This window comes from Solanum dulcamara, chromosome 6 (assembly GCF_947179165.1).
Source record: "Solanum dulcamara chromosome 6, daSolDulc1.2, whole genome shotgun sequence".
Lineage (NCBI taxonomy): Eukaryota > Viridiplantae > Streptophyta > Magnoliopsida > Solanales > Solanaceae > Solanum > Solanum dulcamara.
Genome location: NC_077242.1, coordinates 27,159,680 through 27,231,768, shown reverse-complemented (window position 1 = coordinate 27,231,768; position 72,089 = coordinate 27,159,680). Strand labels below are relative to the sequence as shown.

At 36.5% G+C, this 72,089-nt stretch overlaps 1 protein-coding gene and 2 pseudogenes across 1 annotated transcript in view; 2 read left to right on the top strand and 1 right to left on the bottom strand.

Annotated features, from left to right (window-relative positions):
• The window catches only part of LOC129893318 (U11/U12 small nuclear ribonucleoprotein 48 kDa protein-like), an 18,592-nt pseudogene extending 309 nt beyond the window's left edge, over nucleotides 1-18,283 (top strand).
• Nucleotides 18,284-35,566: 17,283 nt separating this feature from the next.
• Nucleotides 35,567-40,540, top strand: LOC129892539 (probable protein arginine N-methyltransferase 1; annotated as a pseudogene).
• Nucleotides 40,541-65,132: 24,592 nt separating this feature from the next.
• Nucleotides 65,133-72,089, bottom strand: part of LOC129893316 (uncharacterized) — a 12,218-nt gene continuing 5,261 nt past the window's right edge. The window contains exons 4-7 of the mRNA XM_055968825.1: nucleotides 72,034-72,089; nucleotides 65,955-66,032; nucleotides 65,734-65,862; nucleotides 65,133-65,653 (exon numbers count right to left, since the gene is read on the bottom strand). The exon at nucleotides 72,034-72,089 is cut by the window's right edge and continues 76 nt beyond it. Of these exons, the coding sequence (XP_055824800.1) occupies nucleotides 65,465-65,653; nucleotides 65,734-65,862; nucleotides 65,955-66,032; nucleotides 72,034-72,089 (452 nt within the window). The 3' untranslated portion in view covers nucleotides 65,133-65,464. The remainder of the gene's footprint in view (nucleotides 65,654-65,733; nucleotides 65,863-65,954; nucleotides 66,033-72,033) is intronic.

The window sequence follows — 72,089 nt, the reverse complement described above, 5'->3', positions numbered from 1 at the left end:
TAGGAGTGTTTTTCATTGACTGTTGATTATGAATTTGTGATATGGTCAGTTTATCGATTTAAACATCCCTTCAGTTCATCGTATGAGGCTATGTGATTGCGTTCAGCATTGAGTTGATTTGTGCTTTTCTCACTTCAAAGTGCCATCACTGCTCAATAATAAGGCTATACCATCTAGTTCTATTAGAGTTATTGTAGTATCAATGCTCGAGTTCTTGTTACCTATCACTGTGCTACATTAAATGTTGAAATTGATTCAGTATTTACATTTTTTTCAGAACCTGTATTGGAGATTTTTTTGGTTGAGCTTGAATTAAAATGAGTTGCTAAGCTGACTGATTTTAACCTATGAGTATCGAATTGATTTCAATGTTGACTTTAGCTACTGTTCTGCTGCTTTACTGATTAAATTACTCTCGTATGACGTGATTTTGTTCCTGTTAAAGTCTGTTTTTTTAAGATTATAGTGGTTTTAGGTTCATTAAATAGATATTGTTCTGTTTTTTCAGATTATAGTCGTCTTAATTACATTTTGCACTAAAGAGCTCATGAAAAATGGCACTTAGCGGTACCCACTAGATATTTCTCTCGATAATTGAGTTAACAGGTCTCCTTATGTGCCAATCATGGCATCTTTTCATTATTATGTCGCTATATACAATTTGGATCTACACAAGTTTTTCATCATGCCATTTGCTCAGAAGATGTATTCACTGGTTCCAAAATTTAAATGCACATAAAATTGCGTACCAACTTTTGAAATTAGAACATAACTGGCTAGATGTGTATCTGTTGATTTTCAAGTTAATAGATTTGCTCAGAATTTTCCTTAACTTGATAACTTCCTTTTTCTTGTTTTAATAGATGCAAGCTTTGAATAAATACATTGGTTATTATGCTACAGCTTCTTGCAAAAAGTGCATGATTAAATTTTTATATTGTTATAATGCTTTTCATTATGCCAATTGAGCTTATCCTAGCTAAAGAGTTAATTGTTCAAGACTAAGTAATGACAATTTAGTCCCAGTATGATTTTTTGATTGGGTCACAAGCTTATGACGAACAAAACTATTCTCAACAAAGAAAGTAGACTCATCTATGTGAAATGGGAACCACCAGATAGCGACTTTTTAAAACTTAATATTGATGGTGCATGTACCTCCAACCCAGGTAGGAGGAATTGGGGGGGTATTCAGAGACAAGAACAAAGAATGGATAACAGACTTCAACATGGGTGTCTACATTGCTATGAACATATATATGGAAGCACTAGCACTATATTACGTGCTAAAAATTGCACTACGGGAAACTTAATACTTCTAATCATCGAAACTGATTGCAAAGATCTTATTAACATGCTATTTAACAAATGTTGCTCCCACCAAAATTTGATTGAAGATTGCAGGTACCTACTAACTAAGGCAAAAAGGGTATCAATCAAGCATGTTTTCAGAGAAGCTAATAGAGTAGCGGATCAACTAGCAAAGAAAGGATGTGAATTAGATATTTTTGGAAGCTTAATGATGTACCTCATTCCCCCTGCTTTTATTATTTCTGTATTTGATAGAAACAAGACGAACACTATTTTATAATGACTCCTACGTATATTTATTAAATAAATCCTTTATTACCAAAAAAAGAACATCTTCTAATTCGCTGTACTAAACGACCCCTTACTATACAGTATACACTATACAAAACTCGTCAAAATCTCGGCCGAGCATTAAGGACGAAATGAATCCATTTCGTCCGATGCCACCATTACCACTGCCATCGTCCTCCACCTTTCCGCCGCCACTACCACTGCAACCATCGTGCACCTTTCCGCCACCACCACCTTACTTTCACCACCACACTGCAACCAGTGCTCCGACAAATGATCTTCCTAGTGCTCTCTCATCCCTTACATCTCTCCTCAATCTCTCTTCAACTACTCTCCACTCTCTCTCCTCTCTTCTTCCTATAACCCTTCTTGTTCCCTCTCCCTCCCCCTCTCCAACTCTAATCCCATGTCCTTTCAATCGCAACCATCGTCTTCCCCTTTCTTCCCTCTTCTCTCACTCCCTTCATTGCCCACCCATTTCCTCTTCATCCGTCGAGTACATTCAAACCCTAATCCAAAACCTCAAATACCCCCAAACCCTTCACTCATCCAATTCCTTTACCTTACCCTTATGCGAATCTCAATCTGATCTTTGCTTCTCTCTTGAAACCTACCTCGATTTTGAAAATCCCACTTTTTTCTATTCTAATTGTCCTGGGGTTGTTTATTTTCCTATTAGGGGAGAAAATGCCACTCCTCCAATGCTGACTTTGCCCACAGTTTTATCTTCAGAATTTGCTAATTTTGGTGAAAATTTGATGATATTTTCGAAAGAAATTGTTATTCAGCTTCTTCCTTCGGAGGTTTATGCAATTAGGAATGAAACGGATCGTTGGGATGAGTTTCCTTTTATGTATTCATATCGTGTTCTTCGTGCAATTTTAGAATTAGGGATGACTAGTGTGGAGTGTTTATCTACATGGGTAGTTGCTAATTCAACTAGGTATTATAGTGTTGTACTTGATTTAGCAATGAGGGATCATATACTTGTACTGTTTAAGCTTTGTTTGAAGGATATAGTTAGGGAAGCTATTGATTTAGCTAGTACATTTTGCAATGGAGAAGCTGAGGAATCAATTTTGAGTAACCAGAGTTTTAAGTGTCCTGTCTTAGTTCAAGTCTTGGTGTGGTTGGGAACCCAACTTTCCATGTTATATGGCGAAATGAATGGGAAATTGTTTGCTATCAATATGCTAAAACAATGTATCTGTGATTGTGCATTTAGTTCTTCTATGTTCAATGAATCTACTGATATGAAAAGTGGGGATGAAAACCTTCAAGACCCACAGGAAAGTGGTGAACCACTTAAAAGTAGAATGGGGAATGAGGGAATAAATGTATCGGATGAAACACTCTCTAAAAGCTCGATTTCTGTATCCCAAGTAGCAGCAGCTGTTGCAGCATTGCATGAACGATCTATGCTTGAAGAAAACCTCAAAGCATTAATGAGTTTACCATCACTTCCAGCTTACCAACGGTATATTACCTTTGCTCTTCTTAGAATAGTATTCCGAATATGTCCACATGTCTAGATGTGTATCACAACATTTGTTCGACGAGTACCTTGGGACTCCTACAGACATTAGCCTCTGCCTATTTTCCCAAAAAAAGGAAAAGGAAAAACACAAAAAATCAGTTACTGTTAAGTGTTTATTGGTTTTTGTTTTCATATTACTGACCATTTTCTTCAACACTTGAGCTTTTTTTGGGACAGGTGCATACTTTCTATTGAGAAGAATAATCTATGCATTGATGTCAAAAGTTGATAAATTAACTTGGTTCAATTTGAAGTTATGATTCATTAATGATTTTTCTACTAACCCAGAGTTTTGACTGGATTTATAATGACCATCCTCTAGAGGCATATAAAAAAAAGATAAAGTTGAAGGGGTGAAGAGCATATCTTGAACTATGTAGAAAGTTGTATCTGTCTCACAAATGATTTATATGAAGACGAATAAAAAAGTTCTTGCCAGTTCTCTGGTCTGCGATAAAATACTTAAGAAGTTGTATCTGTCTCACAAATGATTTATATGAAGATGAATAAAAAAGTTCTTGCCAGGCCTCTGATCTGCGACAAAATACTTAAGTCTTTTTGGCCAAGCTTTTGCGAAGCTAAGTGCTTATTTTTAAAAAGTGAGGTGCTAGGCCAAGCTTTTAGGAGAAAATAAGTGATTTTGGGAAGTAGCAGAAGTTGTTTTTAGAAGTACCTTTTTTAAAGTTATTTTTGAGAAAATACACTTAGAAGCACTTTCTAAAATCTTGGCCAAACTAGTTGCTTCTCCAAAGTTCTTTTCAAATTGATTAGTTAAACACTAACTGCTCCACACTAAGAGTACTTTTTTGAAAAACACTTTTTGTAGAAAAAGCCTTTTCAAAATAAGCTAGTTTAGAAGATTGACCAAACATGCGTATTAAAATAGTGATGTGCAAAGATAAATCGTGGACAATTTGTGCAAAGGCGTCAAGAACAGGAGTATTTTATTGCTGGTTTTTCTGATCTCACTTTTTTCTTCAAGCATGAAATAAAAATATACTAAAATTTTTTCCTATAGTATATTGCTAAGCAGTTTCCTTTGCAGGTTGATGGAGCACACTTATATTTCGAATAAAGCAGATGAGGAACGACAAAAACGCCCTAATTACAAAGCTCTGCTTGAACATGATGGACTTCTGTGGCAGCGTTCGCGAAATAATCAGGTGTGTTTGCTTGTCAAATGGTACTTTGAGTCGTTACTGATCTTGAAGCAATAACTATATATAACCCTACGGCGATAACCAGTGTAGAATCAACATTTGGGACAGAAGTGGTTTCTGCTTTTGCGAGGTTAAACATAAAAGAACATTGTTTGCTTATATTTCTGTTTTTTCAGCCCTTCAGATCTTCTTGAGAAAATTCGACCTAACAGAATATAACAAATGAATATATGCTTTCTGTTTTATCCTTTCTTCGTGGTCTCTTCTAGTAATGAATATCAACGTGCTACCAAAAAGACTGTTATTTTTGAAAGTTTAATGTGCTAATTGGAAAAATAATACAAAACTGGAATGCGTTTCAAGTTGTATATGTCTGGCTCGAAGTTTTGAATTCATTGCGCTTGTTAGTCAATCTGTTTGCGGAAGTTATGGTGTGACAGCAGTTCACTTCTGCTAGTAGTGAAGGTTGCAAAGGACCAATTTATGCTTGCTGCACAATAGAAATTTGATGTGAAATTTAAGATCACTTATTACATATAAGGTCCTTTGGTTGGAGTGGTTAGAAAAAATAGTCATGGTAGTATTATTTATCTCGTGTTTGATGACATTTTCGTTTCCAGATAACTTATACGGTAATTGAGCTTTTATCTCATATTGGTTGCAACACAGAAGAACTTATATCCTCCTCAGGTGTACAAGTATTATTAACCTCCGTAGAACTATACCCGCACCAGAATCTCAACTAGTCCATGAACCAAATAACCCCCAAGTGGCATTTACAATTTCTTAAATTTTTTATAGCTGAGACAAATTTGGGTTATCACATAATGGAGGATGAGCAATCACAAAATATCATATAAATGCATCTCTTACAAACTAAAAGCTCATATTAAAAGCTATTTTTGATAATTATTTGGATTTGTATAGATTAAGAGCCCGTTTGGATTGGCTTTAAGTTGGTCAAAACCAACTTAAAGCCCCTTTTTAGCTTTTGGACGTGTTTGCCTAATGCTGACTTTAAGCCATAAAGTTCTTAAAGTCAGTCAGAAATGAAAAGTTAGGATTTCTAACTTTTTTTTCCAAAGTGCTTAAAGTCATTTTCTTTGACCATGAAAATTACTTTTATATCCTTTATATTTTAACTAAATTCTCAAACTATCTTTTTTTATTCTTTTAACCCTAAAATTCACATCATAAGCACTTTTATCCAAACACTCAACTGCTTATTTATAAAAATAACTTTCAGCACTTTAAAGTTCTAAAAGCACTTTATACATAAAAGTTACTTTTTTTAAGCCTATCCAAACGGGCTCTAAGTAATATAAATAAAATTTTCAAACAAAGGAATATTAATATATACCCCCTCTGTTTACCCTTCGGGGTGGCCCAATGGTTTGGGCTTGGGACTTCCATGTTGGAGGTCTCAAGTTCGAAACCCGTTGCCAGTGAAAGCATGGGGTTTGCCTTTTGGGCCGAGCTCGTCGCACCGGACTTGCCTAGTGCGGCTTACGTCTCCTGTGTCGTTTGTGAGCTATTGCATAGGAGCGACGGTTTTACCCTGTGCGCACCCAAAGGGTAGCGGCTGCGGGTTTTTCTTGTCATAAAAAAATATACCCACTCTGTTTCAATTTGTTTGCCTAACGTTTCATTTTAGAGCCCGTTTGGATTGACTTATTTTAAGTATTTTTAAGTTAAAATAACTTTTAAGCACTTTTGGAGTGTTTGGGTAAGTTAAAAAAAATGCTTATAAGCACTTAATTTTAAGCTAAAATGCTATGTTAGAATAGGAATAGGTGTACACAATCCTACTTAGAATAGGAATAGAAATAAGAATAGTTTATAGTATCCTACTTGGAAAAGAATTGGTTTATAGTGTCTATAAATAGGGTCTTTATGTAGTATTGTCCTTACACAATTCAATAATATTTTTTTCTATATTTCTCACATGGTTCAGAGCGTTGGTGAGAAACTTCAAGTCACCGTGTGTCAATTATTTTTCCGGCGACTTTTGGGGGCTGTTAGTTTTTTGTTCAGTGGGTGTTGTGAGAAAACCAACACCATTACAAAGCTCAAAAAGCTCAGGCGACCAAAACCCAGCCAGCACCACCGGAAAACAATACTTCACGCGCTGTTCGAAGGTGAAATTTTTCGGCGAGATCTGGTTTACACGCCGACGCGTGAGGCTTCTTCGATCAGTTATTTTTGAGTTTTTTTTTCTCGGTTGGGGTCGTCCAGTTTTTCCGACCAAACCCCAGCCAATTTTGTCCAGATTCGAGCCCCCAAATTAGGGTTCCAATAATTTTTAGCCAGTTTTCATCGAAATCAGGGTTTTCAAACCAGATTTCGACAGTCAGATCTGTCTTTTCGATTTCCGGCGACTGAACTTTTTTTTTTCTAGATTCCTCTCTCTCTATATATTTCATAATGTCTTTTGGGATTGATATTTTTGGCTCTAAAAATATAGGAAGTTCAAGCCCTATGATTACTTCGAAATCATTAATGGGAAGCTCAAATTATTTAGCATGGGCTTCCTCGGTTGAGCTGTGGTGTAAGGGTCAAGGCGTCCAAGATCACTTAACCAATAATGTTTGTGTGGTAGATGAAAAGGCCAAGGCTAGTGAGGAAGATGCAAAAGTCAAAGCACAATGGGTGAAGGTTGATGCTTAATTATGTAGTCTCTATGGCGATTTATCGATTCCAAGTTGATGCCCTTGTTTCGCCCATCCCAGACATGTTATTCAGTTTGGGAAAAGGCCCGTGCTTTATACACTAATGACATATCTCGATTCTATGATGTGATATCTCGAATGACTAACTTAAAAAAACAAGATTCCGATATGTCTACTTATTTGGGACAGTTACAAGCAGTTATAGAGGAATTTGAAATGTTGATGCCAGTTACTACGAATGTGGAAAAACAACAAGCGCACAGAAAAACGTTTCTAATTCTTACTCTTGCTGGACTTCCTACTGACCATGATTCAGTGAATGATCAGATTCGAGCTAGTCCTGTAGTTCCTATAATAGATGAATTATTCTCTTGTCTACTTCGTCTTGTTGGGCCTCCCAATCACAAAGTAGCCTCATCACCCACCATTGACTCCTTTGTTTTTGTATCTCAAACCAAAGAAAAACGAACATATCAATCTATGGAGAATCGGTGAGGAGGAGGGTGTTTTGGAAAACCTCGATCCAAGTGTAATTGTCATAAACTTAGGCACACTCGTGACATATGTTATATTTTGCATGGTCCACCACCAAGTTATGATTCTATTGCTCTAATGGAATATAATGAGTTCCTTCGAAATCGTGCAAGTAAGCAGACATCTCCACAAGTAGCATCTATGGCTTAGCCTAATCAATCATCCAATAATGCTCATATTGCTCATACAAAATATGATGAGTTCCTTCAGTATTGAGCAAGTAAGCAAATGTCACCACAAGTAGCTTCAGTTGCACAACCGATGTTTCTGTTGCGGGTAATTCTTTCGCTTGTGTTTCACAATCTAGTACTCTTGGTTCGGGTCATGGACTCAGGCGCTTCCGAGCATATCTCTGGTAATAAATCACTTTTGTCTGATATTGTTTATTCACAATCTCATCCAGCTATTACTTTAGCGAATGGGATCCAAACAAAACCAAAAGGGGTTGGCAAAGCCAAACCCTTATCTTCTGTCACTCTAAATTCTGTTCTTTATGTCCCTGGCTCTCCTTTTAATCTGGCATCTGTTAGTCGTTTGACACGTGTCTTATATTGTGGCATATTCTTTTTGATGATTTTTTTCTCATGCAGGACCGCAGTACGGAACAGACGATTGGCACAGGGCATGAATCACAAGGCCTTTACTATCTTACCTCTTTAAATACCTTTACAACATGCTCCGTTACAGATCCTCCAGACCTAATTCACAAATGTTTGGGACATCCGAGTCTATCCAAGCTGCAAAAGATGGTGCCTAGTTTGTCTAGTTTGTCTAGTTTAGACTGTGAGTTGTGTCAACTTGGGAAACACACTCGTGCTACATTTTCACGTAGTACTGAGGGTCATTCCAAGTCTATTTTTTCATGAGTTCATTCTAATATTTGGGGTCCTAGTAGAGTTAGTTCACCCTTAGGATTTCGTTATTTTGTTAGTTTCATTAATGATTATTCAAGATGCACTTGGGTTTTCTTAATGAAAGATTGCTCTGAGTTATTTTCTATATTCAAAAGTTTCTTTGCTGAAATACAAAATCAATTTGGAGTTTCTATTTGTACTTTTTGGAGTGATACTGTCTTAGAATACTTATCCTCCCAATTTCAGGAGTTTATGACTCACCATGGAATTATTCACCAAACATCTTGTCCATACACCCCTCAACAAAATGGTGTAGCAGAGAGGAAGAATGGGCATCTCATTGAGGCCGCTCGCACTCTTCTCATTGAATCTCATGTTCTGTTGCGCTTTTCTGGAGATGCAGTCCTTGTGTCTTGTTATTTAATTAATAGAATGCCCTTATCATCTATTCAGAATCAGGTTCCACATTTCATTTTGTTTCCTCAGTCATGTCTTTACTCTATCCCCCCTCGTGTCTTTGGAAGCACATGCTTTGTTCATAACTTAGCCCTAGGGAAAGATAAATTAGCACCTCATGCCCTTAAATGTGTCTTCCTTTTTTACTCTCGAGTTCAAAAAGGGTATCGTTGTTATTCACCTGAACTTCATCGATACCTTATGTCTGTCGATATCACATTCTTTGAGTCTCAACCTTACTATACATCTTCTGATCATCCTAATGTATCTGAGGTTTTACCCATACCTTAGGTCTTACCTGTAGCAACTTTTGAGGAATCTATGGTCTATCCTACATCTCCAGTTGTAGTGCCACCACTCCTGACTTATCATCGTTGTCCGCGTCCAGTTGTAGTCTTAGATGATTTATGTTATGTGCAAGACCCTGCTCCTACTGTGGACTTGCCTCCTCCTAGCCAACCGATTGTACTTTAAAAAGGTATACGATCCACTCGAAATGCGAACCCACATTATGCTTTCTTGAGTTATCATCGTCTATCCTCACCACATTATGCCTTTGTATCATCTTTGTCTTTTATTTCCAATCCTAAGACTAGAGGTGAAGCACTTTCTCATTTTGGATGGAGGCAGGCTATGATTGATGAGATGTCTGCTTTACATACGAGTGGTGCTTGGGAGCTTGTTTCCCTTCCTATAGGTAAATCAACTGTTGGTTGCCGTTGGGTTTAAGCAGTCAAAATTGGCCTAGACGGTCGGGTGGATCGACTGAAGGCTCGCCTTATTGTCAAAGGGTATACTCAGATTTTTGGGCTAGATTATAGTGACACTTTCGCTTCCGTGTCTAAATAGCATCTGTCCGTCTTTTTCTATCTATGGCTGCTGTTCGTCATTGGCCTCTTCATTAGTTGGACATTAATAATGCTTTTTTGCATGGTGATCTTGAGAAAGAAGTCTATATGGAGCAACCACCTGGTTTTGTTGCTCGGGGAGTCTAGTACCCTTGTACATCGATTGCGTAGGTCACTCTATGGTTTGAAATAGTCTCCTCGAACCTGGTTTGGGAGGTTCAACATAGTAATTCAACAGTTTGGCATGACTCGTAGTGGAGCTGACACTTAGTCTTTAATCGGCATTCTGCACCAAATCTGTGTATTTATATAGTTGTTTACGTTGATGATGTCGTTATCACCGGCAATGATCAAAATGGTATCTCACTAATTTGAAGCATCTCTTTCAACATTTCCAGACTAAAGACAACTGAGTGAAGTATTTTCTAGGTATTGAGGTTGCTCAGTCTAGATCAGGTATTGTTATTTCTCAACGCAAGTATGCCTTAGACATTCTTGAGGAGACAGAAATGACGGGATGTAGACCCATTGACACTCCTATGGATTTGAATGTTAAACTCCTTCCAGGACAGGGGGAGCCACTCAGTAATCCTGAAAGGTATAAACGGCTGGTTGGAAAGTTGAATTATCTCATAGTGACTAGACCTGACATCTCTTTTCCTGTGAGTATTGCAAGTCAGTTTAGGCTAGGACCACAAATTCAAAAGTTTTATTTACTTTCTTAAGTCTGTTAAAATCAACAACATACCCACTGAAATCCCACTAAGTGGGGTCTAGGGAGGTAGTCTATGCAGACCTTACTTCACTACCTTGAGAAGGTAGAAAAACTATTTCCAAAAGACCCTCGGTCAAGTGCATCAAACCCAAGTCGAAGAAGAAGAAAAAAATGAAGAAAGCATAGTTGTTAATAAGAAATACAGTGTAAAGTCTACAAGAAATAATAACAACAAAATAGTGTGATAATAGAAACACAATACACAAAATATGACAAGAATTACAAAGGTACGACTAGTATCACGACAAGCACTAACAAGCCTAAACCTACGCACGGCAAGATGACACTTCACCCCTACTAACCTTCTACCCTAATACGCGACCTCTACTCATTCCTATCTAGAATCGTGTCCTCAGTAATATGAAGCTGCACCAAGTCCTGTCTAATCACCTCTACCCCCTTTGGGTACCCCCTACAACCAGCCTCTTGCAGCTCCTTTGCACATGCCCAAATTATCTCAGTCTCGCTTTCAACATCTTGTCCCCCACAGAAGCAACTCCTATCTTCTCCTGGATAACCTTACTCCTAATCTTGTCGCTACTAGTTTGCTCGCACACCCATCTCAACATTCTCATTTCTGCAATATGCATTTTCTAAACATGTGAGTTCTTGATTGACCAACACTCTATCCCATACAACAAGGACGGTCTAACCACCATTTTGTAAAACTTATTTTTAAGTTTAGGTGGTACCTTCTTATCACACCAGACTCCAGAGGCAAGCCTCCATTTCATCCATGTTACTTAATGCAATGTGTGACATCATTTTCGATGTCCTCACTACCCAGGATTATGGACCCAAGATACTTAAATTCTCTCTCTTGGATTTAGTCTATGTGGCAAGCCGTGCTTCCACGTCCGCTTCATCTACTCAACACTGAATTTGCACTCCAAATACTCTGTTTTAGTCCTGTTCAACTTGATCCTTTGGACTTTAGAGTTTGTTTTCAAACCTCCGACCTAACATTAACTCTGTCTCGTGTCTCATCAACCAATACTATGTCGTCTACAAATAACATACACCAAGGAACCTCCTCCTCACTAGGGCTGGGCATAAAATACCGAAAACCGAATTACCGAACCGAACCGACTATTTTGGTATTTCGGTATTCGGTATTCGGTAATTCGGTTCGGTAATCGGTACCAAAAGTCCACAATTTTGGTATTCGGTTTCGATATTTAATTTTTTTCCATTCGGTATTTCGGTAAATACCGAATACCGTAATTAATATGACTAGTCCACTATTAATAGTCTATTATATGTGTTGGGCCTAAGCCCTTTATGAAATATTTTAATTCAGCCCAAATCGCTAACCCAATAACAACAGCCCAGTCCAACAACATTACAAGATTACAACAAAAATCCATTTAGCTAGGGTTAAATGTTATTCTTTATTTCTGTTTCTCACTTTCTCTTCTTCTCAGTTCTCTGTTCTTCACTTCTTCTTCTTCTTCTTCAGTTCTTCACTTCTTCAGTTCTTCTTCACTTCTTCTCAGTTTCTCACTTCTCAGTTCTCGTCGTCAACTCGTCATCAGTCATCACTCATCAGTCGACAGTCATCGTCTCATGGGAAAGTAAAAAAAAAAAGAAAAAGTAGCTTCACAGGAAAGCAAAAGCTTTTTTGGTTATGGCTGAATCTTCTTCAACAAAATTGGTATAAGAAATTAGTGGCTTTGGAGTTTATCGGGAAGAGGCTCTGAAGGCGAAACAAAATTGGTATAAGAAATTAGTGGCTTTGGAGTTAGTGGCTGATTTAGACGAGCTGAATTTTTTTGAAGCTCAGACAAGTTTTCTTCCACCAGCGTTATTTGTATATCTGTTGAACATTGCTCTTTGTATGAAGAAAATGAAAAAAATCTAAAGTTTTGATCTTTTCGGAAAAATCATAAGCAGCATGTTCTCTCTGTCTTTCTCTTATTTCTGAGATCATTTAGAACTGCTTCAATAATGTCTGGACTGAACCTTGAAGGCAAACATGACCCAACCAACCAGTCTACTGGCGGGTAAAACTGGAAAAAAATATTCAAATACACACAATTCTTATTCTTTTGATAAGTCCACAAAAAATTCATTATTAGAATGGCAAACTGGTGTACAAAAAGGGAACTCTCCCCTGTTTATTACTTCCTTAGAATAACAACTATAATCCTTCAGCTTAGGACTAGAGTAGATCTTTTCTTGCTTTTACTTCCTTTTCTTGGAAGTGTAGGTTCCTATAGATATGCAACATACCACCCAACAACTGGAGGGACATTCAGGTGTAAGTCTTGGTACAACCACACTACAGCAAATAATAACACATGGTGCAGCAACATTACAGCAACAGCAGGTGAAGGATCACTCAGCACTAGGAATACCCTCCTTGTTGGTTTCAAGTTTGCAGGTACACTGGAAGTTTGCCACAGCTGTTCCAATGTTGAACTTATAGTTGGGACAAACAAGCAGTCCAACAGCAGCAGCAGAGGCCAGCAGCAAGCAACAGCCATCAAAATTCCAGCACAGGCCACAGCTGCAGCCCCCAACAAAAGCATCATGCAACATCAAATTGACTCCAAACTGGGCAGGAATACAGAAAATACAGTAGTTGCAAAGCCCAAGAAATTTCATCCCAAACGGATAATTGGAGACGTTAGTCGAGCGACCTTGAAAAAGTTAGCCGACTTAAGTCTTCAAATGGAGCAATTCACTACTTGGAGCTTCCAGCTTGTCCAAAAGGCCTCCAAATGTTGCAAGAACACAGAAAATACAGTAACTACAAGGCCCAAGAAGTTCCACCTCAAATGGATAATTGGAAACGTTAGTCGAGCGACCTTGAAAAAGTTAGCCGACGTAAGCATAATGAGGAGGTTGGTGTCTATTTGTTTTTGGTCTTGTTGGCTTGTCTCTATGCATTTGCAGGTATCTGGAGATACATTAAAGCATGTTACAGTTGGGGACATGTTTACAAGCCACAACACACAAAAACTCCAACAACATGCAGCATACAAGGACAAACTACAAGTCCACAATGGACCTGCAGAACCACAGCACAGTGTTTGCTGTGCAGAAGTATTGGAGGTACTTTTCTTCTTGTTCTTTTACTTGTGCAGGTACAATACACAACTACAATCCCCAAGAACAAGTACTTCAGCATACAACCACTCACTAGAACATAAAGCAACATCAAGACAGATGGTGGTGGTGTTGTGTGTAGTGTGCTGCTGCTGCAGGTAGTGTTGACTGTTGTTGTGTTGCTCCTGCCAATTATTGGCTTATTGCTGCTGCAGGTGTACTGCAAGTGGTGTTGTTGCTGATTGTTGCTTATTTTGGTGGCTGTTGTAGGTACCTGCTGCAGGAGGTGTTGTGTGTAGTGTGTAGTGTGATGCTGCTGGCAGTGCTGGGTGTAGTGTTGCAGGCTTGCAGCTTATTGCAGCTTATGTTGTTAGTTGTTGTTGCATGTTGTATGCTGTTGCAGGTGCTGTAGGGAGCTGCTGCTGCTTGGTGTATTGTTGCAGGCTTGCAGCTTATGTTGTATTGTTGTTAGTTGTTGTGTGTTGCAGCTGAAGGCTGAAGCACTTTGTTGTTGCTGCCTGTTGTTGCCTTTTAGTTTTAGGTTTTATTTTAAGATGGTTTGTGGCTACTTATCTTGTAAAAAAAAGTGCTTGCATTTGTGTTGATCTTATAAGATGCAGAAATTTGGGTATTACCGAATACCGTACCGAACCGAATTTTTATTTACCGATTACCGAATTACCGAACCGAAGTTTGAAAGTTCGGTATTTGATATATACTTTGAATTACCGATTACCGAATTATCGAATCTAAATTTTGAAAATACCGAACCGAATACCGAACGCCCACCCCTACTCCTCACTAGACCCCATCAACTCATCCATCACCAATGCAAATAGGAAAGGGCTAAGAACTTATCCCTGGTAGGAAAGTGCTTCGAGTCTCCTCCCACCATTCTAACTCGATTTTTAGCTCCATCGGACATGTCCTTTATCGCCCTAATATACCTCATTGGGACACCTTTAGCCTCCAAACACCTACAGAGAACATCCCTCGAGACTTTGTTATATATTTTTTCAAGATCAATGAACACCATAATATGAAGGTCCCTCTTCCTTCCCTATACTTCATCAGTCTCCGCATAAGATGGATGACTTCAGACATGAATCCAAATTGATTCTTAGAAATGGACACTCCTTTCCTCACCCTCATCTCCACCACTATCTCCTAAACCTTCATAGTGTGGCTTAACAATTTGATATTCCTGTAATTATTATAGTTTTGGATATCACCCTTGTTCTTATACAATGAAACCATTGTTCTCCACCTCCATTCGTCGAGCATTTTTGCCTTCTAAAAATAGCATCCAAGTGAAGATCAAACAAGCAAATTGAAACTATGGGAGTAAGAAATTTTGAAATTTACTAGATGTTACAACAACAACATACCCAGTGAAATTCCACTAAGTGGGTTTACTAGATGTTAGAAACTAAATAATATTTTTGGCTTCCATCTACATAATGAATGAAATATTTTATACTTGGGGCCCATTTGATATGCGACATAGAATTATGATTTTAAATCAGATTGATTTGAAGTTTAATTTTTGTTTGGATATGCAATTTGAATTTTCTAAATTGTATTATTTTTTTCATAAATAAACCTAAACCCCCCCACAATTTGTGGAAACTATCAAAATTTCTCCTATTCTTATACAATTTTTACCAAATGAGCAAACCGTAGCTCATAAACAAGATATCAAAATATCTAAGGCGCTGTATTGATAGATCGCATATCTTCGTGTTTCTTTTATAAATAAATGTTTGTGATTGCAAACATTCAAATAGGCAAATACACATAATTTTATAAAAATCTACTAGCCAACAATTGTATTAACTAGTTATTCTTTAAAATAATCCTTTCACATTATGGACAATCTCTTCACGCCAAGCATGAGTTTTCTTTTGTAAAATTTAAAATGATTGATCTTTTTTTGGTTAACAAAATATAAACTTATGGGTCTAATTTTACATATATATTTTTTGAAATAACAATTTGGAATCCCAAATCATTTTTTTTGTGTGGAGAATTTGGGATTTTAAATCGTGATCCCAAATCGCATGTCCAAGCGTTGATTTGATATCATGATTTCATATCACATGTCCAAACACAAGCTTACCCTTTTGGGTTAGTTGATAAGCATAAAGTGATGAAAATCACTTTTAGATGCTGAAACAAATTTTATATATAAGCAAGTACATATTTGGATAACCTTCTAAAAAAAGTACGTGCTTGGATAGAAGTGCTGAATTTGATATTAGTTTGTTTTGTAAAAAGGTATTGATAAACACTTTTCTGTTAAAATGACTGAATTATCCTTAAAGCTATTTGCCAAAAATTATAAATCTAAAAGTATTTCTACATAAAACAGATAAATGATGGAGAAAAAATATAGAGATAATTAGAAGTTATGTTTTATGTGGAGTACTTCAGAGAGTTAAAAAAAAACATATTAGGACATCGTAAAAGGTTTTGTCAAACTAAAAGTGCATATAAGTTGTAAAATCGTAAGTTAGGGGTGTCCAAACTCATGGCTTTTGGTCGATTTTGGCTTATAAGCAGCTAGTAAATACCCTCTTAGCGTCAAACACTCAGATGATAAAACTTCAGACCTTGATTCCTTAAAATTCGGTGACTTAAATTCTTCAGTATGCGAAATTCACTTAAAATTGGTGAATTAAAATATTATTTAGTGATATGTAATTAAAATAGGAAGGAGTGGATGCGTATTAGGGTAGAAGGCTAGTAGGGGTGAAGGTTAGTGGAAGTTTAGCATGTTATGTTGTATATCGTGCTTCTATTATCACACTATTTTGTGGTTGTTACTGTTTCTTCCTTATAGACTTTACATTTGCTTTGTTTATTAACTGCCATGCTTTCTTCATTGTTTCTCCGTCTTTGTTGCTTGGGTTTGAGGCACTTGAGCCGAGGGTGTTTCGGAAACAACCTCTCTACCTCCTCAAGGTAGTGATAAGGTCTGCGTACACTCTACCCTCTCCAGACCCCACTTAGTGGGATTTCACTGGGTATGTTGTTGTTGTAGTAATGAAACTTCAAAGCTTCAGTTACTTTAACTTTATCAATTAGATCCCAACTCCTTTCTTAATATATTGCGTGGCATTTTCAGGACACAAATAGAACAAAAACGAGGGAGGAATTATTAGCTGAGGAAAGGGATTATAAACGTAGAAGAATGTCATATCGTGGAAAAAAGTTGAAGCGGTCAACAACATAGGTACATTTTGCTTCTTAAGATTTGGCCGTATGTTTTTCTCTGTTATTTTTCTATCAAGTCTTGTATATCATTGACCTGAATCCAATCAAAAATCAATTTGCCAAGAAGAATTCTATTGATGCCCATCTGGTAATGCAGAAAGCTTTGCGGACTTCAATTATTTGCACTCGTTACAGATCTCGATCTTCATGTCTACTCATTTTGTGTATTCAGCTGTGACTTCTTTCTGTTCCTTATACATCTTTTTCTTTGACATCTTTATTGATGTCCTCTTCTACCTTTAGGTTATGAGGGACATAATTGAGGAATACATGGAGGAACTCAGGCAAGCAGATCCCATCAATTGCTCAACAAAAGGAGCTGAAGAGACCAAAGTTCTGCCGTCCGCATCCTACACACTGGATAATTATTATAAGGATAAAGCTGAGTCTGGAAAGAGGCAGCTGGATTCATCTTCTTTTAGCAAAGGAAGGGAGAGTGATTATAGGGAAGAGTTTCATACTGATGGAGAAGTCAATTCAACAGATTTCAAATATGATTATCCTGAAAATATGGAAAAAGCATCTCAGTGGCATCATCGACATTTAGTAGCCGAGAGAAGTAATGGGAGGTCCAGACAGGACAGAAAAGATTACTCTAGAAGCCCAAATCAGCGAAGCAGTGGTGCCTATTTGCGTGAAACATCGATCAGCCAAGAGAAGAGAAACTATTCAAATGATTCTAGATATAATTTTTCCAGAAGCTCCAGCAGGAGGTACCACAAATCAATTGACAAAAGTAGTCCACATAGGGAGAGAGGTGATCGTCATTTTGACTTCAAGAAACGGAAGGCAAGGGATGCTTCTGATGATTTTGAAGACTGATATGATCCGTCAGGACCTTAGAAAAACTGTGACAAAATGTCCCACTATTGTAGCTAGTTCCCTGTTTGTCAGGTTAATCTGGCAATGTGTTGATATTGGAACGGCATCACCATCAGATTTGTTGTGACTGGTCTTATCAGTAAGAATTTCCTGTGACTGGTGCTTTTTGTGATCTACCAGTCAAATTGGCTAGGTAAGCAGCTACGGGTTTGACTAACCTGGATACTTGATTTATTTTGCTTTTTCAGGAAAGACTGAAATCTTTTTGCTGGTTTTCCCCCCTTAAAACCTTGCAGTAGGGAGTCATGCAGGTGTCTGCAGTTTATCCACTTCTGTATCCTTCCATGTATCCTTTATATTGTTTTTTCTTGGCATTATCTTAGATTTATTGTTCTCCGTCCTTTTTCCCTATCCAAAGAAATAATTTTCTCTTGGATTTTCAAGTGGACTTAGGGTATGGCTAGAACACCAGTGATAATGTTCTTCATGTGCACATGATATAGTAAGTTGTTCTTTTCCATAGTGCTGGGTATAACTTGACCTGAAACATAAACATATTTTGCAGAATTCCTTTTTTATTGTTGGAACAGATATTGTTGCACAACTTTAATGCTAAATCCTTTTGGTTTGTTGGTTAAGCTTCAATGTACAACTACAAGTGTAAACACAAGTTATTAAAGTAAGATTTACTTGTTTACATGCTTGGTTCATGATTGGGTGAAGTATCTGGTTTTAGGGGCCTCAAAACTTAGCTGTAGGCTTGTTGAAGGTGACACTCCAGTTATGAGATATGCTTGTATAACTGTACGTTACTATATAGAAATAGTGCATAGTATTATGGTAGCAATAGTTTTTCCCTTTACATATAGGTTGTATCATGTATGTTAGTCATATTACAGAGGACCTGGTAGAAGACTACTGCTTGGTGCAGCGTCAGGTGTAGGCTTTTTAGTTGCAATCTAATTGTTTTTGTACTTCCAACAGCGGATATTGAAATTGGGGCAGCCACATCTGCACTATGATTGTTGTTGTACTTCTAATGACACAATTTTCAGAAGGTGTGAGAGCCACACCAAAAGATTGGATTCCCGTAGTAGTAGTCAATAATAACAGAGCTGAATCCTTGAGCACTTTAAGCATCTCCAATCAGTTTGATTGTTTTAGACAAGTCTTATAGGGAATTTTAAGTTGGCAACTATAATAAAATCAAGATGCGGTACTGAATTGTGCTAGTTAGAAGAAACTTGTTTTTTGCTAAAGGAATCCCCCCCCCCCCCCCCCCCCTAAACGAGAAAGTATCTAATTATAAGCACTTCAAGACTGATATGAAAGTTCATATACAAGATAAACAAAATTTTATTTTAGAAAGTTAATCTAGTATACATGCTAGGTTCATATCTGGATAAGGTATCAGGCTCTTGGGCCCTCTGTTGACTCGACGTATGTATCGACGTATGTATGTTGAAGATGACATGATATTATACAGGAATAAGGGCCAAATTCATCGGTGGCCCCCTAAAGTTGGCACCAACTTTCATTTAGACACTTTAACTAGGCTTTGTTTATTTTAGACACCTCAAGTAAGACCCGAATGTGTCATTTTGACACTTTGTACTGACTTGGCACATTGCGTGTGTTGCACTCATTTTAAGCGCGTGAAGAACGTTTTTTTCTTTAATTTTTTTTTGTTCTTCTTCTTCATTTCTGCCATGTTTGTCTACTTTCAAACATACTAGGAAATTAGGAAAAAGGGAGAAAAACAAAAAAAAAGACTGAATTTTCTTTTTGTTTTCCTCTAATCTGAAAAAGTAAAACACAGTCCACAAGGACTCTCACTATTTATCTGCCAATTAAATTTCACCATTAATGTGAAATACATAAGCTTTCATTTAGAGCTTGTTTGGTACCAGTTGAATTAAAAGGGGTAATCTGGCTTATTAGTGATTTTTTCCTGTTAGCGTCAATACTCAGCGTGGCTATATAAATACGTAAATCAAGCTTTGATTTTGTTATGCTTATCAAATTGTTCATATTAAAATCATTCTAATGCTTATTTTGAGTTGATTTTTTCCATAATAAATCGTTAAGTGAGACCCAATAAAAATGGGCGGCTACAGTGGTGATTCTTCAAAATCTTCAGCTGAATCTGCTACGCCCCCTTTTGTTTCTTTTTGAAATTTGTGGTTAATTTTATTGTTTTTACAGACTCAAACAAGAATATGGCTTGGGGAAGTTCTGAAAATGAGATTGAATGAACACTTAAATATTTCTGATTTGCTTGCTGATGGGGATCTTCTGTAAGTTTTTCCATCTTTAGATGATATGGATAGCGTTGGGTGGGTGTTGGAGGAGAAGAAGATCTGGTGGAGTGGGGTAGGGGTAGGGATTGGGGTGGGTGGGGTTGGAGAAGACGATGGTGGGGTGGGTGGGGTTGGAAAAGACGACGACGGGGTGGGTGGTGTTGGAAGATAGGGTGTGGGGGTAGGGGTTAATAGTTGTTAATTTTTATTTTTAAAAAAATTATTATTTGGATTTTTAAAATGCCACATGTCATCAAATTATTGGTCATTGTTTCTATTCAAAAATAATTATCATAATTATGATATATATATATATATATATATATATATATATATATATATATATATATATATATATACCACGTGTCTTTATTTAATTCGTTGCTTTTGACACGTCAGGCGAGTGCATTACACACACTTAATATATTTTGGTGATTGTCAAAAAAGTGTCAAAATGACATATTCGGGTCTTACTTGAGGTGTCTAAAATGAACAAAGTCTAGTTAAAATGTCTAAGTGAAAGTTGGTGCCAACTTTAGGGGGCCACCGATGAATTTGGCCCAGGAATAAGACACTAGTTTTATGGTAGCAATCTTTTTCTAAATGCATATCGGCAAGTACCATGTGCATTAGATATTTTCCAGAAAACATTCCAATATTTTTTTTATAAAATCATGAAATAACCGTTAATTCAATAATCCAATAATAACAAATCAATAACACTTTTTTTGATTTAATTTATCGATCGATTTGATTTTTGCAAATACCACAATCATATCCTGAAGAAAACATGTGAAAGACTTCATCACAGAGTGATCGTACTAGTAACAAGCCCGATATAAATATCAAGGGTGACCCTAATGTCCTGATGGAAATATTGGGTCAAAAGTAATAACTATGTAAGTGATTATCCTAGAATTAGTTCGATCTTTAAAAGTATTTGTTGAGACCTCTGCCCGAAGAAAAGTCCTCTATCATATCAAAAGATAGCATGCAACGGCCACTAGTCGGACCTAAATCAATCTTGAAACAAGAGTGTGACCAACCACCACATGATAATACTCAAGTGCAATTTAGGGTAGATTTTGTATAGGATCTAGACTAGCCATTTTATAGGATTATCCAAAAGATTTTGTCTTATAAATATATACTTGAATGGGAGTAGAAGACATCTAATCTTTCTCTTTTGTAACAAGTTATCTTGGTTCTAAACACATAATTGTTCTCTCGTCTTTGATCTTCATATCATGATATTAATGAATAATTTTACTTTTAGTCATTACTTGTACTTTGTTTGCCTTTTCATTAGCTTCTAGTTAGAGCCATCAAAATGGGCTTAGCCCATGGGGCCGACCAAATTCAATCCGCTATTGAGGTAGGCTTGGGATAAAATTTTTCTACTCCATTTAAAATTAGGGCTTATAGGCCCGACCCAATTAATCCCTTGGCCCTTGAGGTGTTACTGAGGTTGGGTCGGAGTTGACTCATGGATCAAAAGTATCATTTTATTTGAATTAAAATAACTAAAGTTTTAAGGCGTAATTGTTCTTTAGTTTACAAATTAATTTTTTTCAAATTTTCTTTACTTATTTATTTGTTAAAAATGATTATTATATTTTTTTAATTTCTTTTTTTTGTAGATTTTTATCTAAAATTATTGAAATAATTTGGTACATTTGATTTTAAAATCTTCTCATTTTCTTGATGTTATATATTGCAGATATGGGATTGTAATTTGAATCACCACTAATCATATATATAAAGTATGTTATGATTGAAATTAATCTATACTTTCATATAATTTTGTTAGACATGTTAAAAAATTAATATATTGACAAAGTTTTAAGTTTGAATTTAGATTGAAAGAAAAAAATTATATAAAATGAAATAAAAAAAAATAAGAATGGGTAGCCCGCAACCCTTCTAGGGTTGGGCTGGATTGTCCATTTCAAGGCCCTTTCAAATGAAAGGCCAACCTACCCAAGCCCATCAAATTTCTTGGCCTGCAAGGCTTGGGCTGGGTTGATCCATTTTGAAAGCTCTATTTCTAGTCAAAAAAGAAAGAAAATGTGATCGAAATTAATTCGCTTATCTTTAACCCTTTTTATAAATTTTAACGTAGTTTCCATCCATACAATTTTTCTAACAAACACAAGATAAAATTAATATTTAAAATTCTAGGACAATCCTGGAATGAATGGGGTGATATGTCTAAGCATGGATCATGTTTTCTAATAAATAAGATACTAAGGAGTCTGTAGGACTTTTCAAAATTAAATTTGGATAAATAAAACTACTGATATCGATTGGCGTGAATAGATTATTTTGGAACGTCAAGGTTTGAAGGTGTGTTGTAAAATAAAGACTTTTGAGTAGAATTCTTAATTTCTATCCAGTGCAACCTGCTATAGCAGGTGTCACGCTGATATAACATGAAAATTAATTCTTGATATAGCGGGTGGTCCAGCTATGGCAGAGCGGCTATAGCAATGCGGGACCGTTATAGCGGGGTAAGTCGGGTTTTGGTAGAGAAAAGTCTCAAAATCGGTCACTATTTGACTATCTCATTTTGGAAAACTGCAAGGGCGACTTAGGGTGAAAACCACAAGTTTTCCATTATTTTCATCGATAAAGGTAAGTTAATATCCCCTAACTTGTAAATTTAATTCTTAAGCCTTAGAATCCATGAGGGTAACCTTAGAGAGGGCTTTTAACTTGAAATTAAATGGTGGAAAACCCTTGTTTGAGTGGGATGATTATGAAATTGGTCAAGAATTTTGGTATAATCCGTATATTTGAGGCCAATATTCATTGATTGTTGTATTTTTGTTGTTGTTTTAGACCAAGAACAAGCCAAGGCATTACAAAAGGGGAAGGCTCAAGTTCTTTAGAATTTTCAATGTTTGATTCAAGGTAGGTGATGGTTGTTATATTCCAATGTATGTAATGTTTGCATGTTAACTACTTTATATTATTACTTGTATAATGCATGTGGGAAAAACATAAAGGATGAATATAAAATGACATCATGTTAATAATCTCATAAAATAAACTTGTTATTTTACTTGCGGCTTCAAGTGTGGTTGTTCATTATGATTGTAATTGTGATTGTGATTGTGCATGTTGTTTGTGATTGTTGGTTTGCTCGGGTACCACGTCTGGTACATATATCTATATGGTTGGCTCAGGTACTATGCCGTATAATTTACTAACAATGGTTGGCTCGGGTACTACACCGGTAGACAAACAATTTGGGTGTGGGTTCCATGAGAGGACCGAGTATGTGTTTTGTGATTATGTGGTACATGTTTCATACATTTGCTAAGTCAAGATTTATGAATAAGAGTTTATATCTATTGTGACTTGTTGATATATGTGTTGACTTGTGTTACTGTATTGTGGTTGTTTACATTCTTATCTTGGACTGACCGTGTTATCCTATTAGTACACTGTATTTTATGTACTGATACTGCACGTGCTCTTTTTTTCTGGAGTACGGAGAATATTTAAGTAGTTGCTGAGAGACCTCAATTGTGAGACTTCCATAATCTGAATCTAAGGGTGAGCTATTTCATTCAGGCGGCCGTGGATTCTTCTTAGTTTCTTTGTCTATCTCTTCGAACATAAACATTTTAGATATTAGTTTATTGTTTTCTTGTTTGGAGTTGCATCCCCTCTATAGTGATATAGTTACATTATAGTATATGTACTTACATTGTGTATCAAATATTCTCACAATATACTATCTATTATAGTGATATAGTTACGTTATACTATATGTACTTATAATGTATACCAAATATATACTCACAATATACTATCTATTATATTGATGTACTTGGATTAAATTATATATATGTACAATGTATATCAAATATACTCACAATATATTATCTATTATAATGATATACTTACATTAAGTTATATATACGTACAATGCATACCAAATATATTTACAATATATTATCTATTGTAGTGATATACTTACATTATATTATATATACTTACAATGTATATCAAATATACTCACAATATACTATCTATTATAATGATATACATGTATATATACTTACAATGTATACCAAATATACCCACAATATACTATCTATTATAGTGATATAGTTACATTATACTATATACACTTACAACGTATACCAAATATACTATTTATTATAGTGATATAGTTACATTATACTATATATACTTACAACGTATACCAAATATACTCAAAATATACTATCTATTATAGTGATATAGTTAAATTATACTATATATACTTATAATGTATATCTAATACACTCACAATATACTATTTATTACATTATAATATATATATATATATATATATATACACACACACACACACACAATATACGATCTATTATAGTGATATAGTTACATTATACTATATATACTTATAATGTATACCAAATATACTCACAATATACTATCTATTATAGTGATATAGTTAAATTATACTATATGTACTTATAATGTATATCTAATACACTCACAATATACTATCTATTACATTATAATATATATACTTACAATGTCTACCAAATATATACTAACACTATATACTTATAATGTATATCTAATATACTCACAATAAATTATCTATTATAGTGATATAGTTACATTATACTATACATACTTACAACGTATACCAAATATACTCACAATATACTATCTATTATAGTGATATAGTTACATTATACTATATATATACTTATAATGTATATCTAATATACTATTTATTATAGTGATATAGTTACATTATAATATATATACACATAATGTCTACCGAATATATACTATCTATTATAGCGATGTAGTTACATTATACTATATATACTTACAATGTATATCAAATATACTCACAATATACTATTTATTATAATGATATACGTACATTAAATTATATATATGAATAATGTATACCAAATATACTCACAATATACTATCTATTATAGTGACATAGTTACATTATACTATATATATACATACAATGCATACCAATATACTCACAATATACTATTTATTATAGTGATATAGTTACATTATACTATATATACTTACAACATATACCAAATATATTATAATGATATAGTTACATTATACTATATATACTAACAACGTATATCAAATATACTCATAATATATTATCTATTATAGTGATATCGTTACATTATACTATATATACTTAAAATGTATACCAAATATACTCACAATATACTATTTATTATAGTGATATAGTTACATTATACTATATATAATTACAATGTATATCAAGTATATTCACTATATACTATCTATTATAATTATATAGTTATATTATACTATATACTTACAATGTATATCAAATATATACTCACAATATACTATCTATTATAGTGATATAGTTATATTATACTATATTCATTTACAATATATATCAAATATAAGTCACATGATACTATATATACTTACAATTTATATCAAACATAAACTCACAATATACTATCTATTATAATTATATACTTCTGTTATATATATATATATATATATATATATATATATATATATATATATATATATAATATACATACTTACAAATATTACAAACTCTTATGATAGGTGAAAACATCCACAGACACCATAGAGATAGTGTCTCCACAAGTTTAAAGCAATACACCACCTCCAGCATCAAATCATGAATGGGGTAATTCTACTCATGTGCCTTGAGTTGACTTGAAGCATAAGCTATCACTTTATCATTTTGCATTAGAACACAACCAAGACCAACTTGTGAAGCATCACAATACATAACGAACCCATCAGAACCATCTGATAAGGTCAACACCGGAGCAGAGGTAAGCCTATCGTTCAACTCTTGGAAGCTTTTCTCACATGCCTCGAACCATTGGAATTTCATCTTTTTTTGATTCAAAGTAATCAAGGGCGATGCAATGGAAGAGAAACCTTCCACAAACCGTATGTAGTAACCAAGTAAGCCCAAGAAACTCTAAATATTGGAAGGAGTCAATGGTCTAGGAAAATTCTTAACCGCCTCGGTTTTTTTGGATCATTATAATTCCTTCACCGAAGACAATGTGACCAAGGAACGCAACTGATCTTAGCCATAGTTCACATTTACTAAACTTTTCGTACAACTGACGGTCCATGAGAATTTACAACACAATACTCAAATGATCGGCATGCTCTTCCTCACTCCATGAGTAGATCAAAATATCATCAATGAAGACAATCACAACATATTGAAATATTTCTTAAACACCCTGTCTATCAAATCCATAAAAGTTGCAGGGGCATTCGTTAGTTCAAAAGACATAACCAAAAATTCAAAGTGACCATACCGAGTTTTAAAAGCCGTCTTCGGAATGTCACAATCCCTCACTTGGAATTGATGATATCCCTATCTAAGATCATTTTTGAAAAGTAACTCGCTTCTTGAAGTTGATCGAACAAGTCATCAATCCTTGGGATGGGATACTTATTCTTAATTGTGACCTTGTTCAATTGCCGATAATCAATACATATACGAAGAGAACCATCCTTCTTTCTGATAAAGAAAACCGGAGCACCCCATGGAGAGATACTCGGTCTACTGAAACTTTTATCTAGCAAATCCTTTAACTGATCCTTCAACTCTTTCAATTCTGCTAGAGCCATTTGGTAAGGAGGAATAGAGATAGGCTGAGTATCGGGAAGGAGATCAACACCGAAGTCTATTTCCCTTTAGGGAGGAATACCTGTAAGGTCATTGGGAAAAACTTTTGGAAACTCATTAACGATTAGAAGTGACTCAAGAGTAGGAGTTTCAGAGTTAGTATATCTAACCCGAACTAGATGATAGATGCAACCTTTGAAAATAATTTTTTGAGCTTTAAGGCATAAGATGAATTTTCCCTTAAACACGGAATTACAACCTTTCAATTCTAGGATTGGTTCATTAGGAAATTGAAACTTAACCACATGGGTTCTACAACATACAAAGGCATAACATGCATGAAGCCAATCCACACCAAGAATAACATTAAAATTGATCATATCAAGCTCTACAAGATCAACAAAGGTGACTTTATGAAAAATTGAAACTGAAAATTTTTTATAGACTCTTTTAGCCACAACTGAATCACCAACTAGAGTATAGACTGAAAAAGACTCTAGCAAGATCTCGGTACTAACAATGAATCTCATAGAATGATAAGGAGTAGGAAATGATAGAGTAGCACTCGGGTCTAATAATGCATAAATATCAAATTCAAAGACTTTCAACATACCTGTGACCATATTAGAAGACTCCTCAATTTCTTTCCTAGCTTGAAGGTCATACAACCTATTTTGGCTTGGGCCGACACCTTGTCGATTTTGTCCACATTGAGTAGTTTGACCTTAAGATTTTCCTTCTTTTCCTTTGTTAGGACACTTAGAAATCTTATTCCCCATCTTAACGCATCCAATGAATTCACCTGTTCCAACCAAACATTTACCTCCAACGAACCCATCAGAACCTTCTAATAAAGGCAACATCGGAGTAGAGGTAAGTGTATCCTTCAATTCTTGGAAGCTTTTGTCATATGCATCTTACCATTAGAATTTCACCTTCATTTGAGTTAAAGTAGTCAAGGACGATGTAATGGAAGAGAAATCTTTCACAAACCGTCTATAATGATCAGCTAAGCCTAAGAAACTCTGAACATCAGAAGGAGTCATGATCTAGGCCAATTCTTAACTGCCTCGATCTTTTTTTGGATCAATCATAATTCCTTCCCCAAAAATAATGTGACCAAGGAACACAACTGACCTTAACAAAAAATCACATTAACTAAACTTGGCATACAAATGACAATCCTTGAGAATTTGCAACACAATCCTTAAATGATCGGCATGCTCTTCCTTATTTCTGAAATATATCAAAATGTCATCAAATATATCCAAGTATTACTTAAACACTCTGTTCATCAAATCCATAAAAGATGCAAGGGAATTCGTTAATCCAAAAGACATAACCAAAAATTCAAAGTGACCATACCGAGTTCTAAAAGTCATCTTCAGAATGGCACACTCCCTCACTCAGAGTTGATGATGATCCGATCGAAGATCAATCTTTGAAAAATAGCTTGCTCCTTGAAGTTGATCGAACAAGTCACCAATCCTTGGAATGGGATACTTATTCTTAATTGTTACCTTGTTCAATTATCGATAATCAATACACATTTGAAGAGAACTATCCTTCTTTCTGACAAAGAGAACCAGAGCACCCTATGGAGAGATACTTGGTCTAATGAAACCCTTATCTAGTAAATCCCTTAACTGATCCTGTAACTCTTTTATTTCTACCAAAGCCATTCGATAAGGAGGAATAGAGATAGGCTGAGTATCGGGTTGGAGATCAATATCGAAGTCTATTTCTCTTTCGGGAGGAATACCCGGGAGATCTTTTGGGAAAACTTCCAAAAATTCATTTACAACTGAAATTGACTCAAAAGTAAAAGTCTCAGAGTTAGTATCTCTAACCTGAACTAGATGGTAGATGCAACCTTTTTGAAATCATTTTCTGAGCTTTAAGGCATGAAATAAATTGACCATAAAATACGGAATTACTACCTTTCCATTTTAGAGCTGGCTCATTGGAAAACTAAAACTTAACCACATGGGTTCTACAACATATAGAAGTATAACATCTATGAATCCAATCCATATTGGTAATAATATCAAAATCGATCATATAAAGCTCTACTAGATCGACGAAGGTGACTTTATGAAAAAATGAAACTAGACAGTGTCTATAGACTCTTTCACCTATAACCGACTCACCTACAGAGTATAAACGAAAAAAGGTTCCAATAATATTTTGGGCTAACATTAAATCTCATAGCCACATAAGGAGTAACAAAAGATAAATTTGCACCCGAATCAAGAAAGGGATAAACATCATAGTGAAAGACCCGTAACATACCGTAACAACATTGAGAGCCTCTTCCACCTCTTGCCTACCATGAAGAGCATAGAAACGGTTGTTGCGTTGACCACCCTTTGGTTGAGTTTGGGCACCTTGTGGAACTTGGCCTTCATGAGAAACTAAACCTTGAGGACGACCATCCTTAAATCTACACTCCTTAGCATGATGACCCATCTTGCCACATCGATAGCACACATTCAAACCCGCTAGACATTCTCCCTTGTGGTTCTTCCCACACTTCTTGCATGCGAGGTTAACTTAATTAATTAAGGCACCTCTTTAAGACTTAGGGTTGGGCACCTTATCTTTGTCAAATCTTGGAGTAGTAGCATTTGAAGAACCTTGACCAGAATACCTTTGACAAAAATGAGGACGCCAGCCACTTTTGGACCTAGCATGAGAGGAATCACCATCATCGGTCCTTGTCCTTTTGGACTCCCTAGTTTTCGCCCTCAACTTCTCATCCTTTATTTGCTCCGCATAGGTCATAAGTCTAGAGATATGCATTTACTAAAACAACATGGCCGTTTTGCATTCCTTAGAAATAAAATTCGACACACCCAACACAAACTTGCTCATACGAGCTCTTGGGTCGGCAGCCATGAATGACGCATATTTTGACAATTGGGTGAACTTGAGTACATACTCTCTCACACTCATACCTCCTTACTTAAGATTGATGAATTCTTATATCTTGGCCTCCCTCAACTCCAATGGAAAGAAGCAATCAAGAAACACTCCTTTGAACTCTTCCCAAGTTACAGGATCCACCTCTCTAGGCCTCTTACTCTTCCATTGGTCAAACCAAATTCAAAAAACACCTTTCAATTGATAAGTATCCAACTCCGCCCTCTCAACTAGGCTAATCCCTATAATCTCCATAATCTTGTAATGCTATCAACAAACTCTTGTGGATCTTTATCCACCTTAGAACCCCAAAACTCTGGAGGATTCATCCTTATGAAGTCACAAACCCTTATAGCCACCATAACCATATTAGGGTTCATAGGATCTACCACCTCATGATTTACTTAGGTTTTCATGGCTTGAGCTAGTACTTAAAAGACTGCTCAAAATTCAACTTTAGTCACATGGTCATTCAATGGGTCATTTGGAGCTAGTGGCTCTTTTTTCAACATTTCTTAGAATGGGAGCTTTTTGTGAAGGCATGAGTTCGTAATTTCAAAGGGAAAACGTTAGAAGAGAAAACCTTAGAGTTCAACTCTATACCACAATGAGATCATGAAAGAAGTGAAGTGTTTTCTAAAATGCCTTATAGCATCCTATTCATAGATATGACGCTTCACACCGATAAAAAAGACTCTACTCGATGCAGCATGTTAGACTCCCTAGGATACTAGAACCTTGTGCTCTAATATCAAATTTATCACAACCCTACCTAGGGTCTAGCCGTAACAGTGGCTATCAGAAACTCGAAGGATCCCAACCAAGCCATCTTTCCATACATAAGATAATTAGACATAATGAAATAGGTGGAAGAACAACTTAATATAGAAGTCACTGAGAAAGTAACTCAACTCAATGTCCAAAGCATATTACATCTCTTAAACCGTCTAAATATGCCTCTAGGTCTATACTTGGTGTGGGCTTAGGACAAGCTCCTAGCTCACCCGACATAGAATAAATTCAAAGTAATCAACACTAAAGAAAGTACCATCTCAATAAATTAGGACTCATCAATGACACTTGAGAATGCTAAGTCAACTCTAGCCATGAATAGGATGAACGTCGTCCTCCCCTACATTATGAAATAATCTAGGCAAAATATGCTTTAGTATATAGAAGGTACTAAGTATGTGAGATATGCATGAACAATAAACATAGGACATATCAATATATATTATGAGATGCAAGACTAATATTTTTTAAAAACATGTATAACATTATGGAAACATTTGAAACATTCATCTCATTCATCAATGCATCAAAATCTCGTAATCATCATAAGAACTCATAACTCAACTTAAACTATGTGGGATAAGACCTTTAACTAACATCTTAAGACCATGCGAGCTATAACATGGAATCCGATGTAACTCCCATATCGAGAAGAGAGGCTACTTTCCAAGGTAGACTCCATGAGAACAACTTTAACTTTGTGAGCTATATGTGGATCTACTAGCTAAGCCATGAAGGCAACCCATGGGGGCAATGTAGTTTGGGACTTTAGGTTGCTACTAGGATTCCTTTAGGTAACTAACTATGTTATCGGACCGAACCCCACCTAGAAGTCCTCTCGATGCTTAGTCAATATCCCAAAAGAATTTATTAGAAACATCAAAACACCATCATTAACTTCATCATGAAAATAATCATAAGAGTAGCTCATTAACTTTAGTGATTCATAGAAATCCTAAACTTTGGTGAGCATTATCCTTATCACAATCTAAATATGATTGTGTGAGAATTGTCCTTATCACACCGTAATAACTTTCTTGGATCATAACTGATCATCATCCCAACATTATTTATAAAGGCTTTACTTTTATAAATCATTGATCTCATAATCAAAACCCATGTAAATCATCATTTATCCTCATAATCATAATTGAAAGTAGCTTCATAAATGGACATTCATAATTCAACTTAAAATCATGAAATTAATGTATAATCATGCTTATAATGATCATTGATAACAATTGAAAACGTAATTAAAAGAGCCCAATGTAATTTATCAAACTAGGGTTACAAACCCAATTGAAATTGATGAGATTTTGAATAAAAACATTGGGACTCCATGGGTGAATGGAACCCATAATCAATCCTCACATACCTTGAATGAATTTGAAATTGAAATTGGGAAAGAAGACTTGTTCTTGAAAAAACCCTAGCCAATTTGATGAAGAAGATGAACTCTTGAATCAATCTTGAGAGAGAAGTCTTAAAGTTGTTTGGGAGATAATGAGAGAATAAAATAGACTTAGGAGTATTTAGGACAATTACATAATGAATCTAGTCCCAAAAACGTCCACATACATTAATGAAAGGATAGGGAAATGACCGAATTACCCTTTATTTAACTGGAATTGGGACTCACCACAGAGGACCCATCACGGTCCGTGATCATCACCATAGCCTATGGTGGTTTCCGTGGTGATTGACTTGATCTAGAAATCTGGGATTGTAGAAGAAGAGTTTCAGTGCTTTCTCCATGGAGACCTTCACGGCCTGTGGAGGTCATCAAGGTCTGTGAACCATAGATGTGGTATAGAATCTGTAAGGGTGATCACCACAAGACCCACCAGGTCCGTGAAAGGCTATACGGCCCATGATAGTGCGGCGTGGTCATGGCCTTTGGGAATTTTCTAAGGACCTTAGGGGAGGGGTCACCACGGAAGGCACCACGGCTTGTGGTACTCACTACAACCCATGGTCCTTCATCGTGATCCCTTCCATGCAGGACTAAGTTTCAAAACCATCGCCATGGTGGCTCGCCACCGGTCATGGTGCGTACTACGGCCCGTGATGGCCTTCATGGTCATACCCGGTGCCAAAATTTACATTTTTCTGGGATTTCACCTTTTGATCCTCATTTTAGGACTTTCAAACTTCCAGAGTCTTATAGTTATGATCTTGGAGTTTGAAGGAATTCAAGGGATATTGTTTGATAGTTTGAGGGAATATCAAATATAGCCTAGATCAAATGCTATCCATGTATTAATCGATTTGAATTTGATTAATCTCTGCATGTTGTGTTAAAATACCATCACAATGCACACACCCCTAGTACTTTCCTACCTTGATCAAAACTCATTTGTGTTAACTTCTTATGATTGATACTTGCTATTGATCTATTTTAGTGTTTCCTAAATCCTCATTTTTATATGCACTTGTTTGAAAATACATAGTGCTAATTTATATTGGATTGGTAAATTAATTGGAGTGTAATCCTCATCGCCGGTCCTTGTGGGATTCGACCCCAACCTCATACGTTGGGTAATATTTTGCATACGATCATCTACATTTCATTAAGGGAGTGTAGATGAGCGTTTATCAACATCTAGCTTCATGAACCCTTATTTTGTTGATTTTTTCCATCTTTCAAACAACACCCTTTCAAGGATTAAAGCGGTCAATTATAAAATACAGTAACACAACTAGGTTGAGGTCAAATCCCATAGAGAGCGTACTAGAGTTCTTTTATAATTTGATGTTTAGATTCAAATCACTAACTATTATTGGAAACTTGAGTTTTTTGTACTGATAAACTACAAACTATTTTAACTATTTTGATTATTATCAATAATAAATGTGAATTAGGATTATAGTTTTTAGATATCGGAATTTAAACAAATACTTTACTATCAAGTCATTTGGGTGTGTTTATTGTGCAAAACTGACGAATCTATAAGTCTTCTAAAGCCTCTCGGTCCAATTAAGAGAATATCTCCCTAAGTCATTGTCGGCACTTTAGTGTCAAATTAATTTATTCATTCATCAAAAGGATCAAGTAAACTCTCCTCTCTCGAGCTCAAGTTATTAGATGGTGGTTGGTAACACCAAATCCCTGTTAATGATCTTTTTTTCTAGTCTTAACTTCTTTTGTCAAGCAAATCAAAATACAGGTGAGTTCTTTTAATATTGTCAACCATTAAAGAAAACATTAATTGCGAAAGAAGCTTAATACAAGACTAGACAAGTTGCTCCCTCGCCTCGCAGCGGCACAACGATCACCCCGTCATAAGAAGAAATTTATTATAAAGAATTCATTATCACCATTCCTAATTTAAGTTTTGTACCAACTACTCATAACTAGCGTTAATTAATAACTATAATAAATTAAACTACTAGAAAACATGTATGTAAAAGAAAGTAATAAGAACCTTTGATTAATGCATTTCTTGCAAGAGAATCTTGTTCGTTCCAGAATAATCCATTAGAACTGTAAAATAAATTCTAAAACTAAGAATAATAAATTCCAATCTCTACTAATGATTTGTAATCCTAAAAACCTCGTCAAAGGATATATATATATATATATATATTATATATTATATATATATATATATATATATATAATAGGGTCAAAATTCTAATCTCAATTGAAATCTGCTTTGACTGGGTCAAAATTAGTCTAACGAACAGAGTAACTGCAACATGGGGCCCATCGCAAGAGGCACTGCCTCGCTGCACCGGATCCATCTTGTACCTTGCCTTCTTTTGTTGATTTCCTGAAGTTTAGGTCTTCTCCAGGTTCGACACGAGGCCCATCTCAGGATCCTTCCGATAGCTCTTTTTGCTCATATGATGGATTGAAAACACAATCTATACGAATGAACCATAATGCACAATAATCACCCTTCATGAGAAGATATTTATTATAGAGAATCTATTATCACCATCCCAACTCTAAGTTCCATAACCCTAGTTATGAGTTAAGCTACTCATAACTAGTTGTAACCAACAACTATTATAATTTAAACTACGTAGAACATAGCAATAAGAATCTTTGACTAATGCAGCTCTTGCAAGAGAATCTTGTTCATTTCACAATTATCTACTAAACAATAAAAGAAACCTTAAAACTAAGAACAGGGAATTTTTCTATGTTATTAGTAATTCCTAGGAGTGATTCATAACACTTCAAAATAATTCATAACCCAAAAAACATTGTCAAAAGATATATATAAAATAATATATTCAAAATTCTAATCTCGGTTGGATTCTGCTTTGGCTAGGTAAACCCTATTTCGTTAGACGAGGGCCAAAGTGAGGATCCTATCGCACACGACATGGGTGCACAACGTGGGGTCCTTCTTGAACTCCTGCCTTCTTTGTTGAGTCACTAATATTTAGTTATCATGCAGGTGCGGTGCAAGACCTATCTCAGGGTCCTTCTTGCAACTATTTTTGCTTTGTCTTAGTCTGAATTACTTTGCTTTGCATTTCAATCTATCATATGAGCTTTCTTTCGAACTGTTTTTGACCTGAAATCATCCTAATCATGTTCATTAGCTCATCACAATATATAATCAACAAACACATAGATATTCATAATATTGTAATCAAAATTTAGCTAAAATATAAATAACATATGTAGTTTGAATGCGTAAATACACCCCAAATCATGGCCATGCATATTTTGCTAGAAGATAAAGAAGAGAAAGGGGACGACATGAAAAAGGGACCTTTTTTTTACTTTGCTTTAAATTTTTAAATTTTATTTTAGTCTTAATTGGTCAAATTTTGATATTCACCCTCCTAATTCGAGTGAAACTCACATATTTTGTCCAACTCGGCTATTAAGTTACCATATAAACTCAGTCAAGGATTAGAAGTGCTTAAAATGCTTGTTTTAATTCAGTTAAGGTGTCAAACTAAAACTTCGTGAAGTATAAGAATCAAAATGACAACTCATAATAAATAGAAGAATTTCTCATTCCGCCTTGATTTTACAACACTTTAGTATTTATTTTGAAAAGCATTTTACATTTTAAAAGTACTGTAAAAGTATATTCAGGTAAATAAATTGATACTTTTGAAATAAATTTTAAAACTTGACCTATCATGTAAAAATCTTCTTTGTTTCTCCCTTTGAAGCTGATTGATTACCGTGTACATCCGAGCAGTAGGTCAAGTTTCATTAAATGGTTTACTATAAAGCCTCAATGAAATCCCCACACAACTGAGCGCTCTTTTCGTAAACCCTAAATAGAAGCTAAAACCCTAAAATTGGAGAGCATTCTTTAGAAAATGGATTGTCGAAGAAACTACGAAAATCAAAACTTGAAAAGCACATCATCAAAGATGAAACTTGAGTAAGAGGATGAATAGCAAGAACAAGATGAAATCTCCAACATTGAGGTTGAGGAAGATACCGCCATGTGTGACCCTACTGATGAATCTATTCTCAGAAGCCACAAGACTAGCGTTGATTATTACTTCGACTCATATTCTCACTTTGGTAACTTATCTCTTAAGCTTTCACATTTCTCTTCTATGATTTCATCTCCTTTATTATAATGTAAACGAGATATTTTATGATGTAAATATGGCTTCTTGATACAGTCATATATGTGTTTGTTGGATTATTTGCGTCGCCTTAGTAACCCATCTGTGTACACATTATGACATTTGATTTTTCCTCGAATGTGCTGGGATGTATCTTGGTTGAGTAATGTTCTCCTTGAAAGAGTCAATTTATTACTTAACTTGGAGACTATATTGTATAAACTTCCTAGCACCTGACCCTTCTCTCTTGTGTAGCAAAAAGTATATATTGATTTTTAGACAAGAAAAATCCTCCCCCTCTCCCCTTGAAGAGTATAGAAATATGACCTTGTAATAGAATTTTTAAAAAATAATAATTGGTTAGAAGCTGCGACACAAATTGAATTTCTTGGCCTCCCTACTAATCTTTATGATGGAGCTGAGGAGGTTAATAAAAATTGGACCTATGCACCTAGGTTCAGTGCCTTGCTTGGTATTCCTCTTGCTGTTGTGCTAATGCCCTTTGGTAGACTGTTCTCCAAACTCCTCCGTCTATGGCAATGTCACATGTACCTCTGTCCTCAGGAAAAAGCTACAAGGTCATGCATCACGCTTCAATTTAAAGAAAAAAGTCCAAAATAAATAGAGACAATATATATATATATATATATGGAAAAGTTCATATTAAAAACTAAAAATAAGTTCCCATTTAGTTGTCTTGTCAATGGTCAGTTGTAGCAACTTGACCATTGAATTCATAACCGTGATGTCTTTTAATTGTTAATCATTTATAAAAGCTAATTTCTCCTTCCTTTTATTGATTCTTTTGCAGGTATTCATGAAGTAAGTACTCATATTTCATCATAGAGTGTGGTGGTCTGTTGTTCATGCTACCTCAGGTTTTGCTCAAATAATCTTCATTCATGGTTCTAATTATAATTCTTACTCTGTAACAGGAGATGTTAAAGGATGTGGTGAGAACTAAGACTTACCAAAATGTTATTTACAAAAACTCTTTTTTAATCAATGATAAAGTGGTCCTTGATGTGGGTGCTGGAACGGGAATCCTGTCACTCTTTTGTGCAAAAGTTGGTGCCAAACATGTTTACGCGATATGGAGTCCATCTCTTGTTCTTGGGCCATAATGTTACATCTATATAATGTATATTCTTGTCTTTTCTTGATTGTAACATGGTGGCTGTCTTGGTCACCACACACTACATATTCAAATGTTATCTATTATGCTCTTCATTGTTGAGATGTTGCAGTCTGACTTAGTAAGTTAATGTTGAACAAAGTTGTAAGCCTAAATAAGCTAAGGCTGAACTATCTAAATGCAATCAGACTTATCTTTGCCATTTTGATATTTTCAGATTGAGTGCTCTAACAGGGTTGATATGGCCCAAGAAATTGTAAAACTCAATGGGTTCTCAGACAGTGAGCTGATCTTATCACCAAGTCATAAATTGTGGGGCTCATTTTTTATTTGCTTTTGTACTATGTAATTTACCGAGTCTGTTTGCTTTCTTAGTTATAACTGTTATCAAGGAAAAGGTAGAAGAGATTGACCTTCCGGTTCCACAAGTGGATATAATTATTTCTGAGTGGATGAGATACTTTCTACTTTATGAGAACTTGTTAAATACAGTCTTGTATGCTCATGACAAGTGGATGATAAGCTGTTTTAGTTGTGAACTTCAAAAAGTTGCTTTTACTCGTGATGGTTTAGTACTTGTTGTCTTTGCTTAATGCAACATTCTATTCTTGAAATTTAGGCTCTCTTTTGATATGATTTTATGTTTTATATAGATACTTTTTGTATTTATTTATTATTTTAACCACAATAGAATTTCCTCGTGGAATTTGTAATCCTTTCTCTGCTTATTACAGTAAATGCCATGACCTAATTACAACTAGAGGTATTAATAAGATGCCTATTGGCAAATTCAACTCCTTAGATTTTGGCTGGAATCACTTACATAAGCAGCTTTTTCTTGAGTTATTATGTCAATATATACTATAGTGAAAGACATTACTTCTATTTAATAAAATCTATAGTTCAAATAAAAAGATTTTGACATACTGAATGGGAACCTGGAGACATGCAGCTCAGGATGTGTTTTTAAGGAAGAACGAAAATGATGGAAAAGTAAAAGGTATGAGCAGGAAGAAGTGTTGATAGCGATGAAATATAAGTGGGGAATAATGAAGAGGGCCTTTGTACTTTTCCAATCCATGACACTGTGACATGCACAACCTCTTCTATATTAATTAGACCAAGCTTATTGATTGAGCTTGGCAACAGGTTCAAATAAAAAGGCGTGGGTTATATTCTACCATTGAGTGCTAATCTAGACTTTGCCTGACATGGCATCCCCACCAGTCGAACATATTTCTACTATCATCACACTTTCTGCATTGATCAAATCTTCATGCTGATTCTTCTCCTTTCCACCCAGTACCAAGTTGGACCCCCACAGCCACCCAAAAAAGGAATTATTTTTAAGGTACACATTATTCAAGAAAAAATATTTGAAAAAATTATTAGAGTGCTGGTATGACAATTATTTCCTCTATTGAGGTTTGAAAATTGTAAAGAAAGTTGAAATGTAAATGGACTAATCGTTTTACCCACATAATAATTGTAAAATTGGGAATTTTTGCTTAATATTATGAAAATGGGTACCTGTAATTCAAAATTGAAAAATTTTCTTTTTCTTAAGACTGAGAATTAGTACTGGGATGTATTGTGCTAAAGACCTGGGGTCACTGAAAATTAGTGACTGGATAATGTGCTTTATCCTCTTCGAATGAACTTTCTCATTATTGCTTTAAGTAGAGTTCCCCAGTTAGCTGATTTAGTGGGTGTTTGGATTGTGACTTATTTTAAGTGGATGTTGGATTTTATGTTCTTTTTTAGTTTTGAAAGTGTTTGAAAAACACAAAAAGTGTTTTTAAGCACTTTTAGGTTGACTGTAAAAAATCTGCCAAAAGTCAAAAGTTGGATGTCCCCAACTTTTGGATTTTGGTTTTTAGCTTATAAGCCACTTTAAAAAATCCTTCAAACATCCCCTTAATTTTCAAATCAATTTTCTAGCATTTTCCTATTTGCTTCAATTCTCTTGAGCGACTTTTTGGTTGGCGAGCTCTACTAAAAAGGGCTCTTTTTAACTATATAACTATATACCCTTTCTCCTGCTTGTACAGGTAAAAGATGGTCTCGTGCTGCCAGATAAAGCTTCTTTGTATTTAACAACAATTGAAGATGCTGACTATAAGGATGAAAAATCGAATGTGAGATTGATTTTTTTCACATCTTCTACTTGATAGATATTGACTTCTGCATTTTGTATGCACTTCCCATGGGTCTTTTTCAATTGCTCTAGTCCTTTTCATTATTGGGATAAATTGTCACCATGATTCCAAACTTTTTACATGCTATTGCAGTTTAGAATAGTGTGTATGGTTTTGATATGAGCTGCATCCAGAACCAAACTATAATGGAACCACTTGTTGATAATGTAGATCAGAAGCAGATTGTTACAAATTGCCAATTACTCAAGGTAATTAGATCAAATATGGTTGTCTTCAAACTCCATTTCAAAAAAATGTCTTCAAACTTTGCTATGTTGAGTAGCCCTAGATTGTTCTCTGGAGTTGTCTTTTTTACTTTACTTACAACAGGGTCCTTATTTTTACAGACAATGAATATATCTAAGATGGCTTCTGGTGATGCTTCCTTCACAGTTCTATTTAAGTTAGTCGCAGAACGTGATGATTAAATCCATGCCCTTGTAGGTTACTTTGATGTCTCTTTCACAAAGTCTCACAAATTGACAGACTTCTCTACTGGTTGATAATTTTTGTGCTTGCTTTTGTTAAACTTTTGTGTAAATATCTTTTATTTTTGTTTCATGTTGTTTGTGTTGCGTGGGGAGGGAGGAGATTTGCTAGGCAAGGGAAAAAGGGAGGGGATTAAGGTGACACCAATGAACCACCTGTGTAACTCCTTGACTTGCTTATGTACTTTGTTTTTTTGATGACGACTTTTTGGCTTTATGTAGTACTTCCTCTAGTTCATACAAGTGAATTGTTGAAACTTTTTTCATAGTCCAAAATAAGTGAATTGTTCAAAGTTCAAGAGAGTTGTTGGGACTTTGTTTTTTTATGTTTACTCTTCATTTATAAGGTTCTTAACTACTTTATATTTTCTAAGAGAATAATTTGAGAATAATCAAAAGAGTAATAGTGAAAAGTAGTCTTTTATTTATGTTCTTAAATATTATTCTTAAGTGGTGTGTCATATCCCAACAATCCACTTAATATGGACTAGGGAGTGTGTTCTAATTATTTTGTCCGAAGATAAATTTATCTAGTTTTGTATGAATAGTATGGACATGTATATCTCCTCTTGAGACCGGAGATAGAAAACTTATTAACTCACTTAAAGTCCAGTCAACTTCCCCTTGTCCGAATAAAAAGGAGTGGAAAAGGAGGAAACAAGGTATTGGTATTTCTGACCATGAGAGTATATGTAGAACCAAGATATCGTGGCATACACTGAAAGCAAACAGTTCTCTACTTGGAATATGTGCTTACCGTATGCCAAGGGGTATTTGGGACATGATTATGGCTTCTAACAAGAAGAATCCTCGAGATCTTGATATAATGCTCAAGTACTAAGTAAATGGTCGGCGTTGTTCTGTCTCAAGAACTCAGTGTTATCGGATGCGATGAAGCTTTGTGTTGGAGAGCATACATTTTTCTGCTTGTCCTTCTTTGCAGTAAAGCACAACGGTTGTTGCACATCTTATATTCAGAGCTGATCATTTTCAACCCAGCTCACTCTTTTCGAAGGGCAAATACGTATTTATACCTATTGTTTCTGCCAATTATTTCTTCTACCCATCTGTGGGTCATTTTCCTTTCTATTTGCTCTCTGTTGCACAACCAAGTTTATTTTGGCTACACTTTGTATCTGAGGCCTAAAAGGAATTTTACAGAAAAAGGGTGCTGATGAAATAATGGCTCTTATTGATTGTTGTATTACTACAACTTGCTCCAAGGTTTCAGTCAACCTTGGAAGAGGGACAACTATTGGTGAAGTTGGGCTTTCCCTTGATCAACCCCAAACTCCAAAGTAGGGGTGGGCATAAAAGGGCATAACTACATTATTAGACATACACCACTACTGATATATATTAACCATGCATCTATTTTTTTAACAATTATATATATTACCACTAGTTAATAATTTTATACCATATATTAATAAAGATGCAATATATACTCACCTCCTTTAAAACTAGGATTGATTTATTATCTTTACATTTAAACATCTCAATTAATTCCAATTCTAATCAATTTGGTTCTCTCATAAAATCCCCCCCCTTAATCAAACTCTTCCCCCTTCCTCATGTTCTCCACCACATTCTCTCTCATCCTTCATGTTCTCCAACACGTTCTCCATTACTGCATCACGTTCTCCATTACTTCATCAAAATTGATTCTAAAACAAAACATTATATTTAGAGGTTTGTACTATTCAAGCATCATTCTAAGTCATGTATTTGTAAAAGAGTTCATTTTTCCACTTTGTATTTTCTAAAGTTATACAAATTAAGCACAACATTGTTTGATTTTGGGATTTCATAAAATACTTCCATGGCTAACTATTTCCTAAATCGATAGATTCTTTATGAAGGTACAACACATTACTACAAATGTACCAAAATAAACACTTTTATATTTCTGATTTCACTCAAGAACATATTATTGCAGGGTCATTTCTTCATTGGTTGTAAGACCTTGTAAGTCGAAAAGTCAAAACAAAGGCTAAAATCTTTAAGAAAATGGACTTTATCAGCTTCTATGACTCAACCTATGAGTCGTAGGCACTTTTACGAGTCGTAGGACTGACTGATAGAAGTGATGTTGAGGCTTGGAAGTTGACTAAGGAAAAGAGTCTACGAGCCAAGTTATGACTCGAAGAGGGGTTGACGAGTCATAGAAGTGACTCGTAGAGAAACTTTAGAGGCCTAAATTTGTAGGGTTTTCAGATCCTGTAGGACGAATGGTTTTATGACCCATAGACAAAATGACGACTCGTATAAATAAGACGCAGAGAAAGATGAAAGGCTCAGGGTTCTCAGGTATTATTCATTCTGCTGGAGGAGTTATTTCTATGACTCATCGAGGCATTTAGAACTCGTAAGGACCAATTGTAGGGTCTGTCCGGCTCAGTTTAAATAGGGGTATTTTGGTCCTTTCCCATGTTTTATTAGTGAAGTTGGGTCATTTTGAGACTAAGTTTTCCCTATCGAATGAACCTAAGCTTTCCCAAACGCCATCATTCCCACATTTACTCCGGTTCACAAAAACCTCGTCTCCCAAAATCTCCTCTTTAAGGTTTTCTTCATCAAGAAAATTCTAGGGTTCCTCAAGAACAAGTCTCTTCTTCCACTTTCAAAGTCAAAAATTATCAAGGTATGTGGGTCTTTATCCATGGGTTCTTCCACCCATGGATCCCAAAACCCCTTTCAAACTAAGTCTTTATTTCTAGTAAGAATCTCTTAATAGGTTACCCTAATTTTTATTCTAAAGCATGAATCATGATTAAGTTAATGGTCATTAGTCTATTTTGAAGCAATATAATTTCAAATGCATGTATTGAAGGTTTGCAATTATTTTCTTTACTTAGTTTCTTAAAGATTCTTGTAATTCATGGTGGATTGTTTAAAATATGATCTAAATTGATGAATTCCATGGTGTTTATGCATGATTTCAATTGCATATATGTTACAAAGTTGCATTGACTTGAACCCACCTAGTTTTACTCTAATTTCATGGAAGTATGATTTTAAAGTGATAGACTCCAATTGAATGTTTATGAAAGCTAATGGCAATTATTATGGAAGTCTTTGAACGAAAAGAATGAATGTTGGTGTGAGGCCTTCTCACCCAAATTAATGGATTCTTTATACGAAAGGAAAATTCTTTCATACTTGAAGCACTAAAGGTTTTAAGGAGCTATTTTACTGAATGATGATTTGAATTCTCAAACTATATGTATGTTTATATTATTGTGATATACTATTTCGTGGGATTTGACTTAGCACCAAATGAGAATTGAGGTGAGGTGAGGTAAGGGAATTCTAGTAGCAACCTTTTGTTTTATTAACTATGTGCCAACATAGGAGCCCTTGTAGGCTAGGCTAATGGATTCAAAAATAGCCATTAAATGTTAAAGAAATGAATGTTGAAGGAGTTCTACTTGGCAAGTAGTCTCCCCTTTCAATGTAGGGGGTTACGTTGGATCCCATGTTATAGCTCACATTGTCTTAATGTCGGTTATAGTCATCTTCTCACAAATGAATGTTTCAAATATTTTTTACTTGATTATTCATGCCTGCATTCACTTATGTATTTACCTTATAAATGTCTTAATGTTTCCATCATGTTTCATGCCTACATACTTAGTACATTCAAAGTACTAACACATACTTTTGCCTACATGTTATCGCCATGTAGGGACTGACGTTCCTTCTCATCCTCCTCCACGTGGCTAGTTGGGATCGTTAAAGGATACTTTTGTGAGTTCCCATGTTTCAAGTAAAATAATACCCCTTTATCTTTCTAGCTTATGATATGTCGAGAACTTTAGACATTTATTATGACTTTTTATTTTATTTTGGTGTGGGTGAGCTAAGTACATGTCTTAGCCCCCGCCAAGTCTATGATTTAGAGGTATTGTAGACATATGTAAGTTGAAGCTTGACTATTATGGTTCTTGCTATGATGTTTCCCTTAGTCCATTTTCCCCCTTTTTTCCCGCTTGTTGATTCATTTTCATTACCTATGAAAGGCTAAACGAATGCTAAGAGGCTTGGGTGAGGTAACTCCGGGTTACTCATTCGCCTATCACATTTAAACACTAGGCTTGGGTCGTGAAAAACTTGGTATCAAAGCTATATGTTTTGAATTGTCCTCAAAGTCCAACATACCGCATCGAATAGATTCTTGTTCATGGTTGTGAAGCACGCAAACTCTATGAATAGGAGACTATGGGACATTTAGGAAAGATTTCCCTTCTTTCATTATTCATGTCGTGCCCTAGAGTTTTCCTACGACTTTCTCTAACTAATGGATCATTTGTGTTTTCTAGATAATGCCTGCAAGAAGGGTACCTCCACCGAGATCAATGGATGCTAATGAGGACCAAGTTCCTCCAGTTCTCGAGGCTCCACATTATGAGGAAGGAGTTACCCATGTGGAGTTCCGATACATCATCACCTTATTGGCTCATGTCGTGGCCAATCAAGCTAATCAAGGCATTGCTCCTCCTCCGCTTCAAGTGCCTACTCTGACTTCTAGGATCTGAGATTTCAAAAGGATGAATCCATCTGAATTTAATGGCTCCAAGGTAGATGAGGATCCAATAGAGTTCATTAAGGAAGTTTATCGAATTGTGGCTATCATGAGAGTGCCTCCAAATGAAAAGGTCGAGCTAGTGGCCTATCAACTTAAGGGAGTAGCAAGGGTTTGTTATGAGCAATGGGTGGTTGAGAGGGGTGAAGATATGAAGCCCATAGAATGGGAAGAGTTCAAGGGTTCCTTCATAGATCGCTTCTTTCCTTTGGAGCTAAGAGAGGCAAACATTCAAGAGTTTATCAATCTTCACCAAGGGGGCATGAGTGTGAGGGAATATGCCCTAAAATTCACTAAATTTTCTAAGTATGCTCCTTTCATAGTTTCCGATCTAAGGGAAAGGATGAACAAATTCATCTCTGGTGTTTCTAGTTTGGTGTCTCAGGAATGCAAGACAACCATGTTGGTCAAAGAGATGGACATATCCTGCCTCATGACATATGTGGAACAAATCAAGGTAGAGAAGTTGAGGGTGAGGTCAAGAGGATTCAAGAAGGCTAAAGTTGATGGTGAAGGGTTCAATCACCAAAAGTCCGATTATAGTGGTGATGGAAAGGGCCAAAATGGGTAATGATTTGTGGGGTAAGGTACCATCAATACTCCTCCTCCAATATTCAACAAGGATAAGGGTGCTAATCCGATGGTTTCAAAGGATAATTTGGGTGCTCAAGTTTTCCCCGTTTGCAGGAAATGTGGGCAAACTCACAAAGGAGAATGTTTAGCCGGCTCCAATGTTTCACGACCCAACTCCGTAGGCCGCAACTAGATTCCGACCTAGACCCCCGTATACGTATCTATTAGCTATAGTCAAGTTGAACTACGTATAATATGATACTAAACACCAAAAACCCTAATGGGTCAAAGCTTTTTTATGTACATGTAGCCTCTTTCATTCGCATCATATCATGAAAGGGCATGCAAGCCGACAAGGCTGCCATAACATAAAAATATTTACAATGCATCGCATAGGGGTAATTGAACAAATTACAAATAACCCACCTACACATGTCTACAGACCTCTAAGAGTATTAATTGTATCACATGGCGGGACAGGGTCCCCGCCGTACCCCTATACATTAAATGACCAGCATCAAAAGCTAGGCTCTGGGATCGTGGAACACTTCCAACATAACTGAGTGAAAAATCTAAGCTGGCGGATCCCCAAAATGAACATCTGTACCTGGGGCATGAAATACAGCCCCCTTCGAAGAAAGGGGTCAGTATGATACATGTACTGAGTATATAAAACATAACACAGTATAAGTAAGATTATAACAAAATTAGGGGTACAGGAAATAAGTATAATATTTAATAAATCACTGCACCTGCATCTTATAAAATGAGGGCTTGTATATCATCCTCTCATATCGTACCCGGCTAGCTGTGGGACTCGGTGTTATCATATCATCGTATACGGCATCATACCATCGTATACGACATTATCTCATATGTTACAAATACATCATTATGCTTTCATATGCATGCCTATATGCTGTATCCAGCCCATCACGGGACTCGGTGCCACAAATATTTTATTAGGTCATCATATGCATACATGTGTCATACCTGGCCCTCTAGTGAGGAACTCGGTAAATAATCATATCATCATATATCGTACTCGGACCTTTATGGGACTCGATTGTACCTGACCCTTTATGAGACTCGATGAATGCTCATATCATCATATATCGTACCCGGCCCTTTATGGGACTCGATTATACCCGACCCTTTATGGGACTCGATCATACCCGACCCTTTATGGGACTCGGTGAAAGATGTATTAACAACATGCACGAGTAGAGTAGTGATTAACCATATGCAATTAACTCATCATCTGAGACTCGATATAACAATCGTCATGAACTATCATTTGAGGATCAAAATGATCATCATCTCAAGTATCCTCTAAATGCCATTAGGGGCCATATCAAACGGAGTCTCAGGAATCATAGACTTGCATCAAGATAATGCTACACAGCTTATGTAATCAGAGACATTTATCATCACAGAGTCTTTAGAAATAGGAGCTTACGTACTCAGTCACTACTCAACATATAGAAGGCTCGAGGGTAGTAGTTCAACTACTTTAGGACTTCTAACATTCAGGAGTGAACAGAGTCATGAGTTATGTCCGAAACTTATGAATGGAACTCCCTCCAAACTCATATACTATATCAATTCACTTACATTTAAGACATTCCAAAAGAAAGGAGAGATAGGCTTTACGTATACTACCTTTTATCATATAAAAGCCTTAAAAGGCAATAACTAAACTATTATAGGAGTTCTAATACCAAGAAGTGGGTAAGAATTAAGAGTCATGCCTGGAGTTTTATGAATGGAATTATCCCCATATTTCATATACACACCATTTATGGCTAAGACATACCAAGAGAAAAGAAGGATAGCTTCACATACTCATCACCTCCTAACGTATGAAAGGCTTGAGAAGCCCTAGTTCAATTACTGTAAAAGTGCTTTCATCAAGAAGTAAGTAAGGACCGTGGATTACGCCTGGAATTTATGAGTAGATTTACCCTCAAGCTCATATCATTCATTACTTAACTTGAAGACATGCAAAAAAAGAGAAAGATAGCTTTACATACCTCTTATGGGTTACTCGTAACCACGTTCGCGTCATCATCCTCTGAACCTATTTAACACGAAAATAATACTCATATTAATAACCTTCGACTCTCTAGCTCCTACATTTGCATTCAAGTATCCATAGGAACCATTTCCTTGTTCGCCTTTCTCAACTAGTTTATAAGTTAGTTAAGAAGTTAACAAAAATTGGGCAACACCTCCCCTATAACTTGCCCTATACAAAATTCCATTTTAACCTCCAAACCTTAGCAGACATATTAACAACAACAACCAGCAGCTATACAACAATGAATTACTACAATATGATGCAACACAAGTTCCAAATGACTCGCCCAAAATCACGATATCAAAATAAGGTTTTCTATCTCTATTTCGTAAAACCTTTAACCACATGCACCGTAGGGTTATGTGGATGAAACCAGAAGAACCCACACCCCTTTTAAACCACATTCCATCCCTGCAACACACAATTAAACCGTCTCCAACCACAACACCACAATCGCAACAACACTACTCAATTTCAATTTAACTAGAACGGCTCCAATTTAGTTTGTTTCTCACGTCAAGTATACTTGTGCAATTTTCCTACTCTCAGCTTCATTTAACACATGTAAAATACTCCATAACAACATCATTAACTCCAACTAAAAAGGAGGAACTTTACCTTGCCAAAAATCAATTTCGGAAGCTCCTCAACATGTTAAAAGTTTGCGGGCTATTCGCGTCACTTCTTTGCTGCCCCAAATAGAAATTTTACGTTGTTAAAAACCTTCATATAAATGAGGGATACCTTAGATAATAAATTTACAAAGCAAAAATCAGAGCCTTACCTTGAAGGAACCCTACCCGTAGCTCCTTTTCTTTTCTCTCTCACATTTTCTCTAAATTCTTCCAAGTTAAAAGATGAAAATGAAGTCATTAGTCATAGTTAGACATTTATATATCACCTTTAAGAGTGACACATGTCAACCCCTAAGGGTGACACGTGTCAAGTCTTTAAGCAGCCATCTCACACCATGCGACCACTCATGTGCTGCCACGTGACATATGGGGTCCACACCAAGCAGGTGAGTCACCTACTTACTTCGAGTAGGTGTGTCATCTCCTTATTTTTCTTCCATGGGTTCGTAATTTCGTCTCACTTTAAGAGCTCATGTATTCCTTGCTACTTATTCTCAATGTGTACTCGAATAGCTTAAGTATGTAAGACATCCAAGTTTGTAATTTACGCAAGTAAGTCGAGTCCCACGACTCGTTATTTGGCCTCCAACTCCTTTCAAATCCTTATAACTCCATTCCCAACCTTCACTCTTATGGGAAATCACACCCTCCCTTACTTAGAGTTATTTGATAACGTTATAGATACTCTGGGTCACGTGGTAACTTTTAAGAAGTTTAATAAAGCATTCCAAAGTACAAAAGTATGGGGCATAACACAATGCATGTTTCAAGTGTGGTAAACCGGGTCACCAAGCTAGAGATTGTAGAGGTCGGTGGTAGTAGGTCTCAAGGACAAATTGGTCATGGTGAACAAACTTAAGGGAGTGGTCAACGCACCAACTGATTATATGCCTTACATGGGAAACAAGAGGTTGAGGAAGCACCCAATGTTATTACCGGTATGTTAAAGGTCTTTGCTTTTGATATGTATGCATTATTAGATCCGAGTGCCAATTTGTCATTTGTTTCTTTATTCCTTGCTAATAGGTTTGATGTTTTACCTGAAATAGTATTAGAACCTTATTTGGTGTCTACACTTGTTGGTGAGCCGGTTGTTGATAAAAAGGTCTATAAGGGTTATCCCGTGTCTATTGTACGCAAAGTTGTTCATTGTGATCTCATTGCTCTTGACATGGTAGATTTTGATGTCATTCTTCTAATGGATTGGTTGCATGCATCTTATGTTTCTATAGATTGTAGAACTCATAGAGTCAAGTTTGAATTCCCAAGTAAGCCTATTCTTGAATGGAAGAGTCATGATTCAGCGGTTAAGGGTAGATTCATTTCTTGTCTTAAAGCCTGAAAGTTGATTTCTAAGGGTTGCATCTGACAAGTGAGGGTTGCTCAGTTGGTTAAGCACCTCGACCCACACCGGTAGGTCCTGGGTTCGAGTCACATTGGAGGAGAAGTGTGAAAATACTATAAATCCTCCAAATATTGGGGGGAGAGAGGGGGAAGGGTTGCATCTACCACATTGTGGGGTTAGGGATGATGACTCTGAAAGTCCTTCTATTGATTCGGTTCCCGTGGTTAATGAGTTTTCCAATTTTTTTTTGATGACCTCCCCGGTGTCTCTTCCAAAAGGGAAGTTGATTTTGGTATCTATCTTTTCCCTGATACCCGACCAATTTTTATTCCTCCCTATAGAATAGCCTAGCAGAATTAAAGGAGTTAAAGGAACAATTAAATGACTTATTGGAAAAGGGATTTATAAGGCCAAGTATTTCATCATGGGGTGTTCCCCTGTTGTTTGTGAGGAAGAAGGATGGGTCACTTCGGATGTGCATAGATTACCATTAATGGAACAAGGTGACCATTAAGAACAAGTATCCAATAACTAGGATTGATGACCTATTTTACCAATTGTAAGGGGCAAGTCATTTCTCAAGGATTGATCTCCGATCTAGCTATCATCAACTAAGGGTAAGGGAGTGTGACATTCTCAAGATGTATTTCGAACAAGGTGTAGTCACTTTGAGTTTTTGGTAATGTTGTTTGGACTGACAAATTCATCGGTGGTGTTTATGGATCTAATGAATAGGGTGTTCAAACCCTACCTTAATACATTTATAGTGGTCTTCATTGATTACATCTTGATTTACTCTTGGGATGAGGAAGAACATAAGGATCATTTGAGAGTTATGCTTCAAACCTTGAGGGATAAGCAATTATTTGGCAAATTTAGTAAGTGTGAATTTTGGTTAAAAGAGGTGGAGTTTCTTGGTCACATAGTGTCTGGTGATGTGATGAAGGTTGATCCTAAGAAAACGGAGGCATTGAGGAATTGGCATAGACCATTACCTCCTTCAGATATTAGGAGCTTTTTGGGTCTAGTCATAGGTTCGTCGAAGGGTTCTCTTCTATATCATCTTCTATGACGAAAATGATCCAAAAGAAGGAAAAATTCCTATGGACAGATGAGTGTGAGAGGAGTTTCCAAATATGGAAAGATTAATTACCTCTGCTCCTATTTTAACTCTACCGAAAGGATTAGAAGGGTTTGTGGTGTAGTGCGATGCTTTAAAGATTGGTTTGGGTTGTGTCTTAATGCAAAACGAGAAGGTTATAGCCTATGCTTCTAGGCAATTGAAGGTACACAAGCGTAACTACCCTACCCATGATCTTGAGTTAGTGGCCGTTGTGTTTGCTTTAAAGATTTAAAGGTATTATCTCTATGGGGTACATGTGAATGTGTTTACCAAACACAAAAGTCTCCAATATGTGTTCACTAAAAATGACCTCAATCTCAGGCAAATGAGGTGGCTTGAACTATTCAAGGACTATGACATGAGTATGCATTATCATCCGAGTAAAGACAATATTGTTTCTACTGCACTTAGTAGGTTGTATATGGGGAGCGTGGATCATGTCGACGAAGGCAAGAGAGAGTTGGTAAAGGATGTAGTTTGTTGGCTAGATTGGGGGTGAAGTTGAGTGGTTCTGATGATGGTAGTGTACTTTTACAAAATGGGTCTAAATCATCATTGATAGTAGATGTTAAGTCAAAACAAGACCTTGATCCAACATTGGTGGAGTTAAAAAAGTTGGTGAAAGAAAAGAAAGTAGAATTCTTTTCACAAGGGGGAGATGGGGTGCTTCACTAACAAGGTCGATTATGCATTTCGAATGTGGATGGACAACGGGCTTTGATCTTGAAAGAGGCTCATAATTCTTCATATTCTATCCACCTCAGTTGGACTAAGATGTACCGATACTTAAGAGAGATTTATTGGTGGGGTGGCATGAAAAAGGACGTAGCAAGGTTCGAGCCAAATGCCCAAATTGCCAACAAGATAAGGCCGAACACCAAAGGCTGGGTGGCCTAGCACAAGCATTGAAATCCCCACTTTTGAAGTGGTATAATATGAAAATAGTCATTGTAGAGGGTTTGCCTCGTACTCGGAAACATCATGACTCAATTTGGGTAATTGTTGATAGAATGACAAAGTCGGCTCACTTTTTACCGGTCAAGATATCTTATAGCGCTGAGGATTATGCTAAGTTTTATATTCGGGAATTGGTAAGGTTGCATAGTGTGCCTTTGTCAATTATTTTGGATTGTGGTATCCAATGCACTTCTCATTTTTGGAAATCATTTCAAAGGGGACTTGGCACTAAGGTGAAGCTAAGTACCGCATTCCATCCTCAAATCGACGGGCAAGCCGAGCGAAAAATTCAAACACTAGAGGATATGTTAAGGGATTGTGTGTTGGAGTTCAAAGGGACTTGGGATGACCACTTACTGCTTATTGAGTTTGCTTACAATAATAGTTACCACTCAAGTATTGAGATTGCGCCGTTAGAGGCTTTGTAAGAGAAACAATGTAGGTCTCCAGTTGGTTGGTTCAAAGTGGGTGAGATGACCTTGTTGGGTCCGGATTTGGTGCTTGATGCCTTGTAAAAGGTGAGAGTCATTAGAGAAAGGTTGAAGACGTCTCAAAGTCGCCAAAAGTCATATTCCAACACTAGGAGAAGGGATCTTGAGTTTAGTGTAGATGATTAGATCTACTTGAAGGTTTCACCCATGAAGGGTATAGTCCGGTTAGGTAAAAAGGGAAAGTTTAGCCCTAGGTATGTGGGCCTTATAAGATCTTGAGACAGGTTGGCTAGATTGTTTATGAGTTGGAGTTTCCATTGGAAATGGCTATGGTTCATCTGGTATTCCATGTGTCTATGTTGAGGAAATGTGTAGGTGATCCAAGTTTCATTGTGCCTTCAAAGGTAGTGAATGTTGAAGAAAACTTGACCTAGAAGAGGTCCTGATTGAAATATTGGATTGGCAAGTCAAGATATTGAGGAACAAGGAAGTTGCATCCATTAAAGTCCTTTGGAGGAATCAACAAGTTGAAAATGCTACATATGAAGCGGAAGTGGATATGATGAAGCGATACCCTCATCCCTTTCACTCTACTCAAGCCTAACATACTAAGTTATTCATGCTCAAGTGTTCAAAACTCTTACGTTTCAGTTGTCTTAAGTCTTTCATATGCATGCATGTTCATAAAGTTGATTCTAAAGTCATGATTTATGTAAAGTTTTAAAATCTCATGGTTCATGCATTTTATATGTCATTGCATTCATGTTGGGTTGCTAGTCCTCATTTTGTGTCCTTTCTACCCTAGTTGAATCTCATTTAAGGACAAATGCTTCCAAGGGGGATATATTGTAAGACCCCGTAAGTCGAAAAGTCTAAACGAAAGACAAAATATTCAAGAAAATGGACTATATCAGCTTGTACAACTCAACCTAAGAGTCGTAGGTACTTCTACGAGTGGTAGGACTGACTTATAGGAGTGATGTTGAGGATTCAAAGTTTACTAAGTAAGGAAGAGAGTCTATGAGTCAAGTTATGACTCGTAGAGGGGTTGACGAATCTTAGAAGAGACTCGTAGAGAAACTTCAGAGGCCTAGATTTATAGGTTTTTCAGACCCTGCAGGATGAATGGGTTTTATGACCCGTAGACAAGATGAAGACTTGTAGAAATGAGTCGTAGAGAAACATCAGAGGCTCAAGATTCTCAGGGATTTTTCACTCCGTAGGATGAGTTGTTTCTACGACTCATTGAGGCATTTACAACTCGTAAGGACCAATCGTAGGGTCTGTCCGGCTTAGTTTAAACAGGGTATTTTTGGTCCTTTCCCATGTTTTATCAGTGAAGTTAGGTCATTTTGAGACTAAGTCCTCCCTATCTAATGATCCTAACCTTTCCCAAACCCTATCATTCCCACATTTACACCGATTCACAAAAACCTCCTCTCCCAAAATTTCCTCTCAAAGGTCTTCTTCATCAAACAAATTCTAGGGTTCCTCAAGAACAAGTCTCTTCTTCCACTTTCAAAGTCGAAAATTATCAAGGTATGTGGGTCTTTATCCATGGACATGGAGCTAAAAACCCCTTTCAAACTAAGTCTTTGATTTCTAGTAAGAATCTCTTATGGGTTACCCTAATTTCTGTCCTAAAGTATGAATCATGATTAAGTTAATGGTTATTGGTCTATTTTGAAGGAATATGATTTCAAATGCATGTATTGAAGGTTTGCAAGTATTTTCTTTACTTAGTTCCTTAAAGATTCTTGTAATTCATGGTGGGTTGTTTAAAGTATGATCTAAATTGATAAATTCCATGTTGTTTATGTATGATTTCAATTGTATATATGTTACAAAGTTGCATTAATTTGAACCCACCTAGTTTTACTCTATTTTCATAGAAGTATGATTTTAAATTTGATAGACTCCAATTGAATGTTTATGAAAGCTAATGACAATGATTATGAAAGTGTTTGAACAAAAGAATAAATGTTGGTGTGAGTCCTTCTCACCCAAATTAATGGATTCTTTATGCGAAAGAACAATTCTTGCATACTTGAATCACTAAAGGTTTTAAGGAGCTATTGTACCGAATAATGATTTGAAGTCTCAAACTATATGTATGTTTATGTTATTATGATATGCTATTCCATGGGATGTGACTTAGCACTGAATGAGGCTTGATGTGGGGTTGGGTAAAGGAATCCTAGTAGCAACCTCTTGTTTCATTAACTATGTGCCAACATAGGAGCCCTTGTAGGCTAGACTAGTGGATCAACAAATAGCCATTAAATGTCAAAGAAATAAATATTGACGGATTTTTACTTGGCAAGTAGTCTCCCCTTCTAATGTAGGGGGTTACGATGGATTCCATGTTTTATATCACATGGTCTTAATGTCGGTTATAGTCATCTTCCCATAAATGAATGTTTCAAATGTTATTTACTTGATTATTTCGTACATGCATTCACTTATGTATTTACCTTATAAATTTCTTAATGTTTCCATCATGTTGCATGCCTACATACTTAGTACATTCAAAGTACTAACGCATATTTTTGGCTACATGTTATCACTATGTAGGGATCAATGTTCCTCCTTGTTCTCCTCCATGTGGCTAGTTGGGATCGTTGAAGGCTACTTTTGGTGAGTTTCCATATTTCGTGAACAATACCCCTTTATTTTTCTAGCTTATGATATGTCGAGACCTTTAGACATTTATTATGACATTTCATTCGATTTATTTGAGGGTGAGCTAGGAACATTGTCCCGACCCAAGCCTAGGGCCTAGACGTGACAAGGCGAATGAGACATCCGTAGGTACCTCACCCAAGCCTCTTAGCATTCATTAAGCATTTTATTTGTAATGATAAAAAAATTAAGCGGAAATATAAGGGATATAGGGACTAAGGGGCTTCACAATAATTAGAGTCAAAGACAACATAACATCCTTTACTAAGTCCAACAATACGTTCTACATTAAGACTTGGAGGGGGCTAAGATATGTCCCTAGATCACCCTTAAGATTAAGTCAAAAACACTAAACTTAATTTAAATGTCTAAACATAACATAAGCTAGATAAGATAGGAGTGTCATTCCAAGAACATGGGAACTCACCAAGGTGGTAGCCTTCAACGCTCAGCTTAGCCAAGGGAGGAGAGTGTGGAGCGACGCCAGTCCCTAGATGGTGATATCATGTAGGCAAAAGTATGCGTTAGTACTTTGAATGTACTAAGTATGTGAGTATGCTATGAAATGAAGAACATAAGAGAGAGACATGTATAAAAAATATACATAAGTGAATAGATGCATGAGAAATCATGTGAATCCTTAAAAACATTCATTTTGTGGGGAAGCGACCCTAAACAACATTTAAGACCATGCAAGCTATTACATGAAATCCAACATATCCCCCTACGTTGGTACGGGGAGACTACTTGCCCTCCGATCAACTTTAAACATTCTTTAACTTTAACTTTAATGGGTAATCGTGGATCTACTAGCCTAAAATAGCCGACAAGGACCCCTATGGTGGAACATAGTTAATCCAAAATAAGACTTTACTTAAGGACCCCTTTGGTCGAGCCCCCATCTACATGCTACATTCAGTGCTAGGTCAATTCCCACGGAATAACATTTAAACATTAATATAATATAAGCATTGTATAGCTTTAACATTAAAACATTAATCTGTGGAATAGCTCATTAAAACCTTTCATTTGATTCAACACGATGATCGTCCTTTCACATTGAAACCTTAATTTGGCTAAGAAGTCCTTCATCAACCATTTCATAAAGACACCCTTCCATAATCATTTACTTTAAAACATTCATTTGGAGTCAAACTTCATTTCAAGTTTGCTTTATCATATGAAACTAGGTGGGTTCATTTCGTAAAAACCTTTCAATGCCTTTAAAGAATTCTTGCATGCATGAGAATAATGGAAATGCATAAAATACACATTCTTAAAGCAAACCACCATATATGTCTTAAAACTCTTTTTAGGCCTTCATGTAGGAACTTTAATAACATCATAACTTCATGAAATCAAGAGTCAATATCCATCAATATATGTAAATAAACTTTAAATATATCATAATCTATGAATTTAAAGTCATTATGTAAAAGCCCATAAGATTTCATCATTTCGAATTGAAATGTTAGTTTGAGAAAATATTTGGGCTTCATGGGTGGAAGGACCCATGGATGAAAACCCACATACCTTGGGGAATGAAACCCTTAATTCAAAACTTAAAAATAAAATGAAGGCTTGATCTTCTTGGAGTAAAACCCTAGAACCTTTCTTGAGGATGAAGGAGACTTTGAGAGCACTTGGGAGGTTAGGGTTGAGTTCTTAGGATGAGGGTGAGAGTGAATGAGTGTAGGAAGACTCAGAGTCTTTTAGATGGGTGGATTTTGCCTTCAAAACGACCTCACTTAGAATTAAAATGCAAGAAAAGACTAAAATACCCCTTTTAAAATGGGCCGAAATTGGACTTCACGGGGAACCTTCACGGTCCGTTATGCCCACCACGGACCGTGGTGGGGTCCTGTGGTTAAAGACTTGGAAAAATATTTCAGAAAGTGTTGTAGAGAAGTCTCTGAACCTTCTTCACGGACGACCATTACAGACCGTACTGAGGTTTACGGAAGAGCACCACGGGTCGTGGTGCTCATCACTGATCACAGGGCTTAAACTAGTTGAAAATGTGGCCTTCATGGAAGCCACTATGGACCATATTGCATTTCACGGAAGACCACCACGGACTGTAGTCCTCTCATGTCTAAGTAGCTTCATTAAAATGGCCATAACATTTTACTCTAAACTCCAAATGAGGCAAACTTGGTGACGTTGGAAAGAGAATTCAGAGACCTTTGATTTGGTAGGTGATGGAACACCTAAGTCTATATATTCAAGGATATATAATCTCTTAAAGTTGACCTATGTAGAATCTTACATCGAAACTCAATTGGTAAGGAAGCTTTCAACTTAACTTTGTGCTTAAGGACTCCTGTGACCTTAAAACATCTCCAGATATATTCCCACACTAAAGAATTAACCTTAAATCCCATGAGATAGAATGAGTGGACCCTGAACGGACCATCTTCACGGTCCATGAAAAACTCCATGATCCGTGGTGGTCGTCTATGGCCCTTGCCTTGGAATGTTTCCTGAGGGTTTTGGGGAGGGGTCACCACGGAGGTCTTCTCCCTGTAAGTCTGAACCTATGAATCTCTACCACGATTTCTCACCACGGTCTATGGTTCTCACCACAGCCCATGATGGCTTCTGTGGTCAATCCCTAGTGCCGGTTTCTACAACTTTTTGTGATTTCCTCCTTTGATTCTTGGTTTAGGACTTTCCAAGTTTCCGGGGTCCTACAGACATGTCTTATCCCCCACCAAGTCTATGATTTAGAGGTATTGTTGGACATATGTAAGTTAAAGCTTGACTATTATGGTTTTTGCTATGATGTTTCCCTTAGTCCCTCTTTCCCTATATTTTCTGCTTGTTGATTTATTGTCATTACATATAAAAGGCTAAATGAATGCTACGAGGCTTGGGTAAGGTACCTCCGAGTTCATCCTTTATCATGTCACGTATAGGCTCTAGGCTAGGGTCTTGACAAGGTTTTTCTTCATCATCTGACATTGAAGTTGAGAATAAATCCAAGCACAGAAATAAAGATGGCACTGATCTCTGGCCGAAGATGAGAGAGATCTACAAAAGGAGAGGAGGAGAGATGGTCAAAATAAACGTGGCCTAGGAATGCCACATATGTAAGTCAAAACTCACAATTCAAAAACTTAGGATACAAGTCCCTATCCTTGAGAGTTTGGAGAATAATTCTGAGATGGTTAGTATGCTCCTCTTATTCCTAGAGTAGATCAAAATGACGTCCATGAATATGATAACAAATATGTCTAGATACTTCTTGAATACTCTATTCATGAGGTCCATGAATATTGCAGGAGCGTTAGTCAAATCGAAGGACATAACTAGGAACTCATAATGACCATACCTAGTTTTAAAGGCTGTCTTCAGAGTATCACTCTATCACTTTCAACTTATGATAGCCTGATATGAGGTCTATCTTAGAGAAACAGGTGGCACCATAAAGTTGGTCAAACAAATCATCGACTCTCGAAAGAGGGTACTTATTCTTTATGGTAACCTTGTTCAACTGATGGTAGTCAATACAGACTCTAAGGAAATTATCTTTCTTTCACATGAATAGGATAGGAACGCCCCAAGGTGAGACACTCGATCTAATGAATCCCTTATATAATAGATCTCTTAACTGCCCTTTTAACTCCACTGGAGCCATTCTATATGGCGGAATATAAATAGGCTAAGTATCGGGAAGAACACTTATTCCGAAGTCTATCTCCCTATCGAGAGGGACTTCAAGTAAATCATCAGGAAAGACTTCAAGAAACTCATTTACAATCGAAACTGACTGAGGGGACAGTGTCTCCACACTATCATCTCTAACTCAAATAATGTGGTAGATACACCCCTTAGAGACTAACTTCATGAACTTAAGGTATTAAATAAATTTACCCTTAGGCACTTGTGGACTATCTTTCCACTTAATAGCTGACTCATTTGAAAACCGAAACTTGATAACTCGAGTTCTACAATCAATTGAGACATAACAAGCATGAAGCCAGTCTATGTCAAGAGTGGAATCGAAGTCTACCATGTCTAACTCAACTAAGTCTGCTGAAGTATTTTTATGATAGGTAGGAACTATGCAATCTCTGTAGACTCTCTTAGCTATAATATACTCACTAACAGGAGTAAAAACACCGAAGGGCTCTAAAAGACATTCGGGATGAATCCCAGACTTAACATCCACATAAGAAATCACATAACCTCCTATTTTTGGAATATTCCTGGGGAAAAAAGGTTTCTAACTTGTAAACCACTAGCTATGCACCCATTGTTTCCTAGCAACAAGCAACTTCCACTTCTTCAGATGCATAAAAGACAAAATTGCACTCGGATCAAGTAAAGCATATACATCATAAGAAAAGACTAAGCATACCAGTGATAATATCTGGTGAGTTCTCTTGGTCTTGGCGACTAGCCATATTATAAAGACGGTTTGGACCTCCACCAGTTTCTGAAGTAGAATCTCTCTGATTACCTCAACTAGGTGGTACTACTGAAGAAGATTGGACTCTTTTGCCCCCAGTACCTTGCTTGTCTAACGACAATCTCTCATAAAATGACCCATCTGGACACACTTGTAGCACAATTAGTGACATCACATCACTCTCCCAAATGAAGTTAACCACACTTACCACAAGCGACTTGCATGAAGAACATTAGACCATACTCTCTTGAGACTAAGAGCCTTGAACTCTGAAGTTCTGATTACCTTGAGATCTCTGGTCATTCCAATTGTTTAATGTGGGTGCACTAGCTGATAATGGTGTATAATTAGAAGATCTCTTCTGAAAGAAAAAGCAGTTACTATTACCATTCTTTTGGTGGTTAAACTCATTAACTGCAGATTTGTCTTTCTTACTCTGGTGTTCCTCTGTATACTTCTTCTTGTTCTCCTCAACTTGTTGAGCATACACCATAAATCTAGAGGTGTCTGTATCTGAAATCAATAGGCAGCCTGACACTCCTTCACATGTCTGCCCAGGCCAGAGACAAACTTCCTCATCTTTACTCTCACATCTGGAACCATTTCTGGCGCATACCTGGACAGTTGGATGAACTTAAGCTTGTACTCTTTCACAGTCAACCCCTCTTGCTTCAAATTAACAAACTCATCAACCTTTGTTTCCCTTAGCTTTCGTGGAAGAAGTGGTCTAGGAATGCATTCTAAAACTCATCCCAGAGTGCAGGCTCCGCATCCTCACTGCGACTCTCCTCCCACTGATTGTACCAGACATTCAAAATATCCTTTAGCTGGTAGAAAACAAGCTACACTCTCTGTATCTCAGTCGCATGCATTGCTTTCAAAATCTTCCACGTCTCATCTATAAAGTTTTGAGGGTCCTCCTCAACTCTAGATCTAGTGAAGATTAGTGGGTTCATCCTCAGAAAGTATCTAATCCTCATAGAAATAGATGACTCTTGAGAACTAGATCTATGAACTGGGATACTCTAATGACCAGACTGAGCAGCCATCAATTGGGTGAGCATGAAAATTGCTCCTCTAAACTCCACCTTAGAATTCATATTGGGCCGAGCAGTATGTGGAACCTCTTGAGTTCCATACCCATTCTCATTCTCAATTACTCAAGCTCGGTTTCAGCTCTGTATTCAAGACAATGGTGGAATCTCATTATCTGCGATGTTCCTCTGACTTACGCATGATCTGAAAATGTGAAATACACGAATTAGAAGGAGATTTTATAGAGTTAAAATCTAATGCACGAATTAGAGTATGAAAGAGAAATAATTCCTAAATTCATGTTGCCTCCCTATTATAGATGTGGAGCGCTTCACGCCAATAAGAAGGACTCTACTAAACTCGGCTTCATAGATATCTTAGGACTCTTGAACTTTGGACTCTGATACCAAGTTTTTCACTCCCCGAGTCTACGCTCTAGGCGTGGCCAGGACTTAGAAACTATTGTTGGTTTCCAAGTGAACCCTTAGCTTGACTAACCATCATTATGAGTATCGTGATGATACAATGAACTATTATCGATGCCATAGTCATTCAATGTCTTTCCAGGGTAAGGAACACAACTCATCTCGGATCTATATAAAGTCCCTCGGAAAGGCTAATGATGTGCCATCCAAATCAACAACACGATCCTATCCTACGTTGTCTATACATATTATGTGGTTTAAGTTGTTCTATCCTCTTACCCAAATTGGTGTTCAATACTATTCTCAAAATATATTAATTATGCTCATATTTCAAGTGAGTGTATGCATTCAAATAATTCATTTAGTCTCATTGGACTTTACTCTTCTCATCTCAACTCTTCTCAACTCAATTTTTCTCTTTAAAAGAATTATACTTTCTGAATCTCATTAAATGCATAAAATATACTTTAACTTCTTAACACAGTCCCAAAATAAGCATTTAAATGCATTGTAACTCAAAGTCATTTAGACTCAATAATGATCATGCTCAAAATGGTGGACAAACGATATCTCAAAACTCAAACTTATGCTCAAACTCTTTCTCAATTAAAAGATAAAATATATCATTATTTTATCTCAAATTCATGCATAAAGTGCAAATAATGCAAATACTCAACTAAGGTTCATGTGAATGCAACATGAACAACAAATTCATGAACTCAAACTCATAGGAATGATCTCAATATCAATAGATAAATAGGGAACTCAACGAAAGATTACAAAATCATCTCAAAACTTAATATACAAAAAAGGAACTCAGACTCAAACTCAATCTTGACTGAATGAAGATGTAGAGCACAAGAAAGAACTTAGTCCAACGTTGTGATTAGCTTTACATATCTGAAAAATCAATGATCTAGGCGAAACTCGAAGAATTTGGTTGAAATGCTTGTACCCTAGCTTTTCTCCTTCTCTCCAATCCTTGCTCTCAAAATATTCTAAGTGTAAATGAGAGATATGAGAAAAGGCACGTTGACTGATAAGGGAATTATTTTAGTCTCAATTTCATGATTTTGGTTTGGGGAAGGTGGGAAAAGACATTTGCCCCTCACTTAAAACTGCCTGGACTATCTACGAGCCCTTTTTACGAACCGTAGGAGGTCAATCATAGGAACTATGGTCCATAATTTGGAAATTCTGGAGATTGTTAAATGGGTCTAGGTCCACCTTTCTACGGGTTGTAGAGCCTAAGACGGGTCGTCAAAGGCCTATCTTTGACTCTAGTGAAGAAAAGGATTTGAGAGCTACAAATCCATCTCTTTGGGTCGTACGAATTTGTACAGGTCGTAAACCTGTTCATAGGGCTTAAGTGCACATTCAAGTAGCTACTGGAATGTGTCATTGTGTCTACGATGGGACCTACGAGTCATAAGAAAGTTGACGGGTCCTAGGCTTGGACTCGTAGGACGGTCTGACACTTAGAATTATTCTAAGTCCTGATGGGTCTGCAAGTCATCCATACGACTCGTAAAACAGTCTACGGGTCGTAGGTGGCACTCGTGCCCCTATTGGATAGTGTTCTTATCTCACATTCTTTGGATTCCTAGAAATTCATCTAAGTTAGAATAATGAGGGGTGGTACACCTATTAAGTATTTTTAAAAGTTATTACTGGCAATAAGAAAAATGATTGATTTATGTTAAATGAATGACTGCATATACATGATTAATTTTTTAAAAAAATTAATTTATATTATTAAAAATATTGAATAATAAGATTATTTTTAATATTCAATCTCAAGGACTATTTCTATTATTTTGACAAAAAAATATTTTTATTAAATATATCAACTGCTTAATTATGTATTGGAAAGTTGGATATTTATTAGGAGTTTAAAAAAAAAATGAAAGAAAAGAGGGGTGAGTAGAAAAGGGTGGTAAGAAAAAGTAAAAATACGGGTCCACTATCCAAGTGTCAAACAAATAATGGAACTTCACATAACTATTGTTGGTTGTGCTTCTGCAGTAAAAATGTTCTCAGTTTCATAGGAATTTTTAAAAAAAACCTTGGCAGTTTAGTTTTTGATTTTAGGGTCAAATGAAATTTTATTGCATTTTTGTTACGCCATCTTCAATGACTACATCCAGCTCTATTGGATTCGATTTGGATGTTGAGCAAATTTTCACAACAGTCTCATCCATTCTCTTCATTTTTTTTCCCTTTTCTCAGTAGCCATTCTCTATTTTTATCTTATCTTTACATTGTCAACATCACTTCTCTCTCTGGAAAAAAGCTCATCATTTTTGTTGTTCCAAACCATTGATATATCTTATGGAGTTGGTTTCCGTTTAAGATCTTAGAGGGGTGAATGTTGATGCTTCTAATGTATTGTATCAAGAAACAAAGGAACTTTTGCTTTCTTTTATTTTTTTACCTTTCTCACTCTCTTTGTAGGGGTAATTCTTTTTGTAATACTCGTTGCTAGTTAAAAAGGAGTTTATTGTTGTTGAACCTAATCGCGTGACTATTGGAAATGGCCCATCCTTTTATTTCATAATTGATTTCTTTAGTGCATTGGCGAAAAAGCCAAAGAAGAATAGCGCTGCTTAGGGGTGGGCGTTCGGTATTCGGTTCGGTATTTTCAAAATTTAGATTCGATAATTCGGTAATCGGTAATTCAAAGTATATACCAAATACCGAACTTTCAAACTTCGGTTCGGTAATTCGGTAATCAGTAAATAAAAATTCGGTTCGGTACGGTATTCGGTAATACCCAAATTTCTGCATCTTATAAGATCAACACAAATGCAAGCACTTGAAGATGAAATGAACAATAATTTTGCACAGGAACAAGTTAACATAAACAAAATGAGATCAAGTACGAGTCATCTGCGATTGACAATTCTTTGCATTAATAATAAATATACAAAAGTCATCCACTTCCTACAAGCTGGCTTGAACTTTCAGGCTTGTAGATGAAATGAACAATAATTTTGCACACATTTCTAGTAACCCCTTATACTCCAAACACTATTACAGAGTAATCCATTGTTCTCACCAATCTAGAAAGAAACAAATCGAGTGAATTGAGGTGAGTGAGCTACTTCACAAAATAATGTACTTATAAATAAATTCAAATCCATATCAATGCAGTGAGCTCCCTAACAATTAAAATTCATTTTCAAAATCTTTCTGCAGAGTAACAGAAATCATGAAAATGACAAATGAACAAAAAAAGGCCACACAGCTAAGAACCATTATAATATACATATATATTACACGAGTTAAAACTTCGACGCAAAAGATCAACCAAGACAAAATTCAAATCATTCTCCGTGTTGGCCTTTGAGTGTTTCCTATAAAAAGTTGTGAAAATTTATTATGTGTAGCATCTGCTTATGGTCATAAAATACTAAAAGAATAAAAAATGACTATTGACAAGTGATGCCTCACTGTAATGATTCTGTTAATTAGGAAAGGTTAACTAAAGGTCAATTTCTTTTGCTGCTAATCAAAAGGAAAAGCTCATAGTGAGTTTTTATTCACTTGTAAGCAAGAAGTTCAGTTAAATATCAGTGTTGGTCAATAAGCCAAGGGGATTATACAAGGAAGAAACTTTACAATCTCTGCTTGTGAATCACTAAAAGTCAAGAGAAAGATTCAATTATAGAAAGGAAAAGGAAAATAAAATTGAATGTTGTTACTGTGTAGCATAGTATGCTAATGCAACTAATCTCAATCTCTCAGGGAAAGAAGGCACTAACCTGTCACCTATATATCTTTCCTGTGTGAAATAGCCAAGAAAAAGCTCCTCAGCAAGATTATTTTGCTTGTCAAGCCCCTGTTGTCCTGCGAAATATAGTAGCCATGTCAAGAGAGGCAAAACTGTGACTGCAGTGAATCTCAATTCCTTTTGTTCAAGCTTAATGTCCTTTATCTTTCTAAACCAAAAACCTTTTCTCTAGTAATAACAAACTCACAGTAAGAATCAGGCAGATGTGGAGCAAAAGCAACGCGTATAAACCTCCGAGTTTGTGTACTCTCCAACTCTCCAAAAGCTTTGGGGTCGGTACAGTATTCTTTAGAGTACTCTCCAACCAGTCTGAAAATTGAGAAATCATGGAATATGTCAATCCATAGACATATGAAGACTGAAGAGTGGTCGGAAGTTTCTAGTTTGTATTTGTCATTTGTGAACTATGAAGAGTTGAAGACTGAAGAGTGAAGTGGGCGTTCACTTAGGGAGTTAGGGAATTAGGGTTACTTAGGAGTTAGGAGTTAGGATTTAATTTGGGTTTGGTCTTTGGACCTAAACATTTATGGATAATGGGCCTTTTGCCCTTTTCTATACTCCTTTGGGCTTTAGCCCAACATAATATATCATTATAATGGGCTGCTAATTCTCATTTAAATTCGGTATTCGGTAAATTACCGAATACCGAACGGTATAAAAATAAATACCGAATACCGAACTCGAATACCGAAAATATTATTTTTGGTACCGAATACCGAACCGAATTTCCGAATTCCCGAATACCGAAATACCGAATTAGCCGGTTCGGTTCGGTAATTCGGTTTTCGGTATTTTATGCCCACCCCTAGCGCTGCTTTGAAGAATCATCATTGAATTGAACTAGTTTCAGTTAGGTAACCGAACCGAACATCCCCTGCTCTAATGAGATTTATGTAAGTTATACTATAATTATCCATTTGCCCTTCCCTTTAAATAATTAATTGATTAGTCATATCACTAAATTATCCTTATTAAGGATGCTTTGGAATCTAACTTGAAGCTATATTTCAAATATCTTTTTTTTTTTTTTTTGCAAAAAGTATAACCAAACACAAGCCGAACTCTATATATTTCAAATAAAGTAAAAAATATTTAAAATCGGCCAAACATATATAAACACTGTAGTACTCTAAATTATAGTTTGAAAAATGGTTACTTGTAAAATTGGAAAAAATAGTTTAGGTATACTTGACAAGTATAAGGGAATGGAAACACACAATTAGACGAGTAGAATGAATACCCTCCCTCCTCCCTCAAATTAGCTCCCCATCTTTAGATTTGTCTCCTTCGGAAGAGAGCTTAATTGGATATCTCTTAGGCAGCAAGTGTAGATACAAGCTGTGAGCGGACAAACTGACATATTTGGTACAAATAAACAGTACTGTCCTACTAAAAATGCTGGCAACAACTGCACCCCAATCTTAAGTAAGTCAATATTACTCCTTCAAACTCATGTTTGTGCACTATTATATAATGTAGATTTCATTATAAAATTAAAAAGAATACTAGAAGTTCTCTACATTTTTTACTGGTATATAAACCTCTAACAAGCTTAGAAGACTCATCGAAAGTGTCAGACCCAAAGTAAACGTACATGCATCTAATCACTGAAGATGGCTTCAGAGAAACAAAACTCTCGTGGGTACAGCCATAAGATGAGAATCACAGATTTCCAGTCTCTCATCAGACAACATTTTTATTGGGAGGAAAGAAAAGGAGGAAAAAGGGACTTCACACATCATTATAGCTCTCCCTTACTGGTTATGGAACTCTTCTTCCATTGTGCTTTCTTTGTTCCCCACCACTTTCTCATCCTGTGGGAAATTCTGTTAGCGTTATTCTTTAGAGTCTCACTTGTATCTTGAATTCCTTTTGTGATCCGTTGCTTCCAATCATTCCTCTTACTTTCTTTTTCTTTAATAATCTTTCCCTGCAAAGAATTTTCCATTATTGTTGAGCACTTTTGATTGATTTAAAAGCAGTCTAGCAAAATAAACTACTCGTTTGTACCAGCTTTGACGGGAAGCCTCCTTCGTCATCATTGTCATCGTCATCGTCATCTGCATCTTCATCACCAAACTTTTGGTTCATCAAATCTTCTCTGGAATACATTTGCATACCTGGGGCTCCAGGCATACCCTGAAGCAAAATGTTGTAAATTTCAAAGTTCCAATCACAGGCATAATATAGAAAGAAATCATGCAGTTGACACTCGTGATAACGAGAATTACCTGCATGGATCGCATTAGCTTTTCCATTTCAGCCTCTTTTGATGACTTAGCAACAAAAGGTTCTCCAGGGACTCTATTCTGAAGCAAAAAAAGAAAGAATCACCAAACTATGAATGGCAAAGCTAATCTTATTGCTTATTTGACTGCTAAATCAACATGTAGCACCTAGATAGTCAAGGATTTATCACAGAACATGCTATACTATGCTCAGAAGAATAAACAGCCTCCAGTCAAATAATTATGAAACTGTGAGAAGCATTCTTCATGGGGAGAAATCCGTCATAAGGGTTGCAAGGCACAAAAGCAGATTTCAGATGGCTTCCTCCAAGTGATAGGATCTGTAACATAACTTCTCATAATAATTAATGTATGCCTCTACCCCAGCACTTCCAAAGGTTTTTGTCCATTAAAATAGCACCTTGCCATATCGCCCCAACTATGTCATATGTCAATATGGGCCGGCCCAGCCTAGCCGAGCCCATGTGGGCACTTTGACGGGCCATAAAAATGGGCCTAGTTCAGCCTCATGTGGACAGAAGGCTATGCTGGGCCGGCCAACTTTTTCAAAAAATATATTTCTCATAATTTTTTAGATCTAAATTCTAACCTAAAAATGTGAACATAAAGAACTGCTTGATCCTGAACAGCCAAAATCTAAGATCTTCAGAAAACTCCATCCTTGACCATCGAAAAAACTGAGAATTGTGATTGGTGAAATTGCTTGCACTCTTCTCCTTTTGCGACCTTTAGTCAAACTGCCTCATTGCATCTGATAATTCATCTCTTTCAGGTTGCACTACAGGGGATTTGTCCCTGCGATTTCCTCCAGAAGTTGCCAATTCTTCCCTTAATAAGCTGTACTATGCAGGAAGGACATCCCATTGCCTTAATTAGTAAGTCTCTTTCATCTACACGTGCAGCCTTACCTGTCTAAGAAAGGGAAGACTGGTTGTAGGAAAGGTTCAACAGTTATAAGCCCACCCTATTCACAGAACCCTTTGCACAATATGCCCATCTAGAGCTACATAACATAGCAAAAGCTTTGGTTCATTCTACTATTGGAGAGGATGTAGAATTTTGCATGAGCATGGCAGAAACTTCAAGAACTTCTAAAGAGCTTTAGGAGATGAATTTGCAGGAGGAAGACATGCCTCAGGGGTCTTTTGCTTCTTCTGAAAAGATGGATGTGCATAAGGAGGTAGGTTTAAGGGATTTAAACTCAAATCACGAGTCAACAGATGAACAATTCGTGGTTTTTGAAGAACCAACGCCTCTTTATATTGATGACAGTATAACAGAGGATTGCATGGAATCACAAGTCACGATAAGAGTCCATCTCATTGTTATTAAACTAAGTCAAATGTTTGGAGTTTCTATTAAGGGTTACGAGAATGAGTTCTACTCTCTCCTAATGAAACTGGAACAGAGCAGGTTGAATGAAATCCAGAATGTGAAGGGCAGTTCCTTCAACAACAGCAACAACAATATGCCAAAAGAATTGAAAAGTCTAATATTTGACATGAATTTCAAAGATGGAGAGTCCAGGAAAAGAGGGAGAAAGCTAACCATGGTGAAAAAATGATGGTTAAAGTAATGACTTGGAATGTGAGGGGATTAAATGATGACAAGAAAAGGGGATTAGTTAACGTTGGGGGCAGATGTTTATATTTTAGTGGAAACTAAATTAAATGGTAACGTCAGTAGGTTGCTAGATAGTATCTGGAGTAATAGATGGGTTGGAGAAATACACTTACAGGCAGAGGGTAGCAGCGGAGGGATTCTCTTTTGTGGGATAAGAGGATATGGGAAGGGGAGTTAGTGGAGAATGGAGATCAGTGTATCACTTGTAAGTTGTCTGGAAAAAATCAGAATCTTACCTGGTCCCTCACAGCTGTGTATGCTAAATGCATTAGAATGGATAGGAGAGAATTAAGGTGTGAACTGGGATCCATGAGAAGTCTATGTGAAGGGCCATGGGTAGTGTGTGGAGACTTTAATGTTATCAGATATCACTCCGAAAGAACAAGCTGTTACAGAATAAATGGAACCATGACAGAATTTTCCGAATTCATAGAGGAACTGGAGTTGATAGACCCTCCTGTAGGGTCTTACTCATGGAGAAGAGGGGAGAACCACAACTCGGCATCTAGGATCGACAGATTTCTCTTTTCCTCTCAATGGGAGGAACAGTTTGTTAACATCAAACAAGAAATTATTCCAAAATTGGTCTCAGATCATAATCCAGTTTTGTTGACTTGTAGTGATATAAATTTCAAGAAATCCTATTTTAAGTTTGAAAATTGGTGGATGGGGGTTGAGGGGTTCAAGGAAAAAGTGAACATGTGGTGGATCTCTTTCAGAGTTGGTGGCAGACCTGTATACATTCTAGTTGAAAAGTTGAAACTGCTCAAAGGAGAATTGAAACAGTGGAGTAGAACTAACAAGGGCAACTGGAAACAACAAAAAGAGGAGCTCTTAAACCAAATTGCCAATTTGGAGACTATCCAAGAACAAAGAAGTCTTACAGATGATGAATTGTTACAGAAAACCAATTTAGCTTTGGACTTTGAAGAGGTGGCTAAAAGAGAGGAGATAGGTTGGAGACAAAGATCAAGAATACAATGGCTGAAGCATGGGGAAAAAATACAAAATATTTCCATAGAATTGCCACAGCACATAAGAGATACAACTCCATTGAAAACTTCATAGTTGGTGGCAACAACATCAATGATCCAGTAGAAATCAAGGAGGCCATCCAAAGGTTTTACCAAAATCTGTATAAGGAATCAGAAGAATGGAGACCTGATTTGCAGCTTAACAATCCCACATGTATAACTGAAGAAGAACAAGAGTGGTTACAAAAGAGAATTTGAAGAGAAAGAGATACAAGACAGTCTCAAGCTATGTGCAATGGAAAAGGCACCAGGGCCTGATGGCTTTCCCATGTCCTTTGACCTTGCATTCTGGGATGTGCTTAAAGAGGATATTAAGAATGCTATTCATGATTTCCATGCTAATATAAGGACTGAGAAAAGCTTCAATGCAACCTATGTGGACCTCATCCCTAAGAAAGCAGGGGCTTCAGAACTGAAGGACTTCAGACCAATACGCTTGATCACTAGAATTTACAAGGTGATAGCAAAGCTTCTGGTTGAAAGATTGGAAAGGGTAAAATAGATAGATTGGTCAACAAGAACCAAATGGCTTTCATATAAGGGAGACAGATTATGGATGCTGCACTTATTGCTAGTGAGTGTGTGGATTCTAGAATGAAAGGAAATGAGCCTGGAATCATGTGCAAATTAGACATTGAAAAGGCTTATGACCATGTTAACTGAAAATTTCTGTTGAACATACTCAGACAAATGGGTTTTGGTGAGAAATGGATGGGGTGGATTAATTTTTGCATCAGTACTGTCAAGTATTCTATTCTGGTGAATGGTGAACCTGTTGGATTTTTCCCATCCGGGAGGGGTCTTAGACAGGGTGATCCCCTTTCACCATTTCTTTTTGTTTTGGCTATGGAAGGTTTTGATAGTATAATGAGGAGAGAAATTCTAAAGAAGTGGATCAGAGGCTTTCAAATCGGAGGTGCTCTAGGGCAAACCAAGGAAATATGTCATCTACTTTATGCTGACGATACCATTTTTTGTGAATCTACTGAAGAACATATAAACTACATCAGATTGCTATTATTATTTTTTGAAACCACATCAGGTTTGAAGATAAATTAGATGAAGAGCAGTTTGTTCCCAATTACGGAGGTACTCAACATCCAGAGTTTGGCTAACATACTTGGTTGTAATGTTGATCATTTGCCTATAATTTACTTGGGCATGCCACTTGGCTATAAACATAAAGAGACAGTGATTTGGGATGGCATAATAGAGAAGGAAGAAAAGACATTAACAAGGAGGAGGACTCAATATTTATCATTTGGAGGAAGACTCACTCTTATAAACTCAGTTTTGGACTCTCTTCCTACTTATGTAATGTCTTTATTCCCGATACCGCCGAAGGTTGTGAAGAAACTGGACAAACTCAGAAGGGATTTTCTTTGGCAAGGATGTAAGGAAAACAAATGATATAAGTTGGTGAAATGGGAAGTAACATTGAAAAATAGGTACTTGGGAGGATTAGGCATCAAAAATGAGGAGATGGAATGATAGCCTCCTGATGAAATGGCTTTGGAGATACAGTGAAGAAGATCAGGCTCTATGGAAGGAGATCATCAAAGCTAAATATGGTGAGAGCAATCCATGGTGTAGCAATACTAGTTCTATTCCATATGGAAGTGGGGCATGGAGAACAATCAGAGACCTTTGGCCAAAGATAGAAGAGAACATGACTATAAAAGTGGGAGATGGGAGAAAAACAAAGTTTTGGGTAGATGCTTGGAACAATCAGAACCCGCTGAAGGATACCTTTCCTAACTTATTCATCATATGCAACAACCCTAAAGCAAACTGTCAAAGAATGTTGGACTGATCATGGATGGGATCTTTCTTTTAGAAGATTATTGAATGATTGGGAGGTGGACAGGGTAACCAACATGCTTCTTCTACTAGAGGACTTCTCAGGCACTACCTCAAATTCAGATTCTATGAGATGGAATCACGAAAATGATGGAAAATTCTCTGTTAAGAGGGCTTAGGAGATAAGTAATGCACATCAAAACAGGAGAACAATTTTTGTGGAACAATGTCTGGAAAAACATAGTTCCAACTAAAGTAAAATGTTTTACCTGGTTGGTAGTAAGAAAGGTTTGCCTAACACAGGAGGTTTTGAAGAGAAAGAGGTGCATTATAGTCTCCAGATGCCAACTTTGTGGCGAAACAGAAGAGTTCAATCACCTCTTTTTGCATTATAAATTCACTGCACAGTTATGGGCCTTATTTCTTACCCTCACTAATACAAGATGGACCATGACTGAGCACACTGCAGATCTGTTGAGTTGTTGGATTAGAAGAGGAGGGAGCAGGAGCCAGAAGAGATGGTGGAAAATCATCCCACATTGCATATGGTGGAATGTATGGAAAGAGAGAAATTGCAGAAGCGTTGAAGATAGGTCTAATTCCATTCATAAAGTTAAATGGAATTATATTGTATCTTTTTATTATTGGTGTAAAAAGATAGAAATAGATGAACTAGAACTAGTAGATTTGTTAGGATCTCTGTAGGTAGCTTCCTCATACTCTCTGTTTGCCTCTTTTTGAAGGTCTCCAGCATATCCTTAATGCTGAGGAATACAACGTTACCAATTTCAAACAAAAAAAAAAGGAAGAAGATCATGGCTCTATAGCAGTCTTCCCCTCAAGGTGGCCATTCTGGGGTGGAAGCTACTTTGAAAAGGTTACTCACACTGTTTTATTGGAAAGGAAGGCATTTCAGAAATGTGATCCTTTTCAGAACAAGTCTGATGGCTCATCGCTCAAGCTTCATGGGCCGGACTAAAAGGCCTCACTTTTAGGCTGGCTCCAAAACACTTAGCCCAACCCTATTAAATCACGGGTTGGGCTGGGCCGGACCAACGGGCCAATCCCCATATTGACGGCTCTAATTATGAGCATGCTTATTTTCTATTATTTAATTAGTTAATATTCAATCAATTTATTCTAGAGATGTAGTCTCTCAGAACTGGGAACCAATTCCGTTCCCTCACCCCCCAAAAAAAGGAAAAAAGGGAAGCAATATATTACATGTATAATTTATCATCACATATTTCTGTGTATCCAACAAACAAATATGTTGAAACAGTATGTGCACATGCACAACTCGCTCTTCCTACAGTTGAATTACTGGCATAAACCAAAGATATGTCTAATATGAGATGCAGTATAGCAGTCGAATCTTGGAACAAAAGATGAAAATATTTTTGGATGTCGTCTGTCTTTCATGTCTAAAGAATAAGGACTACTTTTACTGATAAAGCTAAAGAACAAGGACTATGTGCTATATTGTTTACAAAACCAGATAACAGTGGGGCCACAAGGCACGAAGAGGGAGAAAAAAAGCATAGAAATTCGGCTATTGGATGAATTTACCGGTTAAACCTCAATGTCATAAAGCTTGACATTACCTTAGGAACTGGAGGCGGTGCCTTGCTACAAACTTGGGTCAAATCCTTGCAAAGGA